The sequence below is a fragment of the Saccopteryx leptura genome, chromosome 2, assembly GCF_036850995.1.
Source record: "Saccopteryx leptura isolate mSacLep1 chromosome 2, mSacLep1_pri_phased_curated, whole genome shotgun sequence".
In the NCBI taxonomy this organism is placed as follows: domain Eukaryota; kingdom Metazoa; phylum Chordata; class Mammalia; order Chiroptera; family Emballonuridae; genus Saccopteryx; species Saccopteryx leptura.
This window is the reverse complement of record NC_089504.1, coordinates 302,029,359-302,096,877: the sequence shown is the minus strand read 5'-3', so window position 1 is coordinate 302,096,877 and position 67,519 is coordinate 302,029,359. Positions and strand designations below refer to the sequence as shown.

General features: G+C 38.5%; 1 protein-coding gene across 1 annotated transcript; it reads right to left on the bottom strand.

Moving 5' to 3' along the window:
* Positions 1-14,355: 14,355 nt before the first annotated feature.
* On the bottom strand, positions 14,356-23,803 carry HYAL4 (hyaluronidase 4). The gene is made up of 3 exons (XM_066364201.1): positions 22,853-23,803; positions 16,394-16,483; positions 14,356-14,742 (listed from the first exon to the last, which is right to left on the bottom strand). The coding sequence occupies exons 1-3, from the start codon at positions 23,801-23,803 to the stop codon at positions 14,356-14,358; spliced, it is 1,428 nt and encodes a 475-aa protein (XP_066220298.1).
* Positions 23,804-67,519: the final 43,716 nt, after the last annotated feature.

Sequence of the window (67,519 nt, the reverse complement as noted above, 5' to 3'; positions counted from 1 at the left end):
ATAGTTATCTCTGTTCCTCTACATCACTCAATAAAAACCTGAGCACATTTACCCTTATAAATAAGAAGAGTGGACAGTTGTGTTTGTCTCCTCACTAAGAGCAGAACACAGGTGTGCCCTAAGATTCTCACCTGAGAGAGGAGAACAGGATCTCAGTGCTAGAATGACTTAAGGCAACTAGGACTCTGGCTAGTTTAAATAGGATGGGAGTGTCCCTGAGGCTCCCTACTGAACCAAAGGTGCAAAAAAAAATGAGGAATTCTGAGTAGATAAGGAAATCAGATGTTAGAATATCTAGGACTATTCACTAAGATTGGGAGCAATTTCGGTTTTGCTTCAGAAGTTTTTGGAAAGTTTGGACCAGTATGAGACTGAGAGGGATGGACCAAGTACAAAGTTGGCTGTTAAGGACAAGATCTTTTTAAAACCTACTCTTTAATAAATAAATAAATAAATAAATAAATAAATAAATAAATAAATAAAAACTTAAAGGGCACATGCTCATTTGTCATGTGATTACAAGGTAGTGAGCCTCTTGAGGTGGTAACTAAAGTACTTAATACATGTTTATGATTTTGACCAAATAAAATTATTGTTTGATTCAATTGTGTATGGCTTATTTGATCTTAATTTTTAATATGCAAGAGCTATAGTTTTAAAAATTCAAGATAGGGTAATATTTATTGATGGTCTAAACTATTTCAATGAGTTGTGCAGTATTTGTTATATTTTAAATGCTACAATAGTACAGCAAGCATTTTATTAAAATGTCATTAAGAGACAGTGTTTACAAAAAAGCAATTTTAAATAAATCTCTAAAATCATGCAATCAACAGCTGATTATAAAGTCATCTAAGAATTGTCAGTAAACAATTGATTATGACATTTCAATGTCTCGGTAGCACCCTGGGATAAGAATGATTGTCTTCATTCCTAAATTAAAAAACAAAACTAAAAACATGAGAAATCATTAATTCACTTGCCCATGAGCCCAGCTAGCTAATTCTAAAGCTCTTGTTATTTTCCAAGGCCTTCAGTGTACAAGTCACCCTCATGTGGAGATAAAAATATGAAACACAGGGTATTTTCTGAGAAGGAAAACTGGAGGTTTTAATTGTCTTGTACAGTACATAGATGATGGACATCTTTTTGCTTGTATAATTAACCATGATACTTTGCTATAAAGACTCATACTCACTTGAAAAAAAGGAATTAAAGCTTACTCTCAGTATCTTCAAAGTTGTACACTTAACTCGACCACATTGTAGGTCTCTAACCTCTGAAAGATCTTCCTGTGTTTGGTTTAGTTAACTTAACAGAATGGTGACATCTTTTACTAATTTTTTCATTCAAATTTTGTTTGTCATGTATATACTATAAATGATTAGTGTGTTAACATAGCAATAGTTTACTAAGTTTTGATCAGGAAAATGAAAATATTGTATTCATAGTTATAAACTTTCCAATGTTTAGAAACATTGGTTATATTACCAAGATTTTCACTGGACTGTCACGTTTGATAGGTACTTGCATATGATCAGATAGTTTTAAGGAATTGACTTTATGGATGCTGATAGGGCACCCTTGCAAAAAATCAGTCTGATACATAGCTTACAGTGTTCTCAGAAGCCCTACCAGGTCAGTAAGAAAGGTCACTCCCTGGTAGGGTCAAGAACTTTAGTATATTTTGGGGACCTAGAGGAGAGAGAAAATAACCCAAATTTAAAGGTATTATAGGCAAAGTCAGATGGTAATTATTTGGCTTGGCTTCTTAACGTCCAGAGGCTGTTAAAAATCCAACCTGAAGAATGCCTTCTGGAAAGTTTCAACAAATAAAGAAGAACAGAGATTTTTAAGATGGTTACCTAAAGATAATAAAATCAGTCACCTCACAGCAGCTAAAAAAAAAAAAGAAAAGAAAAAAAAGGATTTAAAAGAGCCTAGATGACTAATTTGTATTCTTGTTACATTGATATAATCAGGATATATATATATATATTTTTTTTAATTAGACTCGTTTTGCAAATAAATTAATCTTAATGTGTCTCTCTTTAATAAAAATTAGTGTGATATTAGAAACAAAGAAAATTAGGTTTTTATAGAAACTCTAATACACACTTCTGGATTATAGTCTAGTTCTCTGTTCATTATCTTTGAGGTTTTGTTTTCTCCTGTACACTGGACTAGATTCTGAATTCTTCTATTGTCCTCAAATATTTGGCTACAACTCTCCAGCTAATGTTTCTAGTTTTTCTTCTGCTTTTGACTTGAAATCATTGAGAAATAAAGCTGCCCTTTTCCTGAAGCCCCACAAATTAAAGCTCAACAATCTGATGTAACTCGAGAGATCAACGCACTAGCCCATGTTTAGAAACTTCTTTTTTTTTTTTAAACTATCAGGAACATACCTGTTTTTTTGTTTGTTTGTTTGTTTTTTGTTGTTTTTTTTCAGAGACAGAGAATCAGAGAGAAGGAGAGACAGGGACAGACAGAAACGGAGACTGAGAAGCATCAATCATTAGTTTTTCATTGCGCATTGCTACACCTTAGTTGTTCATTGATCGCTTTCTCATATGTGCCTGGACCGCAGGCCTTCAGCAGACTGAGTAACCCCTTGCTTGAGCCAGTGACCTTGAGTCCAAGCTGGTGAGCTTTTGCTCAAACCAGATGAACCTGCGCTCAAGCTGGCGACCTCGGAGTTTCGAACCTGGGTCCTCGGCATCCCAGTCCGACGCTCTATCCACTGCGCCACCGCCTGGTCAGGCTAGAAACTTCTTGCCTGTTGTTGTAGAAGCCATTTGGAAAGTTTACCTGAACACTCAATGACACCGTAGGAGACATTCCAAACTGCATAAGAGGTTTCGACTCTGCTGTCTAGAAAACTTGACTAGCTACCACCAAAGTCCAGGATATTGTTTATACTTTGCTCCCACCCTTGACCTTTTTTTCATCTTTTGTTTCCATAGAAATGTCTCTTATTGAATACCTGGTTGCTTGCTTATATCATAAAGGCCTAACTTTGGGTAGGGGACTGGGTGGAAAAGGAGGAGGGATTAAGCAAAAGTGACCATGTAACTCATGGTCACATACAACAGTTTGGTGATTATGGGGTGAGGGATGGAGAAAGATGGAAGAGGGTGGAGAGGGGATAAATGGTAATGGCTGAAGAGTTGACTTGGGGTGGTGAACACACAATCCAGTGTCTAGATGATGTGTTATTGACTTGCGCAGCTGTATAATTTTGTTAACCAGTAGCACCCCAATCAATTCTATAATATAAAAAGGAAAAAGATAATACAGGCCTACCTGTGGAACCCACTTACATCACCACCTCCTGAAATGGATTTTACTGGACTGACCTATTGTCACGACTAACTGGTTCAGTGAGATAGAACAGCCTATAACCTCAGCTTCTGGACTGAGATGCTTCCAGAAGTTTCAAAGATGGAGCTATAGAAGAGCAATATTTGCCACCCTAAAATGTGTCTCTTCGGTTATGAGGGTTCATTTAGGCTGATTTTTTTTTTTTTAGAAACAGAAGACTTGGAAAATGTTTTTTATTACCTTCCCCCTTAACTGCCTAAAAGAATTTAGATAAAGGACTGTTCCCAAAACAGGGTTATCACCAGAGATATCTACAAAGAATCTGGGTCAGGTGTGGTGGGGGGCACTCGCAGGATCAGAGTCTGCTCCCTGTCCCATTGTCTCTGGATGGCCCAGCTAACATTTGTTTACCAAACATTTGTTTCTCTATCTCCACGTCAAGTGCATGCCTCCACTTTGAAGTCCTAACCCCTTCTCCTTAGTTCTCGATGGCACAGAAGCCTCAACTGCCTGACCTGTCGTTGGGCCCCATATTCTTATGGAAGTCCTGTATGTACGTATGCAATTAAATTTTGGTGATTTTCTCCTGTTAACCTGTCTTGTGTCTATTTCATTCTTAGACCAGCCAGAAGAACCTGGAAAGGTAGTGTAAAATTTCTTCCTCCCAACACCTTCTAACTTTACCAACAATGATTAGTTGAAGGACAGTCTCGCTAATAACTTTCTCAGAAAACACAGTGGGGCATGGATAAAGTCTGGGCCCCAAATGATTGAACCCACAGATTTTTTTTTGAACCCACAGATTTTGGTGACATAAGATACAGTAAGAAAACAGAGGACGAAGGGGACGAAGGGCATTAGTTTGAGTCTAGCTTTAGTCCCAAATTTTAGAAGAGAGTTGAATAGTCATTAACATTTTAATTTTTTCCCTTTTCTTCCATCCTTCTCCCTCCCTCCCTTTCCTCTCTCACACTTTACATAATATAGTAACACATTTAATCCTAATAATAACAAGCGTCCTTATTTTGCAGGTGCCATTCAACTTTTTTTTTAACCTCAAGTCAAACAAATTTTAGTTGAATCCTTTAGGTTCACAAATTAGAATTATATTTATTTCATTGGCAAACTCCTGGAGGGCCGTTGTCGGCAGTTTAGATGAAGGAAATAAACCAGTTTTAGGGAGACCAGGTAGGTGTTTCAGCTCAAGAGATCAGTGTCATTGAAAAGCTGGCTCAACTGATGTGGGCGATGTTTCCGGCTGTCTTCGAAGATTTAGAATAAAAATTTTAAATCTGGGAATGAGTACTCTAAAAAATGCCCAAAGGAGTGTGGTTGAAACCAAGATCTTGAACCAGAGATCCAGAAGCTACCAGCTTCTTGTAGCATTGGTGTAAGCCGTCAAGGATAGCTCTGTAAACAACCCAATGATGACACAGGTATCAGCAGAAGGGACAGAGATTATTCCACACCTCAGCCCCTTCCTTCTATATTCCTACCAGTGGCAAAATCAGGAATCTCCGTTGTCATATTTCTGCCTAAATTGGCTGGCACCACAAATGTTTCCCACTTTACACAGAAATAATGCCATGTAGTCCCCATAATTGTTCTGCACCTTACTCTAGGGCTTGCTGGTTCCTCTAGACTCTTATTAAAATCCAGTGTTTTTTAGTTGCTCAGCCTGTTCTGATGCCTTCTGTTTTCCTCCGTGTCCTGCTATTCGCTTCTCTGCTGAAAACATTCCAATGGACACAGCAGTACTCTGCCTGCTTTGGTTTAGAGGTCATCTTGTTCTCAGTACTCTATCTTAAGCTTCCTCTTGGCTGTAATCCTACATCTTGAGTAAGTCTCCCCACACCACTACCTAAGTCTGCCATCTACTTGTTTGCAATTCATTAAAATGACTTCACTATTTGATTCTGATCTTATCTGGCCCACAACCTCTGTTAAGATTTAACTCTCTCTTACTCCAATTCCTTAGTCACTTCTTTACTTCTGTTTAGACTTAAATGATATGACCCTGGCCGTGGCTCAGTGGATAGAGCATCAGCCTGGCATATGGCTGTCCTGGGTTTGATTCCCACCTAGTCAGGGCACACAGGAAAAGCAACTATCTGCTTCTCCCTCCCATCCCCCTTTTCTCTCTCTTTCCCTCCCACAGCCAGTGGCTTGATTGGTTCGAGCATGGCCACTGACACTGAGATTACTCAGTTGGTTGAGCATGAGCCTCAGGTGCTAAAAATAGCTTGGTACTCAAGCACCAGCCCTAGATGGGGTTGCAGGGTAGATCCCAGTCAAGGTACATGTGGGAGTCTGCCTCACTATCTTCTGTCTTCTCACCTAAAAAAAAAAAAAATGTTTAAATGATACAGTATAATGGTCTCTCTCAGTGTCTCCATTCATTGTCTAATTAAGAATTTCAGACAATAAATAAATAAGTAAATAAATAAATAAATAAATATTTTTAAAAGGTACTCATTTCATTCACTACTCATTTCATTCATTAGAACTTCTGGAATGTCCTACCCCCTCCCAATGGCTCCACCGTCTAATACCATCACATCAGGCATTAGAATCTTAACATGAAATTGGAGGGGACACAAACATTCAGACAAGAGCAAATGCTGTTACAGAATTGAAAAAGAATGAGAAGGAGCACAGTTAGTGTTGAAAAGGCATGTCATTTCCATTTTAAGGTGTAATATATAATGGTAACTCTTAATGAGATTGCATCAGTTAATTGAGCCTTATTTTTCACACCAGCAGTAACAGTGCATTATTGTACGTTGTTATGTAAAAATGAATTCTCGGCATTTTAATAACAGTTTCCTTTATTTTGAGAAATTGAGCCATATACATTTTCTTTACTGTGATTTTAATGTGCACGTCTTTTTCCTGTGTTTGGATTGGGTCTCTCTGGGTTGATCTCTTTCTTTGAGCTCTTTACATATTAGGGGAATTAGCCCTTTGTCACCAGTACCAAACATGTTTTTCCAATTTGTGTTTGATTTGTCCATAGTATTGTTTCCAAGCAAAAGACAGGCTCCTTTTTTATGTTCATTTCTAAATATTGGGAGAATAATGGTTCTACTTCAGTCAGGTTGCCCAGTTGCAGACCCTACATGAGGTTTCACGCGCAAGAGATTATTAGTTAAGGAAGTTTTCTCAGGAAAATCTCTTGAGAGAATGAAAGAGGCAGAAGGGGTAGAAGCCAAGAAAGGTTGCAGTTTCACATAAAGTCCTGCAGAGGGCAGCGTTTGCTGGATTATACAGGAGATTCAATGGAAGGCAGCTGGAAGCAAAACTAGCTGGATTACTGAGGAGGAGGAAAGCACATGAATCTGGAGGAAGGATGTACAACAGACAATAAAAGGGATCTTGGGAGATCGTGTGGGCCAGTGGCTATTAACAATGTGTGAGGGTCAAGGGTCGCTGAAAGGGAAGGATAAAGAAGTTCAAACCCAGCATTTGACCTAATCACTCGTGTATAATTTGTTTTCCCCTCTCCTGGATTGACACAGGCCTGGTGGTGCCAAAGTTATTGAGAATACCCATCTTCAAAAACAATGCCTATCTCGGGAGTCGGAGGAAAGAGGTCATGGATTGGAAAGGGGACACTTGCTGTTGCTGATGGAACACAGAATTTAGTTTTGCATCCTTACCTATGAAGGACATCTTTGTTGTAGTTCTGGCATAACTGGAAAATAGCCCCTGATAGTGACTTTCATTAACATCCCAGACTAGTTCTTCTTGGAGTATGCTTAAACCCCACTAAGGAAATAAAATATAATCTTGTAGGGTAAGTATTAAGCTATGAGCATTTGAAAGACTCTTATGACCCTTTTCATGACAACCACTTCTCTAGCACAGAGCATTGCTTAGTTTAGGGCTGTCCTCTCCCAGTTGTCAATCCACGCACGCCCATGTGTGTGCTAGTGTCTCCCTAGGGTTGAGGGGGATTAAGCAATGAGATTGACAGTCTTTAGTCCCTTTGTTCTTTGTAGAGCAGAGTCTTGGACTATCTGCCTCTATTTATAAAATAAATTAATAACTTTTAATAGGGAATAATGGCATGTTTCTTAAATCCAAAGGGAAATGTGGACTGGAAGAACACACACAAATGAAAATCAGTAAATGCTACATGAAAGAGTAAAGCACCTTGTTACCTTTAGGAGTGCAAATAGGATGCAACAGGTAGTGCATTGGAAATGTGACATTTGCTATCCATGTTGTCTTGCAGGGAATTGTAAGTTACTTTGAGGTAGTGATCATTTTCATTGCAGAAAATTACTTTTATCAGACTTGTAACAGAACAAACGCAATGAGTGGGCTCAACAATGACTTAGACTCTTACTTTCCAGACACAGTGAACGGAGTATCCTGTTCTAAATTCCCACAAAGTGATACTTGAAGTGAAAAATTGATGCTTTCTGGTCCCACAGAGAAGAATAAAGTGCCAAGTTCATAAGTGAATGCTCAGTAATGTGAAAAAATTGTCCAAGTTCTTAAAATTAACATTAAAGACAAAGGAAGCAGTAGTTTTTATATTTAATTCTTGGGTAGAAATAAAAAGCATATTACTAACACTCACTTCGACACAATATTTATTGTTCCCATTAAATCTTATTCTATAATTTTTAATTATGATAATATAACAGAGCTGCTTCTCAAAGCTTTGAATAATATCTTAAAAATTGATAGCACTATATAATACTTTACATGTGATGTATACGGATGGTTTGGTGAATGCTTCTTGTGGTTCCCCTGTCCTTGATGATAATATCATTGCCTTAAACTTAGTTGGTCAAACTTACGGCATTTCTATTTGTATCCCTTAGAGTGTCATAGTCAGTAGATGCTTAAGAAACTTAAGATTTGTTTAGCTATCTCCGGGAAGTCATTCTAAAATGTGATTAGAAATTTTTTTCCAATATATAAGATCATGAATTTTCCTCAATATGATTAGATACAAGTCACAATAACATCTAAACAAGATAATTATATTTTAAATATCTTTTGAGATCAGCATTTAGAGAACTTCCTCAATCCTTTTAAAAACTAAATGTTATCCCCTTGAACAAATGTACTGAAATTTATTTAACAAACCCCACATTGATATATATATATATATATATATATATATATATATATGGATACTTTTTTTTTCTTTATTTCTGTAATTTATTTGTTGACAAACCAAGTCATTTGTCCTGTAGAGTTCTCTAGGATCTGAATTTATTTTTTAGGAAGTAAGAGGAAGGAGGCGAAGATAGAGAGAGAAAGAGAGAAAAAAACATTGACTTATTGTTCCACTTATTTTTGCACTCATTGGTTGACTCTTATATGTACCCTTGACTGGGTTTAAACCTGCCACCTTGGCACATCAGACAATGCTCTAATCAACTGAGCTACCTGACCAGAACTAGATCTGAATTTTAATCATTACATCCTTGGCATGTTGTTTTGTATTTTTCTTTGTTTCTTATGGGTCCTGTGAATTGGTAGAGGCTGATCAGATTTTGGTTCAACATTTATAAGGATTTAAGGATATATTTATTTATTTATTTATTTATTTTGTGACTGACAGAGACAGAGACAGAGAGGAAGAGAGGGACAGACAGGGACAGGGAGAGAAATGAAAAGCAACAACTCATTGTTATGGCACTTTAGTTGCTCCTTGAGTGCTTTCTCATGTGCCTTGAGTGGGGGCTCTACCCAACCCAGTAACCCCTTGCTCAAGCCAGAGACCTTGGGCTTCAAGCCAGTGACCGTTGGGTTCAAGCCAGCAACCATGGGATCAGGTCTATGATCTCATGCTCAAGCTGATGACTCCATGCTAAGCTGGTGAGCCCATGCTCAAGCTGGCATCCTCAAGGTTCTGGGATTGGGTTCTCAGTGTCCCAGATTGACACTCTATCCACTGTTCCACTGTCTGGTCAGGCTATAAGGATTTATTCTTAAATGATATTAACATAATTCAATTAAGTGGTATGTAATGTCTGGTATTATCTTTATCCATAATGTTCTTCTTTTTTTTTTTTTTTTGTATTTTTCTGAAGGTGGAAACAGGAGGCAGTCAGACAGACTCCCGCATGCGCCCAACTGGGATCCACCCAGCATGCCCACCAGGGGGCAATGCTCTGCCCATCTGGGGCGTTGCTCTGTTGCAACCAGAGCCATTCTAGCGCCTGAGGCAGAGGCCATAGAGCCATCCTCAGTACCCGGGCCAACTTTGCTCCAATGGAGCCTTGGCTGCGGGAGGGGAAGAGAGAGACAGACAGGAAGGAGCAGGGGAGGGGTGGAGAAGCAGATGGGCACTTCTCCTGTGTTCCCTGGCCGGGAATCGAACCTGGGACTCCTGCACGCCAGGCCAATGCTCTACCACTGAACCAACCAGCCATTGAGAATCAGTGCCTACATTCATTCATTCATTAGAAATTGCAAAATGGTTATTTTCTGTTACATCTTCTTCATTCATTGGTTGTAATATGAAGAAACTCCCCCTCCTCCACTATTTGATTACCCTGAGGTATATTTTGTATAAGAAGTATATCATAAATGGTTGATTATTTCCCTTTATTTACCTCTTTTTAGAATAATTAGTTGGTTCCTTAATGTTCTTCAAAGGTGGTTAATAAAGATTTTTCTCCTGTATCATTTTGATTTCATGGATTTAAATACAGTTGATGTGTTTCAATTCATTGCAGTTATTTCTTTAGTGATTCTTGAATTCCGCCCTCTTTGTCAGTAGGAGACTGACTCTAGATTGACTAGTGAGTATTTCTATACAAACCTAGTGATCCCTGATAGCGTCCTTGCCTTATGGTATAACCACATGTTTCAGACTCATCTAATACATTCCCCTTTCTTAGGCCTGGAATCAGACATTTGTCTAAGAGACCTTGGTTTTTTTAAGGGTAAATGATATTTATATATTTAGATTATGAGAGATAAGGGTACATTGTTAGTAGATGGGTTAAGTAATTTAACAGTTTTTCTTCCATGGGGCCAAAAAAGGCACTGAATGCTTCATACCAGAATCATTGTACTTGTAGCTTATGAGTCTCTGTGAATCAGTAAAAAGAAATATGGTGCAAATAAGTTTTGGTATTTGTTGTTCATATCTAATGAAAAGAAACTAGTTTAACATCAAAAGAGAAGGGTTCAAGGTTGCGTAACTTCTGCATGATATTAACTCATTCCCATATTTTGAGTCTACTTAAAACAGCTTTTATGGGGACCAATAATGAAAGTACTTAATAATAATAGGTGACATTTGCTAGGGTTTTTTTGTTTGTTTGTATTTTTCTGAAGTTAGAAGCAGGGAGGCAGTCAGACAGACTCCTGCATGTGCCCGACTGGGATCCACCCAGCATGCTCACCAGGGAGCAATGCTCTGCCCATCTGGGGTGTTGCTCCATTGTGGCCAGAGCCATTCTAGCCCATCAGGTGGAGGCCATGAAGCTGTCCTCAGTGCCCGGGGCCAACTTTGCTCCAATGGAGCCTTGATTGTGTGAGGGGAAGAGAGAGAGAGATAGAAAGGAAGGAGAGGGGGAAGGGTGTAGAAGCAGATGGGCACTTTTCCTGTGTGCCCTGGCCAGGAATCGAATCTGGGACTTCAAAACGCCAGGCAGACACAATACCTCTGAGCCAACTTGCGAGGGCCAGGGTTTTTTTTTAATGTGACAGGTTTTATGCTAAGTATGTCACCTACTTGATATTAAATCTGTATAAAAGGGTAAAAGATACCATTAGTGCCTCCTTTTCGTAAAAGAGAACAGGGAAAATTAAGAAGGCTGAGCACCTTGCTGGTCCCATAAAGGAAAGTTAGGAAGATCCTAAGAAGCTGGGGTCGGTAAGCTGCCTGGGAAGTGGATATCCTACCCAAGAGTACTGAGCCAAAATAAGTCCACAGAAAATCTACAGCTGGAAAATGTGGAGACTGATTGAACATAATTGTTAGTAGTAGCCCAAATTAATATAAGGGGTGTTATATTCATGGTCAAATGCTGAACAAATATATCTGAGTTCCTCTACAACCAGAGTTATACTTAGCAACTCAAATGCTGGATATGGCTGTTTTATAAACTGGCTCTTTGACTTCGCCAAGTGATTTATTCTTTTCAGGCCTCAACTTTTCACTCTGTGATTCCAGAGGCAGACATGTGAGGAGAACAGGACAGTAATGTGTGACAATGACTTTGCAAATAACTCACTATTAATATGTAGAGTTTAAAGAAGACCCTTCTAACCTACTAAATAGCTTCCACTTTGATTTGGGTTTCTGAATCACTTATTGATGCATTCAAAATACACATTTTAGAGAGGGAGGACAGAAAATAAACACATACACAGTATGTACTATTTCAGACAAATGCTGGAGATCAGAGAATAAATAAGGGAAGCACACAGTGAAGGGACGTATCCAGTCCCAGTGTCCGCTGGGCTCCTCTTTGAATGTACCAGGCCCGCTGCCCCGGTGTGCACTAGCCAACTCATCCACGGGCATCCTCTTCCTCCTGTATCGCCATGTCTATCTCTCCCTGACTCACAGCATCTGCCCAATGAGGCCTGACACATGGCCAATCCTACCCTCTCCCACTCTGCTCCCTCTTTTCTTTCCCATAGAGATTTAACATCTGATATCATTTGCTTATCTGTATGTTTAATGACTGCCTCCCCCAGCTAGAATTTGAGTTTCAAGTAAACGAGGACATATTTCAAAGCCTTGAAGAATGCCTGATAAGAAGCAATGCTTAGTAGATGGATGAATGTACAAATTAATAAGTGAATGAATGAATTAGGAAGGTGATCTGGAAAGTATTCTCTGGGGAGGTATCCAAATAATAAAAACTTGACATTTAAAAAAATTATAATTTAAGAAAATTGTTAATTGTGCTGCATCCAGTTGATAAACATTATGCAGCCTTAAAAAATATATTTAAATTATATTTATGATTATGAAATATCATGAAAACTGCTTATAACAAATGGTTAGATAAAATATACAGGAGGTAAAATATGCATATGTTATTATTACAACCATGTTTAAAGATAAAAACCTTAAGAAGGAATGTTAAGAAGAAATACACCAAAAGTTACCAATATATATTATAGTGTTTATTAGTGATTTCCTTCATCATATTTTTTCTATTTTAAAATTTTCTATAATGTGATTATATCATATTTAATGTGAAAATAAATTTACATTTTAAAAAGTTAATCTATGTAATGTTACCTCTTATTTACTGTATTCTAATAGTTTTTCTTTTGTTTTGTTTGTATTTTATATTTATAAATTGACCTTACCATATCAGTACCCTTTGATAAGACAGGACCCAGAGTTGAAAGGAACATTCCTGGATTACAAATGTTTCATAGAAAGACAAAAAAGGCAGAGAAGGAGGTTGAATCAGCTTTTATGCCTTTTTTTAAAAAACTCTCATGCCTCTCTCATGCCTTCTATAATAAGCATCATCATACCTATCTTGAGTTTACCTCTAAATAGATTGTCTCAGAAGAAAGAAATCCTATCAGGTGAGCATGCCCTTCAAGAAAACACAATGAATAATTGATTATAAATAACATCAAAAAGAGAAAATGGCCCAAGACTGTTTTATCCTGTTTCCAGTATTTTTGATAATCGAGGGAAGGTAGTTGAAAATTCAAAACATATACTAAGAGCCCAAAGTATGCATGAGATATACTATTCCATTTATTGCTCAGAATAATTCACTGAGATGAGAATTATATTACCAAATTTTAGATGAGAAAGGGGGAATATAAAGAACATGTCCAGGGTCACACAACCAGATAGGTAAAGAATCTGCAATTCAAATTAGATTCCAACCAACTGTAAACCACAGTCAAAATTCACACATGGAGACCAAACATAAGGAATATTTCTTGGTATACCCCTTTCCCAATAGCACTTCCACATCCCTTAAATGTACTAATAAGTATCTTTTTAACAATATTTTGGTAGCTTCCAGATCTAGAGCAATGTCAACCTAGGCAAGCATGAATATTATCCTGATTTAAATTGCCAGAGTCTGGGATGGAAGGACTCCGGTGGGTGAGAGGGGCACCATATTGGGACAGATGCCTTTGCAATGGTTGGGAAGAGCTCCCCCGGTCCCTGCATGCTCATGAGAAACCACATCAGGAACTGGTTCTTCACTCACTGAGCCCAGGCAGGGAACAGAAGCCTAGTTTGAACCTGCAACTGAAATAAGACTACTGCATTTGAGCCTCTTCAGTGGATGAGATGACCAGGTTGTACCCTGAAGTGACCTTTTCTGTTGAATCAGATGATTACTTAGTAATCAGTCCTTAACTAAATTGCTAGCTGGAAAACCAATCTTTAAACTCAACAATTTAATACTTATTTGTGTACTCTTAGATATATATACTATGCTCATATAAAGACAAATATATAGGCCTGACCTGTGGTGGCACAGGGGATAAAGCGTTGACCTGGAACACTGAGGTCACCTGTTCGAATCCCCTGGTTTACCTGGTCAAGGCACATATGGGAGTTGATGCTCCCTGTTCCTCTCCCCTTCTCTCTCTCTCTCTCTCCCTCTCTCTCTCTCTCTCTCTCTGTCTCCCTTCCTCTCTCTCTCTCTCTCTCTCTCTCTCTCTAAAATGACAAAAATTTTAAAAAGAAAAATGACAGATATATTAGCTCTAGTTTAAGAAAAACTTAAACATTCCAGCAAAGAAAAAAAAAGTGTAATGATTTTACTCCTGGATCTGGTTTCTTAGTGAAATTGAAGCTAAATAAAGTGTTATGTTACTACACTGCTCACAAATATTAGGGGATTTTTCAAAATGAATAGGAAGTGGTAAAATATCCCCTAATTTTTGTTGAGCACTATATTTATGTTAAGTGACATACCTGATGTTTACTTATAATACCTCTCAACAGATTTCCCAAAAGGAAAAAAAGATGTCCTAAGTTTCTTCCCTTTCCTAAGTGACTAGGGACCACACAAGTCCCTTTAAAACTCAATGATCTCACTACTGAATGCTCTAATCACCTGCTAAAACCAGCAGACACAGTGCTATCAGCAAGCCAGCCAAAGAGGAAACCCCAGCACAGTTACGAACAGGCTGCATCTCTCGGCAGTTAGCCCCTCTGTGTCCCTGATAACAATGACAAGAGAACTTTTTTGCCATCACTGCCAGGTCTCTAGCGGATGCTCGTCCTGTCACGTCAAATTCTCCATCTTCAGAGGCCTCTATGTGGTAACTTGCAGGATTCAAGTGCAGGTAATCCGGAGCATTCCACACCTTCCTCATGCATCTCCCGTTGTCCCTGCACAGGTGATGGCTACACAGCTCCGCGGCTCTGGTCACATTGACTATGTAGCTCCCTAAATCGGAGCTCACGAACTGCTTCACCTTCATACAGTTGTCCTATACGTATAGAAACAGATGACTTTTAGTGTTGTTGGTTTTCTTTCTGGTACTGATAAGGTTAAAGCATTCTATATCTCCAAAACATTAGCTCTTTGGACGTGATTGAAACCTTACAGCTTGGTTCTAGTTGGTGAACTCAGGCACAGGCACGATGCCACAAGGGACCCAAAAAGGCGAGAGGTCAAAGGGATAGGATATAGAGACCATGTTACAGTGGAGCCAAGCAACTGAACTTGTAAATGGGCCCCACACTCAGCATATGTGACCTTGCCTTCTTTTGGTTCACTTTCTTTTTTCCTCCTCTAGTTCACAAGTTAATGAGTATTTAAAAAAAAAAAGAAAGAAAAAAAAAAAGCACAGACCTCAATTAGAAACCATGCCAGAACCACTGTTCCTCTGCCACCTTTCAGGTCTGTGGTACCTTTTGTGGTTGTGTCAGAACCTGAATCATCATATTCTACCAATTTATTGTTGACCATCAACATATAGTGTTCTGTTTTTTTCTGTTGGTTATGCTCAAATATCAATTGCCCTGGGTTTTCATTGTCTGTACCCAATTCAAATAGAGGAAGGCCTGGAAGGCTGACAGGGTCGTGTGTGTGTGTGTGTGTGTGTGTGTGTGTGTGTGTGTGTGTGTGTGTGTGTGTGCCTGCGTGTGTGTTGTTCCTATTATGTGTTCTAAATAGAGGCCGCCAGTTGGTGTAGTCAGCTTCTTGATCAAGCTCTTCTCATGAGCTACATGGGCTGGAGGGGAAATGTTACAACTGGAAAGACAGGAATTAGTTCTCTTAGTTTCTACCTAATTCTCATATGTGAACAGAGGGGACTTTTAACCTTATATTGTCTCAAATTGTTTCACAAACACTATCTTGGTTGCAACAAATTGAGGCTGTGAAATTCTAAGATCATGAACTTGCAAAATAATTCAATTTAACAAAAAATGTTGAGGACATGAGTTAAGGCAAACTATATTTACACTATAGAGATATAAAAAAAATCTGGAATACAGAAGACATTGTCATTTATGTGGATTAGGAAAAACTAGGAAGATTTCTTGGAGTAAATAGTACCTGAGCTGTGAAAAATTTGAAGAGACATATAAATCTTACTTTAAATGCAATTAGTTTTCAGTTAATTTCTCTGTAGGGGAAAAATAAGTTAATTGGTAAGATTGAAAAGTTATCATCTTTTTCTATTTCTAAAAGTATGATGTAACTCGTTTTACATAGTGGTTGAATGAAAGAGCTCCAGAGAATAACTATGGTTAATGCCAGCTCCACCACTAATTAGCATACCTAGCTGTTACCCTGGTTAAATTTCTTTTGTTTCCTCAGCTGCGAATAAGGATAGCAGTCCCCACCTACCTCATAAAGGCTATTATGTCAAGTTAGCAAGCAAATTCAATACAAAAAACACTTAGCACAATTCTAGCATAGAATAAATAACTCAACAAATGTATTTTTTTATTACTATCTCAATAAAAGTTAATATTTATTGAGCTCCTCCTAAGTAACAGGCACTTATTTGGAGTTTTTTTTTTCTAAAACTGGTTTACTGTGGAAGCCTCAAGACCTCTGACTATGAGCTCCATGGGAAAACAGCAAAATCTTCACACAATATTAATTGAACCTTCAAGGTACTGTCTTACCTTAGATGAAGTTAAATCCATGCCTCCCCAGATAACAATGCCTGCGGCCCCCAAGGCAGCACTTTCTCCAATGATTCTAATCAGATCTTCCTAGATTGAAGAGAGTAGAGTTCATTAGTCACTTTAATATAAAACAGCATGCCAGAAATCAAGATTAGAGGCCAAGTTCAATCCAATAGGATGAAATTATTTTTTTACTTTCTTCAAATAACGAAAATGTTGAATGACCCAAGGCTCAGAAATTACACTCTATCATCATATGGAAAAACCTATTAAAATTTTTTAAAGAAACACTTTCATTTAGCCAAATGAGATATTATTTTGAAGACCATTAGCCTGTAAATAGCCACCAAAATTCATTTAATCGAAGTTGACTGGGGGCATATACACAAATCTGTATGTGTGTATGTGTATATATATATATATATATATATATATATATATATATATATATATATATATATATACACACACACACACACACACACACACACACACACATTATAGAATCCAGAATATATAATATATATATTATAGAATCCAGAATCCAAGAGTTTTCTTTCTCCAAATGTGAGGATCAGCTCCCATTCCTCTTAGTACTTTTTCATTTTGCAATAGTCCCCTGAGAACTTCGACTCTGCAGGGACTCAGAGGGTTATTTGTCATTTGGATTTTAAATGACCAGGCAAAGGAACACAGTGTTAAGGACTTGCAGGCTCTGATTTGGTGTTGCCCTTGTAGTTGGTCCCTGGAATTATTTGTGTTTCATTTCAAAGTACCTGACTTATGACTTATCAAGTCATGATAAGGCTGCCAAGATTTTTGTCAATATGGTTAAGATAGATGAAATAATGTTAAGATAGGTGAATTTCAGCAGGAGGCATTTGGTTCTGTAACCCTAAAAGATGATCGTTTTAATGTTTAATGATGAACATGGATCAAGGTCATTTCAGAGGGAAATTAAGAGTAGAATATATGCAATCAGTTTCCTAAGTTAATTTTCTACAGGCCCTGGCTGGTTGGCTCAGTGGTAGAGCATCAGCTCAGCATGTGGATGTCCTGGGTTCGATTCTCAATCAGGACACACAGGAGAAGTGACAATCTGCTTCTCCACCACCCCTTCTTCTCTCTTTATCTCTCTCTTCCTCTCCCGCAGCCATGACTCTGTTGGAAAAAGTTGGCCCCAGCTGCTAAGGATACCTCCATGGCCTCCCCTCAGGCACTAAAACAGCTCGGTTGCCAATAAATGGAGCAACAGCACCAGATGGGCAGAGCATTGCCCAATAGGGGGCTTGCCAGGTGGATCCTGGTTGGAGTGCATATGGGAGTCTGTTTCTCTGCCTCCCTATTTCTCCTTAAGAAAAAAATGTTTTAAATAAATAAATATTTTTTAAAAATTAATTCATTTTAAAACATTCCTACAGTAGGTTTCCTAAATGAGTTTGTGAAATTATAATATATTTATCCATTGTTTTGGATATTAAGCATTCATCTTTTACTCTAAGGATGAGTTTCCATCAGTTATATGCTAGAAAAAATAATCAGGTGATTTGGCAGCAAATAAAAGCAGAACTTCAAACTGTATTTTACCTGGGACATTTTATATTAGTATCAGTACTTGAGAGATAAAGCTTCTTATCTGACACGTTTATAGTCCACACAAATCAGTGGTTTTGCAACCTCAATTTTTAAAGTCTTACTTTCTGGACAATTTTCTGGAAGTTTTCAAAAAGGGAAGAAATATTGGTTTAAACTAATTTCCTGTTTAGGCTCATATCTATTTTCACCATTCTCAATGACCATAGTGTCTGTTGAATGGGTCAGAGCTAACATGCCTTGTAATTTTTTTCTTGCTGGCTAGACATAGTTATTTTTCTTGATGGGCAGATGGCTTATACTGGGTGAAAGGAACTCCTATGAATAGGCACTTAGTAATGTGCTAGTAAGATGTAGGAGTAATGGAAGGGTTTTATGATTAGGTCTGTTTTTAGTGAGACTTTATCTCTAGACTGTGAATGAACTTCACAAATGTGTCACAGTTGTTTTCCCCCCTCTTAGATCGAACAGGCTGGCTACATGGGGCTAGAGTTTGGTATTCCCCTTCCTCTAAGTGGAAGGCTAAAGTCAGCTGACGTTGAGTATTTTCCTTCCCCAGGTCTGTTAGACTTAGGTAACACCTCAGGTGGTTTAGCTCTGTTAATGGTTTCTCCTGAGAGTACACTCTGTTAAGAAAAGAAAGTTTGGAATATTCAAAGCATTTCCATTTCTCCTCTGCCTGCCAGATGCGTGAGAGGTTTTTCTCTGATTTCCATGGCGAGAATGTGATGAGCTCCTGGAGGTAAAACTCACATAAGTGTACCTCCCTGACCCCTACCCCTGGCTGAATCCCGTAGAGCAGGGATAGTCAACCTTTTTATACCTACCGCCCACTGTTGTATCTCTATTAGTAGTAAAATTTTCTAATCACCCACCAGTTCCACAGTAATGGTGATTTATAAGGTAGGGAAGTAACTTTACTTTATAAAATTTATAAAGCAGAGTTACAAGAAGTTAAAGCATATAATAATTACTTGCCAAGTGATTTATGTTGGATTTTTGCTAAGTTTGGCAGAATAAATCTTTATAAAACAACTTACTATAGTTAAATCTATCTTTTTATTTGTACTTTGGTTGCTCTGCTACCACCTACCATGAAAGCTGGAATGCCCGCTAGTGGGCAGTAGGGACCAGGTTGACTACCACTGCCCTAGAGGTTTTTTTTGTTTGTTTGTTTTTGTTGTTGTTGTTGTTTTATGCCCTAGAGTTTTTGATCTTGCAAACCAGTCCACACTGAGCCTCCAGCAATTACCAATTACAGTTCAGGTTTCCCCAAGCCATCCAGCTGTGGTGCCTACAGAAGTTTCTGCTCAAAGGTTTTGATCTGGTAAGTTGTATTTCTCTGTATCCACCTGTCTGTTTCTCCAGTTTTCTGGGCAGCAACCTGCCCTGTGTCCTCATATCTCTTTAACTCTAAGAAGAGTTGATTTTTCAGTTTGTTTCACTTTATATTTAAAATGAAGGGGTAACTTGCAAGCTTCTTACATGCTGAAATAGAAACCAGAAACCTCCTGTGAACTTTTTTGGGTTATGGCATTGTCATTAGGGGAGGAAGGAGGCACAGCCTTTACATTTTGTATTTATATGTTACTGACCCATATTCAGCAAGGAAGCTACAGATGTTTGTCATGAAAGCCACACCTTGTGAGGTTAATGTTAAGAGGAATGTTAGTTTCTTCCCCAAAAAACAAGAGCAATACTCGGGGGAGTCACAGGCAAGGTGCCTCTGTGAGTAGATTGGTACCGCTTTAAAACCACGTGTATGATGCCACCTGAAAGGAGAAATAAAGAATATACAAAGGATATAATAGCAGCAAATCTTCCAGGTCCTGTCTGCTATGGGACTGCCTTACCCTAACTGTGATCCTTGACTCAAATCAGGTTTTGGAAGTAGAGCATATAGGCACCCAGAGGACTCATTCTCCACACTTGAGTTTCAGTCCCTCGTGAGCCACAGTGCATGTGAATATTAAGGTACCCACTGTGGGGAGCTGCAGCATTACTAATAAGCTTTCTTTGTGTGTTACCAGAAGGAATATCAATTCATTACAGGGGAAAACAGCTTGAAATCTACAGTCAAGAGAACTTGTTATATTATTTTTTAAAGCAGACATACATTCTATCTAGAATGTACTTATATGTAAATAGTGGAGGCAATCTTCTGTGTGACATTGGGTGTAATTACCCCATATTATTCCCCCAAGCTGTGGCTGCGGACAGAGATTCCATTCTTAGATATGCCCCTCCCAGATTTAAGGCTTTAGTGCCTGATAAAAAGCAATAGATTTACCACATATATTTCTCTAGTGTTTCAATTTTTCACATATATATTTTCTCATTTGACTTTCCTAATACTTTTGCTATGTAGGTAGGGCAAGTAATAATATCCCATTTTGTAGATTAAGACAATAAGCTACTGAGGTCAAGAAAGATGAAGAGATTTGCTGCTTGCTGGTAAATTCTTTTTCTAATCCCAACTGCGTGTAGGTATACACACACGTGCACACCCTTTGTAAAATGTAGATATCTTTGGGAAAATCAGAAATGGAAGTCATTACTAGTCATCTATGGGTTTATATAAATAAACAACAGGTTTCTAAAAATTTGTGGGCAGTTGTTTATGGAGGATAGAGTAAAATGGCAGTTAAACTAATGGCTTAAAACATTTGAAAATGCCTTGCCATCCAGAAAGTTTTCAGAATGACACTTTGGGACAGCCAAAGAAAACTGCTTCTAGAATAAGAGCCTAACTGTTGTTTCTCCTTTCTTTCAAGAGAACGAATGCATTTCTGAGGCTGCAGCTACTCAGGAAGTAGCTTACCGTAGGTCGGAATAACATGCAGAATGTACCAGTCGTCTAAAATAACCTCGTTGAAATGAACACTTTGTCCCTTAAAGTTTATTGTTTCTTCCAAAAGTAACTTTATTATCACTAGAGACAGAAACTTACTTAAACAAGAGATAGAAAAAGAAAGTAAGTTTTATAGAAGAAGGTGGTATTTAACTTTCAATCCCAGAGTCAAGACTATTTTGTAAAGATTTCAATAATTGTTTTAAACCTTCCAGATAGTACTGATTTCCTATCATTCTCTTCCATTTGTTGCTCATTTTTCTAGGTAATACAAATATCAGCTCACAATAGAGTTTTGTGGGGTTTTTGACTCATGTCATTTACAGTGTCAAAAGCATCACATTTACTAAATCCTCATACATTTGGGTCATGTCCCCCTCTAGGAGTAAGTTCTACTTTCTGTGTGCTTCATAGATAACTTACTGGTTCTGTTAGAGCCCTCACTTGAGTGTTTTCTGAGCTCTGCCTTTGGATGCCTAACACTTAGAATGTCTTTATACATTTAAAGCATGTTGGAGAATTGAAACTTGCCATTGTACACAAAGAAGAAATGTGATAAACCCAAAGTAACCAATAATATCTTAAATCATCACTGTGTCACCCTGGCCAAGTAACGCATTTGGTTAGAGCATCATCCTGATACACCAAAGTTGTGGGTCTGATCCCTGGTCAGGGCTCAAACAAGAATCAAGCAATGACTGCATAAATAAGTGGAACAACAAACCAACATTTCTCTTTTTTCCTTCCCCTTACTCTGTTTCTAAAATCAATCAATAAATAAAATTATTTAAAGAAAAACAAAAAACACTATTGTGTCTCAAATGTATCATTTAAGTTTTTATCTCCAGAATTTTCCACTTAAGTGACTGGGGTAGCAAAGGGAGAAAAAGGGAGGGAAAATTGAGCTGAAAGTTTATCTATTTAAAAGTTAATCTCATGGTTTGTGTGAGATCTTTGGCTACATATGTGAATTAAGTAAAATAAACAGGATAGAACCATTTGTTAAGTTTTAAGCCAGGGTTTCAAACCCATCTACTAGTGATGAATGTATTATTCAATTTTAGAAACAGATACAACTCTTACCAACTTTCCATGAGCTGTGGTCATAGAGTCTAGAATAAACCAGATGGCTAAATCTATAAATTCATTGATTTTTAGCAGATTTGCTATACCTTTAAATTAAAAAAAAAAAAGTTTAATTGTGGTTAAAAACACATCTACATAAAATTTGCTATCTAAGCTATACAGTTCAGGACTGTGAAGTACATTTATTGTTGTGCCTGCTTTATACCTTTTATCAAAGCTGGTATTATACATTAAAAAATAAAACACTTTTCTTTTCTCTTGATATTTTACAGCTGAGGCCAGAAAGACTAATGTTTTCCACTGCACTTCTGTACTTGTGAGCAAACTACCTCATCTTTACATGTCTTTTCTGGTCTTTCAGCCTATCTACACCAGCTGTTTCAATAAACTTTTATTTTGTTTAGATTTTATTGATTGATTTCTAGAGAAAGGAGAGAGAGAGAGAGAGAGAGAGAAAGAGAGAGAGAGAGAGAGAGAGAGAGAGAGAGAAAGGTGGGGGAGAGGAGTGGGAAGGAACTTGTAGTTGCTTTTCACATGTGCCTTGACTAGGCAAGCCCACCCCTCGAACCCGGGACCTCAGCATCCCAGGTTGACATTTTATCTACTGCACTGCCACCGGTCAGGCCCCATAACATTTCATGAGGCCAATTGTAAGGGAGCACAAAGTGGGGGAGCAGGAGGTACTAGTAGTTACTGATACTATACTTGACCTTCTCCTTCCTTACTTCGTCCCTTAAAAGAATAAAAATAAATATGATAAAGTTTATTTTGCTTAAGTGAAAATGTAAGCAGATGCCTAGTCAAAGAAGGAATTATGCTCCTTTCTGACACCACTAATCAGAAATTCTTTAAAGAATATAATTGTCAAAGAAATGTCTCTTTCAGAGGTAGGGAGGAAATCCCATCTTTGGCGAGGAGTGTCTTACCTTGGAAAGAAAAAATAAAGGATCGTCTCTGTAGCCCAGCCTTGTGTAGACGAATACAGGCAGAGCATAGTTGTGCGATGTCATGGCGGAGATCCTCAGGGCTTCACGCACCCGAAATTGTGAGAAGTGCAAAATGTCTTCACCATTGCCAACGGGTTTCCTGACGACGATAGAAGGGTATAAAGCTCTGCTGCTGTTCCAGAGCCACGAAAGCTCATTGTTCCTCAAAACTTCCCTTTCTGGGCACGATCCAGTGTAGTTTGAGACATTAACATTATAATTGTGGCAATCAGGATATAAGTAATAACCCCAAAGACCTTTGGGTCTGCTCTTAATTCCCAATTCAATGGTTTTCTTCATGAAAGCTTTCGCACTTTTTTCAAAGGCTGCTTTAGCTAAACTTTCAATGTCGGCAGCTGATGGATTCTTCACCTTCTCAGAAATAAGCTCTCTTGACTTCTGTCTGTAGATATCTTTTTTGCTCCAGTTCCGGGACCACTGAGGTCGCCAGTGTTCCCAGTCTATAACAGCAAGCCCACTAAAATCTTTAGCAGGGATATAATAATTAATATCTTGAAGAGCTTTTTTTAGATGTTCTTTCAAACTTGCGTTCTGGGGGAGACCCCCATTAACAGGCACCTCCTGTGGTGTATACCATGGGTAGTATCCCAATCTGTTGACATAAAATATAGTGACGTTTTGTCCCCTGGCTTTGGCAAGTGGGCTTCCGATCAGCTGAAACATATTCAGGTTTAGTCTTGTATTATATTTTATCCCACAGGTAGCCATTGGAGCGTTCCAAGCAGCTATAAAAGGTTTCCTTTGATAGATTGGAAGTCGGGAAGGTTTGAGAGAAGAGGTAGACTTCAGAAAGAAAACTATGAGCAGCCATGATGTGAGATGTCCCGGTTGCACACCAAACTTTAATTGTCCTTTAGAAAATAGTTTCATGATAAGACAAAAAATTTTATCTTCTGCCCTTATGCACTCTAGAAGACCTGTGGAGAGATTTTCTATTAGTGGTAATTCTAAGGAAAAAGTATCAAATATTAGATGAATATTATTATGGTTGTTACATATTAATATTTTTAAAGTATATTTTATTTAAAGGTCTTAAAGAAGCCTGTATGTAAATTAAGATATAGAGGTAACCTAGGTTCTGTGCAAGGACAAGCAGTGCAATTCAGCAAACATTCACAAAGATTCAGACCCTGTGTTCAGAACATGAAATAAATAAAATGTGGTCCCTGCATTCAAAAAAGCTCATGATCAAAAAAGATGTAAAATAATAACCATTGTCATTTTGGAAAACTCATCAAATCCTAGGCACTGTGTTTAAGTACTTTGTACACATTTACCTCATTCAATACTGTAATAACTTGTTATTATTTCATTAAATAAGCCTAAAGGTCCAGCTGCTTTCCCAGCCAGCCTTGGAGCTAGGTGCTGACATGTGACTGTGGCCAGTTAGATGCATCCTAGTCTAGGCTTTGAATTGAAGTCTTAGGAATCAGAGTCTGAAAGGCTGTGGTGTCAGTGGTGACAGAAAGGCTAGTGTCCTTGTTGTTCATGTTAAATGGCAACGTTGTGCTCAAGTCATAGCACTTTTCTGCACAAGTCGGCGAGGCTTTGTTATGGTTGCTTAAAACCAGGAACTCTGATTCACAGAGGTTCTTTTGCTGGAATCTGTGGCTTTTGAGTATTTTCTGTAGCAAAGCTGATCACTTGTTATGTTGCATGTTATATGTAATTATCATTTTATACCACCAGGTGTCACCAGCCAAACTTTACACATTCTCAGGTCTAGGATACTAAGGTAAACAAAAATTTTAAATAATTTATGGCCCTGGCTCATGGGCTCAGTGGTAGAGTGTCAGCCTGGCATGTGGATGTCCCAGGTTTGATTCCTGGTCAGGACACACAATAGAAGCAAACATCTGCTTCTCCACCCCTCCCTTTCCCCTTCTTTCTCTCTTTCTTGCTCTCTCTCTCTCTCTCTCTCTCTCTCTCATTCACTTTCCCCACCTCCCTCTCTAGCAGCCATGTTTCAATTGGTTCAATAGCATTGGCCCAGGGAGCTGAGGATGCCTCCATGGAGCCTCCACCTCAGGTGCTAAAAATAGCTCAGTTGTGAGCATGGCCCCAGATGGGCAGAGCATTACTTCATTTGAATTTAGCCTCAGTCCTTATAGGAATTGCTTGGAAACTCACAAATCACTCCCATCTCTTTGTGAAAGCATGTATATTTTACCAAGGTACAAAATTTGAGCAAGGTTAGATGCACAGGCACTAACTCCATACTGTTTGTAATGAAGAAAGAGCAAATAACTATGTTGCATTTCTGGTCAAAGCAGAAGATTAGAAATTTCTATCTCATTTACAAATATAAAATTCCTTTCACTTAGAAATTCTGCTTCTATGTTATTTAGTGAAGCATTGCCTATAATCACTAAGATTGGAAATAAATGTTCATTATTAAGGGAATGGTTAAATAAACCATGAACTTCTACACATGGTATACTAGGCAGCTGTAACAAAGAATGAGATTGTCCCTATATTGATATGAATCTTCACCAGATATATTCTTTAACATATATTTTTATATATGTGTCTATACATATGCTTAAAACTTTTGAAAGCAAGATGTGTACAGAATGCAGCCATTATTTTTCTGAAACGAGGATATATACACATATCTGTAATTTGTGTATTGAGAAACGTCTCAAGAATTAATTGCATTGCTTGCCTTCAGGGAGGAGAGTAGGGGCTGAGGGAGAAAAATGGGTAGAAGCTGGGCCAGATTCTTTTGAAAGCCAAGTTCTGTTGGGATTTTGTACAATGTCAACATGGAAACTGTTTAAAACTATTGCTTTAATTAAAAAACTCATACAGTTCTTTAGACATAAAAGAAGATACAAATTGATTCTGACTATGAGAAATCAAGCATAGCTTCCTAAAAAAAGTAGGATCTTTGAATTTTACTACAAAAATCATTTTTTATAATGTTCTTTGAGGAAATAGTATGCTTTTCTGCAACCTGGTAAGAAAAAGTCCTTTTCAGCAACTAAGAAGGGCCTTTTGTGTGTGTGTGTAGTTGAAGTAAACACCACCAGCCAGAGTTTTAAGTTACCACTGTTTTCTGACACATGAATATTAAAACCTAAATATAAGTTGGTTAATTATCTATGGTAAAGGAAAACTAACTGTGGCTAATGATTTAATATATTCAGTAGGAACACAGAAGGTAGACTTGAATAAAGTGACTAGTATTATTCTGCATCACAAAATGCAGTGCACAACAGCAATACATTACTTATTACGAGAAAACTATGCTGTAGAATGCCAGGCTTTCTCTGATTGTAAACAATGCCAAACTGTAGTTATAACAATAAAATTATTTGAAGGGATTGGATATGAAAAGATACTTTGGTTATTATTTCTTATTTCCTTGACTCTCTATTAGTTTTGGTGATTTATCCAACCTAGTTTTAAATAACTCTGGAAGCTGAATTTTACCTGTTCAACTTCAGACCATTTTTTCTTAAATTTTCTTAAGCACTTCAATTCCATTATATTTTTTTCAATTATATTTTTTGATGAAGATTACCTTCTGACCTCTTTTTTTAAATTCTTCAATGCATATGACACTATTTTGATTTGTTTTTATTCTTCCTCACACTTTCTTCTTATAAGTCCTATTTAACCTGACCAGGTGGTGGTGCAGTAGATAGAGCATCAACCTGGGACACTGAGGACCCAAGTTCAAAACCCTGAGATCACGGGTTTCAGCATGGGATCATAGACATGACCCCATGGTCGCTGGTTTGAAGCCCAAGGTCACTGGCTTCAGCAAGGGGTCACTGGCTTAGTTGGAACCCCCTGGTCATGTATGAGAAGCAATCAGTGACGAACTAAAGTGCCGTAACTATGAGTTGATGCTTATCTCTCTCCCTTCTTGCCTCTCTCTCTCCCTCTCTCTCTCAAAAAAATAATCCTCTTATTGCTTTCTTTAGTTCTGTTTAATTACCGTGGTGTGTTTACAACATAAAATAAGAAAATTTTAGTGCAATACAACAGAAGCCAGTATGGAAGAGAAGTTAAAATCTTAGACCCTAGGACCAGTTACCATTATCAACACACTAGAAAGTTTTCATTGTCTCATCTATTCAGTTTTTATTTTTATTGTTTTAATTTGCCTTTCCAGGGGGAGAGGGGAGTGTGATGAGGGTATGATAATAAATAATGTTAGTAGTTGTATATTCAAGTATAGTACTATCGTCTATTCTCTTCCTATGAGCTGAAGTCCAGCTTTTGAAAGTTATACTTATGAACTGGAACTTAAATTCTAATTTTAAAATTTTAAACTATGAGATGAAGTCCTTCCCACTACTCCTCTCTCTCTCTCTCTCTCTCTCTCTCTCTCTCTCTATCTATCTATCTCTCTCTCTCCACATTTGTCGTCTTCCAGCTTTTCACACAGGACAGATTTCCTAACCAAGTCTCTAAATCAATTTGCTCTCTGGACAGCCTACCACTACGCTCTGACCTCTTGGTATTTAGTTGATTCATACCTGAGTTCACAGTGCGCTTTGGCATTACAACTAATGTGTCCTACCTAAAATATCCCTGTCTAGCTTCAGTAAACTTGACTGTAAGCTGACAAACTCGTCAAAATTAAGCAATCTGAAAAGATTGTGGCACGTGAAGTAGGAGCTGTTGAAATTATGTTTGTATGTATTTCTCTTCACTTCTTAGCTTAGAATCTGTGAACCTGACCAGCTGTCAGGGGGCCACATGGCAGACTTGACGAGCTCAGTGACTGAACGTAACCACACAGGATGGTCTGATCAAATTCCTAACAGGGTGGACCATGGCAGGTAGTCACATCCCAGGCCAATATCTTTCTTAGCAAGGGTCAATCTTCACTTAAACAAGCCCTGTCCATTGTTCATATGCATCTAGGATAACATACCTTTGAAATGTCAGAGTAATTTTCTTTTCCTACCCATCAAAGCACAACCTCGGCCACCAGAGCGCAGAACTCTCATTGTTATCTTGTTCCCCACATACTATCTCTATGGGCTGTAAATGTTAATTGTGAACTATCTCAGACGCCCAAAGCGAGAGAAGTTTGTGTTTCTCCATGTTGCCTTTTATCCAATTTTAGACATTTTTCCCCTTTGCTTTCTCCCGCCCCCTTAATCTTCCACCAATGGGCTTCACGTAACCAGCCTTAAATTTTCTCCTTTGATTGCAGTATATAAAACAAGCTGCAAAAATGACATTCTCCAGAGCATTCTTCAATTTATTGAGATTTTGCTTCCTGGTGTGTCCTCAAAATTTAGGCTCAAGTAAACTCATAAAACTTTGTATAGGGTAATCTTTCCACAAGAGATCTTATACAATTAGCTACATAAATTTGTCTTCTTCTAACCCACAAGGTTGGCTGAATAATGAAGTGCTTGATGTTGCAACTGACTATGCCAATTAGACTAATCCCCCACCACATTTTAATAAAAAAATAATATGTATTGGCCCTGGCCGGTTTGCTCAGTGGTCGAGCATCGGCCTGGCATGCAGGAGTCCCGGCCGGGTTCGATTCCCGGCCAGGGCACACAGGAGAGGCACCCATCTGCTTCTCCACACCTCCCCCTCTTCTTCCTCTCTGTCTCTCTCTTCACTTCCCTCAGCCAGGGCTCCATTGGAGCAAAGTGGGCCCAGGCGCTGAAGATGGCTCTATGGCCTCTGCCTCAGGCACTAGAATGGCTCTGGTCGCAACAGAGCAATGCCCCAGATGGGCAGAGCATCACCCCCTGGTGGGCATGCCGGGTGGATCCCAGTCGGGTGCATGTGGGAGTCTGTCTGACTGCCTCCCTGTTTCCAACTTCAGAAAAATACAAAAAAAAAATAAAATAAAAAAAATAATATGTATTATTGTGCAGCCAAGTGAATTATGCTTTGTTATAATAAAATGTTGAAATACCAAATATAGTAGCTAACTAATCATTACTGTGCATGCATTTCAAAAAGATTATTAAAAAACTTGCTATCTATATTGATTGCCCATTCACACAATATAAGAACTGTGTTGCACTGGTTATTAGTAAAGAAACTTGAGTTTCTACAATAGTTATAGTAACATATACTGACCATAAATGTGAAGTAAATATCTATTCATACAAAGACTTTTAATTCCTTAAAAATAAATTCATTTGTTCGAGACCATTAATTGCAAAAAATTTAATTATATAAACCATATAATGTGAAAATATTTTGAAATAGATCTTAATTTTTAAATATAACCTAAGGAGGGTCTTTTCATATTATACAACAAAAGTTTGTTGTATGTTATAATATTATAAACAAAAGTTTAGAAATATTCCAATCACAGTTTCAGGGTAGACTAAAGATGCAATAAGTTTATTCTGGAATGTCTATGATAATATTAGAGCAAGTGTGGCTTTAGATAAGAGCCAACTATTGAACTGCTCAATATAACACATCAGAGAAACAGTGTTCCTTGAAGAATGAGAATTGTTGGTTATTTTTTCAAATATACTTGACATGAGATTTGTTCATTTGGCTCTGTTATAAACATTGGACCTATGCTTAGATGAAAAAGATAACTAGAGATTATTTATGATAAAAATTCACAGCACCTGGAATTCTACTACATGTAGAAAAGTTCAAGGAATGTGCTAAACTAAGTAGACCAAGGTTTCAACACACAAGTAATTATAGAAGATGATGTAAGTGTAAACATAACCGTAACTACTAAATTTTCTAAAGGCTTTTCCAAGAAAGAATCATGTTTACGTTGTTACAAAAATATGGTATATGGTATGATTCTCAAAAAAAAAAGAAAATGAAGAATATGAACCCTGAATCTCTATACATGAATTTTTATAACGTGTTATGTTTTAACTTTCTCTATTTAACATCTTTTCAACTGTTTGCTTGTGACTCTACTTAAATGTTAAGAATCTATTAACATTTCAACAGGAAATCATCTTTCCATCATCAAACTGAATTTTAATTTATAAACAAGGATGAAATAAGTCATATACTAAACTTCCTTATATATATTATGTACAATAACATAATATATATACTGGTATGTAAGTTAAGTATCTCAATTAACAAAGGTTCTAGATTAAAATTAGTTACTCAAGAGCTGGCAATAAAGGAGTTAGTGATACCAACTTTTATTGCCTAAACTATCTTATTCAATATATAATTTTTTAAATCTTTCAATTTAGCTTTGATATATGCAGCCACTAAAGTAGAAAGATTTTTTCTCCATCATTAATGAAATTTCTCAACTTTAAGATTTTTCTCTCTCCAATGGATTAAATTATTTAAGATTTATGTTTTTCATTTTGTTTGGTAATTTTATTTCTTTTCTGGAAAATATAAATCTGTCTATTTGTATCTATGAGTACAGATTCTCTTTTCAATTACTAAAAAGTTTTTTTGTCTCTAAATATTCAGTATTTTTGTTGGCATTTGGAAAGAAAATATAAAATATATTTTTATGATCAAAAAGATATCCATTTCCCAAAGGGATCCATGTTTCTTAAAATTTTCAATTCTATGTTTTTAAAGATTTTATTTATCCATTTTTATTGGAGAGAGAGAGAGAGAGAGAGGAAAAAGATAGAGAGAACAGGGGGAGGAGCAAAGCATCAACTCCCATATGTGCCTTGACCAGGCAAGCCCAGGGTTTTGAAGCGGCAACCTCAGCATTCCAGGTCGACGCTTTATCCACTGCACCACCACAGGTCAGGCCTAAAATTTTCAATTCTTATTCCAAATAACAGTCCTCTAATACTGCTCATTATGGTAGGAATAAAAACTATGGATCACATCTTTTAAAAAGACAATTAAAGATTATGCAAAAATAAAATCATTATCACATAAAAACATACACTTATACCCTAAAGAAAATTATTAATGTCTATAAAGTTAGCTTGTGGAATTCTTCACAACTATAAATTTTATAATAACTATGTTATAAAAAATATTAAGGTGTGTTCCTTTGTGAAGTCATATGTTTCTATAGCTGATTTATAGTTCATTTTCTAAACTGTTTCATTGAATACATTATGATGCTCTTGCAAGTTAAAGTTAAGTGTTAGGTTATGATAACATACTGCAATGACTACAAAAAGATTTTTTTTTAGAGAAATTGTTCATGTTGAGGAGAGATAGGTAGTCTTGAATAGGCATTAAAGTGAGACTTATTTTCAAATACAGACTTCTACTAAATAAAAAATATAACTGAAATTTAACATAACTATCCATAACAAATATATATGTTTTCGAGGATGCTAAGTTCATAAAAGCAAGTTCACATCTTGAATGTATTGTATTTGAAAAGTTAATAAAGTGAGGCTCAAGAAGATATTGGAGTATTCCAAGAAATTTAACAAAATTAGTTGTTATTTTTTTTTCTTATGCCAGCTAACAAAGCATATTTTTAAAACCAGTCCTTAAAACTTTTCAAACAGAACAAAAAGTACATTTTACCTTTGCTTTTGTTTGCTGCTAGTCCTTTAGTCACCTGATGCAAAGCAGAGGGTGAGTGGCCAAGGATGCCTTGTGGTGGTTCAGAGAAACATGTGATTACAGGGGTGACTCAGCCCTCCAAGTTACACTGGAGGCTTGCATTAAATCTCTTTATAACTAACGTCAGGCTTTCTTAAAAGTATATTGGTATAAGTGACCATTGCTTTCTGAAAATACCCAATTTAAATTCACTGACTTAAGACAGAAGAAAGTTTTGATTAAGACTTCACTTGAAATATTGAGAGGTAAAGAAAATGGTATATTCAAAAGATTTCCTGATTAAAGAGAAAAAAATGGGGTCAAGTGCTTTTTGTACTATAATATAGATTATTTTTTAAAAAATAGGTTCTAATGTGCTGTCCTCAATAATAATAGAATAATTAGCTCGTCATGGGCCACTAGCTACCATCCTGAATAAATACAGTAATGTACCAGAACTAATGGTTCAGGATGATGAACTGAAATGTGGGTTTACTGCACCATCTTCAGTGCACATCCTTAGAACATAATTTAAAGCTGAAAGCAATGGGGACACTATTCAAAGCTGAAAACAGATGGAATGGAATCAGAAACTTTTAAACAGTAGAAACTTGCTCCAGAGGTATGAACTGTCCTCTCTATTCAAATGAGTGACCTTAATCAGCACAGAGACAGCAGACCCAAAATAAATAAATAAATGCAAGTGCGTGAACGACCAAATATCATTGGTCACTGGGGAACAAAATTTTTGTTGCATCCACAAAAACACTTGTTCTTACCTAATTCAAGAGCGCAGATCTCAAATCTGACATTAGTTTTTCTCTGTAAGCTACAGTTTTATTGCAATTCAAGATTTTAAGTTTTCATCTTATAGTAAAATTTTCAACATTTAGTTTAACATAATGAAATAGAATGTCTTCTTGGGCATCATCTTTGTGAAAATATAATAACTTATGTAATGCAGTAAATACACTAATACACCAGAAGATATGATTGCATCAGAATTTGTCTACAATTTTGAAATAGAACATATTAAAACACTTATTTTAATCATAAAATTTGCACAAAACTTATTTAAATTCTATTCAGGCAAAAATTTGCGTTTGTAGCTCTTGCATTTGTGTACTGGTTGAGGACAATCTTGTTTGATGCTCCAGCAGTAGTCTGCTCATCACTAAGAGCTTCAAGATTTTCAGGAAACTTATCAAGGTGACTGTTTAGGAAGTGTGTGTATATATATATAGTGTATGTATATATATATATATATATATATATACACTATATATATATATATATATATATATTTTTTAGAGAGTTAGAGAGAGGGATAGACAGGGACAGACAGACAGGAACGGAGAGAGATGAGAAGCATCGATCATCAGTTTTTTGTTGCGAGACCTTAGTTGTTCATTGATTGCTTTCTCATATGTGCCTTGACTATGGGCCTTCAGCAGACCGAGTAACCCCTTGCTTGAGCCAGCGACCTTGGGTCCAAGTTGGTGAGCTTTTGCTCAAACCAGGTGAACCCGTGCTCAACCTGGTGACCTCGGGGTCTTAAACCTGGGTCCTCTACATCCCAGTCCAATGCTCTATCCACTGCACCACTGCCTGGTCAGGCCAGGAAATGTATCTTAATGCTCATGTTACATCCAATGTTGTGGAAAGCCAACAGCATCCTTTGGACAAGAAGTTCATAGTTTTCTGCTTTTTTGTTGCCAAGGAAGTTCTTTGTAACTGCCACAAAAGACTGACATGCTGCTTTCTCTTCCTTATTCATCTCCCTCACAAATTCTTCATCATGTATGAGGGTTTGAATTTTAGGTTTATCGAATACACCGGCTTCTATCTTCTTGAAAAACAGGCAGGAAAAGCAGAAATAATATGTTGAAAGCATTCACTTTCTCTATTCAAAGCCTGAACAAACTGCTTCATTAAGCCAAGTTTGATGTGGGGGAAGAATGATCCTGTCTTGATTAACTACAGGTTCATTCACAATATTTTGCTTCCCTAATTCCAGAGCTTCACATTTCAATCACTCCTTCTGTGTCCAGTGTTTCTCCCGAGCTTGGCTATCCCACAAATACAGAAAGCAAAAATACTTCATGAAACCTCTCTGTTGTCCTAGAAGGAAATTTACCATTTTAAGATCCACACAAATGATCCAGTTATGCTCCTCATACTTCAGAAAGTTGAGGACAATTTTTATGTCATTATAATCTTGTCGCAGATGAGTTGAATAACCAATTGGAACCTCTGCATAAACATTACCATTGTGTAGGAGGACACATTTCAGACTCCATTTAGAGCTGTCAAGAAATAGCCACCATTCTGTTGGACTGTAAGTGGTAACACCCAGCTGGCTGAGAAGACTACTGATATCATGACAGTAAACAAAGTGTTTGTCTTTGGAAAAAAGTCCACAAAAATTTGTTCATGCTTCCTGAAATGGGATACTTTAGTTGACCAGTGAAGTACATTCTTTTCTTGAAGCCTGGAGGCTAATAACTCAGCTGCTCTCTTTGATAGGCCCAAATCTCTTACTAAGTCATTCAATTTGGGTTGGCTAAACTGCTGAGGGGTTAATGACTGCTTGGCATCAGAAGAAGACCCTTTAGATTCTACAACCATTTCTTTATGCATCTTATCAAAATACACTTGATCACCATGTTTACTTTCTTCATCCTTAGAAGAAATAAAATCATTGAAAACTGAAAACGGGAGTTTCTCAGATTGTGGGATAGGTCATATTTCTAAAGGAATATTAGGATATGTGATCATATGCCTTTTTTTTCTTTTTTCTTTTTTGCCGATGCCCTTTGTATGGATCAGACAGAAATAAAAGTCACTGTTGTGGTCCTTAGGTTTATGCCAAACCATGGGAATACCAAAAGGCATTCCTTTTGTATTTTCCTTTTGTCCAGTCATGAAGCATTTCCTCACAATTATGACACACAATATGAGGAGCCCAATTCTTGTCTTGATTGCCAAGGGGAACTTGAAAATAGGCATATATGCACGTGTCACAAATGATGAAATATTTCACTTTTGACGTTGAAGTGTATAACAGCAACATATAATATATAACAGAAAGAGTCAGGACTATTCTTACATTTACACCTACTCGAAGAAGCCATGATTCAATCTTAAAACAAAATAAGAGGGTGTTGTTATCAGATAATAATTTTTTACATTTAAAAAAACTACAATTATGTAAAAGTGATGTTTGTAAAACATTGACTGCCTTGTGGTTATGTTCAATCTAAGAGTTGTTGCCCTTTAACTCTAATTTATGCCATTAACTATAACAAAAAGAAATTAAAATTGCATAAAAACTAGAGCATGCACCAAAAAACGGATTTCAGATTTGGAATCAGCGATGCTGATACATATAGAAACAGTTATAAAACTGTCTCATGCAACAGAATGTGAAAAAAATTGTTCCCTAGTGTAATCATAGTCTGTTCTAAATCATTAACTTTAGCATTAATGGTACTATCTATATGTCGTTGAGAAGTCCACAGTTGTTCAGAATCTTCATGCCATTTTTGCACCAAGTCCACAGTGTGTATGCTTGGTTGTAATGCAACTCCAGATACAAAAGCCATGGTGGTTACAGCAATTAGTTCCATAATGATGGTGATGATCAGTCCAACAGTCTCTTGGTTCGCTTCAAAGGCTTAATAAGATGTTGCAGCAGCATCATGGGAGGGGAATCTTGCCCCATCTGATGCGTCTGCGCTGGAATCTAGACTCTTGTTCAGGCTCTTAAAATATATAGACTTTGACTATTTTCAATAAAACGAATAGAAGAGTTAATACATGTATAAAAAGCACACTTATTGCAAGTTATTGAATAATTTTCAGTTGTCAATTTGGTTTCACCTATAATAAACATATAAGGCAATCTAACACAAGCAGATATGAAATATGTCTCATTCTTCTTAAAGGTTAACATAGTATTATTAGAAGAATAATCTCTCCAGATTTCTCCTTTCCATGCTGACATATGTTTAAGTGCCATGGCTACTGTCCACAAATGATATTGCATAGGGCCAATTTTTTAAAAAATATTTTTTATTTATTCATTTTAGAGAGAGAGAGAGACAGACAGACAGACAGAAAGGAGGAGCAGGAAGCAGCAACTCCCATATGTGCCTTGACCAGGCAAGCCCAGGGTTTCAAACTGGCGACCTCAGTGTTTCCAGGTCGACACTTTATCCACTGCGCCACCACAGGTCAGGCCATAGGGCCAAATTTTATACGTGGAGTTTGAGGTGACATTCCTCCTCCATGCCATATGATAGTATAATTACCTTGACCATCAGCTATAATTGAACCATTGTTTTTATGCCGCCTTAGATCAGCATCCTGACCTTTTATTTGGCAGAACCATGCGGGCTCCAATCTATGATGTTTCCATAAGGAAATATTAAGTAAAACCTGAGCAGTTTATCCTCTGCAGTTTTTCCAATGTACCTATTCACTTAGCTGATTAACAATTGCAGTTTGATAGAGTGGTAAATCAGGTGGAGGTTCCAGATCACGTACAGATCCTTGTAATTTAAATCCATATCCTTGTAATAAAAGCAAATGTTTCTTTCCTTCTCCTTTATTTAAAAAATTTAAAGTAAATAAAGTTTTATGTAGCATAATTCTAAGAGATAATCTCCTTCCTTCTCCCCCCTTTTGTTTAAGTAACACATTTTTTAAAGAGTGATTACTGTGCTCAATAATCTCTTGTCCTTATGGAAGTAATGTAAATTTAGTAAGAATAGTTAGTTCTGCTTATTGTTATAGACACAACAGCTAACATTGCTAGAAGCAGTGTCAAGGATGTTTTTGAAGTGTTAGTCTTAATTAAAATATTTTTTGCCTCCTGGGTAAGTTTTTTTTAGTTGTCAAATCTTCCTTTCTTCTATTTCTGACTCATGCTGAGGCTTCAATCTTCTAGAAGGTATCTACTGAGCTCCCGTATCTGTGGATATAAGAGCAAATCCTCACCCCTACATTTTGCCTACATTGCTATTGTAAATTAGCAAACTGTCCATCTAAAAAGTACATCTTGTATAATATTAACAAAAGGGTTAGCATTAGCATTCTGATTAGCTTGAATACAAGCCTGATTTTCCTACTAAGTCATAAATTTTAACTATTTCACTTTTGAAAGAACAGTCCAAGCCAACATCTCTAAATTTTTAAGATAAAACATTCAGAGTCCATGAAGGAGGATAGCAGTTCCTGTGTATAAGGAAAGTTAGTTTTATACTGGGAGCAAGCTGTTTTTAACTCTTTAAGAGTTTTGACAGAAATTTGGTCATAGTGAGTATAAAAAACTCCTTGTCAGAAAGTTTAGACTGTAATTTAAAAAGTCACTCCTTGAATTGTTTAGAAAATAAATGTTTTTCTTTATTAGAAGCTAAACTCCCTCTTTCCTTGGGACCTCCTTTTACAGGATATGGCCTGACAATCAGCCAACTGCCTGAAGTAGCTTGAAATAGATTCTTGAAATGACTTAATTTTGCTTAATTTTTATTTTACTTATCTGAGCATATATTTACACACAAACAAGATAATTTTTAGTATAGAAACACAAATATAACATATAACTTGATTAATCCTAATACTTGAATTACTATTTGACTTCAAACTTTGAATACACCTTACAATGTATTAACCAAATTAGCAAGTCTTAAGGATCCATATTCTATTCAATTTAAATTTAAATGAGCACTCCTTACAATTTCTAATTTTTAAAACAAAAAATATATGAATGAAACTATTTTTTTAATATAAGGGCCAACATTTCTAAATTTTGCATGCAAGAACTTAATTCAGGCCTTAAAATCACATTTTAGACAACATCAAACAAAAACTAAGCAGAAATTAGAATCAGATAAACCAGACCAAATAAACCAGAGAAAAAACCCGGGATTTCAGAGTACAATCAGACTAGAAAGATGCCTGCCTGATTTTAATCAGAATATTTTTGGACAGAGACTAAGGATGGATGAGACTAACCAAAATCTCCTGAGAGGAAAATAAAACTTGGTGGCCACTAAGAGATTTTGTAATCAGATCCATTAGGAATCACCCATCTAAATTTCCAGGCAAAGAACAAGAAAGAAACAAAATGATAGCTCAGAGGATCATAGCTAAAACATTAAAGAAAATCAGTAAACATTCTCCATTTTCCTGGTTTTTTCTTCATTACAAAGACTGGAGAATTTTAAGGACTTTATGATTCTTCTATATGTCCTAATTCTAATTGAGTTTGTACCAATTGATGTAATGCTTCAAGCTTCTCTCCTTTTAACAGTTACTGCTCAACCTATATCAATATCAGACTTTACCTGATGAGCTGGAAGCCATGAGAATTCAGAATCAGACTGTAATGGCTGCAAAACTAAAGAAATTAAATTACAAAGAGACCAAACAGAAAGAATAGTGTCTCCTTGTGGATGATCATGATGTAAAGCTCTCATTACTTGGTTCCAGGTTTTCAAACTTAAAGCAGCTGAAAACCAGCCACTGGTTTCCTTGTGGCTGAAACCAGTAACAATGCTTCTTTATATTTTTAATTAATAACTTAATATTTTTACTATTTACAATTACACCATGACCCTCTATTAATGTTTGCAGTAGTTTCACATGTTTTGGGGTCTTCATTAAGGAATTGGCATGAGAATTCCCCATCACTCTGCCTCCCAAAGGATTTGCTTACCTACAAAGTAGTCTTATATCCCCTTTGGTCTGATGGTCCCGAGACTGCAACCTCTGACCTCTTCAAGCCCCTGTGAGTAGGATTGAGCCCCACGTTGGGCGCCAGATGTTATGAATTTCTTCACAGTTTGGACTCGCAAGGCAAAAGATACACCAGATTCTATATACACTGGGCAGAGGGCTGAAACTCTTAGGTGGAATCAGCCCCGAGAAACAGGGCCTCTGCATATTTATTGAGTTCCAAAAACCATAGCTCGGCAATTAAAACTAGAAAGTTACATAAGCCATTTTTTCCATCTGTTTCATCCCCAACCCTGCACGTCTACTGTTTCTTTTCATGAACAAGGACACAAAAAGAGTCAGAGTCTCAGAGCTTATCAATCACAAAGTTCATCTGGTTCTTGCAGGCATTTTTCCAAGAATCCTGCATACATGCACTTGAATAACCCAGTCCAGTGTCTCTCCATGGCAAACACATTCCAAGATCTCCTGTCCCCAATTTACCCTTGCTCTGCAGTTAACTGCCATTTACACTGGTTCAGAGTCATCTCCTACAGCTGGGAGGCTGAGAGACAGATTCTCATATGTGCCCCATCCTGGATCCACCTGGCAAACCCCCTACATGACAATGCTCTGCTCATCTGGAGCCGCTGCTCCATTGCTCAGCAACCAAGATATTTCAATACCTGAGGTGAGGCCATGGACCCATCCTCAACACCTAGGGTCAACTTTCTCGGACCATTGGAGTCATGGTTCATGCAGAAGCAAGAGTGGGGGAGAGATGGAGAAGCAGATAGTTGCTTCTACTGGGTACCCTGACCAGGAATCAAACCTGGGATTTCCATGTGCCAGGCTGACACTCTACCAGAGTCAACCAGCCAAGGCAACCCACTTTTCTCCAGAAGTTTCTGCTCAATTATTTTTTAAGTGACCTTCACTAAAACTCTTAGTTCAAATATAGTTAATTAACTACCTGATTTCCCACTGCCCCCACTCTTTCTTCTGAGTCAGCCACATGACATGCTTGATGTCCTGGAACACAAGCCTGCTCTCACTTACAAGCTTTAGTATTTGCTTTTTTCTGTTTTAAGAATATTCTTTTCACATTGATTTGTGTCCTGGTCCTTCTGCCTTCAGGTTATCTCATCAGGGAGACCTTATTTTACAACCTTATATGAAATTTCCAGTGCTCTCTCCCCTACTTTCTAACCCCTTTACCCTGCTTTAGTATGCTCCACACCATTTGATTTATATGTTTTCTCTTTCTTTCTTTCTTTCTTTCTCTCTCTCTCTCTCTCTCTCTCTCTCTCCTTTCTTCTTTCTTTCTTTCTTTATTTCCTTTTTTTCTTTATCTGTTCATTTTCCCACAAAAAGTTAAGCTCCCCAAGAACAAACTTTGGTACATTCACTTTTTTATCCCTAGTGCCTAGCATAAGGTAAGCCCCATTAAATAATTGTTATGTCAACAAATGAGGTCGGTGATTATTTTTATATTAACTTCAAAATCAATAACTATTTTAGAAGTAGATTGAAGTTAAAAGGGAAAAATAACCAGCTTCTATTCTTTAGTATTTCAAAAAAAATTGACTTTATATTGTAGTGAGGGGGTAAAAGAATAATCAACAGAATTAAAGATTCTATTAAGGTCATGCTGAGAAAAACTGACCCATTAAAGTTAGCCATAGGAGCCTTATTCTTGCCTCTTCAAAGAACAAAGGAGCTTTGCTCACCAGACACTCCATGCCTGCCTCCATAGCAGTGACACACAAATCCATTCCTCATGTCCTTTACTGTCTTCAGTTTATTGGATGGAGACACAGTGAATCTGAAACTCTCATTTAGGGCATATTTATTCCTGCTGCTTTCCCATATATGCAGGTAGGAGGAGGATTCTGGTGTTTTTTAAATACATCTTCCATGTTACAAAGATGTTGACTGAAGAGTTTGGCTGTAGATGTCACATTAATAGCGTAATGGCCCAATAGCCCTTGGATGGATTTTTGCACAGACAAGGTCATCTGGAGTAAAAGAGAGATATATTCAGATTAGTATCAAAATGTGCTTTCATTATCCACTTGGTATTAATGTCTGAATTTTTATATTTAGTAAGGCTGAGGAAGAACATCTCAGTGGATTAATCATTTACATGAGGGTTACCTATGCCCTCATAAAGTTATATCCATGATGCTCCATGTCTTTGATTAAGAATGCTCTAACCATGCAGTATTTTTAGAGGAAGATAATTCCACATTTTACTAGAACAGACTATCCTTAATGTAAAAAGATATTTGTAGTAACACTTTAAAAAAAACATCAGTGATATGGGATAGTTTAATTTTTTTTGAACTTTAATTGTAAAATATTTTTCAAGACTAATAGTATATATTAACATTAAGTCAGATTGTTCTGTAACTGCAAAGTTATACCATTATTTTCCTTACCTTTTCAAAGGGAATAGTTGGTGCATAGTTTTTTAAATCATGTTTTCATAACTTTATAACATATGTGCAATTATGAGCAATATGCAATATTTTCTATTTTTAAACATTTATATAAATGTATGTTATTTAGGATGTTTTATTTTTTGTGACTTGCTTTTTTAAACTTAACATTTTTGAGGATTTTTTAATATTGATACATGTAACTCTGTTTCTTTCTTTTTTTTTTCATTTTAGCTGTGGTTCAGTATTTTATAATACACCATACTTTATCTATGTATACCATACATTATTTATCCATCAGTCAGATTGTAGAAGGCAGACTACAAAAGATCAAAAAATGCCCAAGTCCCTTGTACTAGCATATAGGGTCCACTGATAGTAAGTAAGGTTGTCTTCCCACAAGTCTGCTATCAGATGTCATTGATCTGCCCACCATTTTGGACTTTAGCACTTAGCTACATTTCTGCCTATTGTTGATCATACAATGGTGCAAGGGTGGGCTAGCCTAACTGAAATGATATCATCAGCCAACCCATAAGAATCTGGCCAGAATTATGGTAAATGCTTGCTTTGACCCACACAGGAAGGACCATAGGAAAATGCTACTAGATTCATGGACAGCTTAAACAGAGTGTTCTTTTAATACTCCAACTATTTTGATCCATATTATCAATAATGTGAGATTAAACACCAATTAATTTAAATAAGAAGAAGTCCCAGAATTGCAAATATAGCTGGTAAGGATTTAGGGAGTTCAAATGGAAAGTCAAGGCAGAGTAAAGTCTCTAATGACAAGCAGCTGAACAAGGAATCACTCTGGGCAAGCAATAACAAGTTCTGAAAATACTATGTGTGCAATATTTCTGTTCCAGGCACATTCAATCTAGGCCGGTCTCATACTTTCTTTTAGGAATGAATGCTATTTTTAGAAAAAAATTTCTTGTCTGAAGCATCTAAGGAGGTTTGTAGGATAGATGAAATAAAATAAAAACAAGCAAACCATTCAACAGAAAGAAAGAAGAAAGAGAGAGAGAGAGAGAGAGAGAGAAAGAAACAAATAAATAAGTAAGTAAATAAATAAATAAATCAGGGGGACACTGTCATCAAAGAAGGCATAAAACACAGATAAATGCTATCAAGTTCAACTTGTTCATCCCTGTTCTGTCCAGCTCTCTTCCTTGAAATACCTTCTTCACTTAGCTTCCAGGATACCACACTCTCCCAGTCTCCTCCTTCTCATCTTCCCAACCTCTGAACATTTCCATTCTCTAGGCTGAATTTTTAGACCCTTTCTCTTCTCTAGTTTGATTCATTCTGAATAAATCCATCCCAATGCATTGGTTTTAACAAAACTCCCAAATGTTTATCTCCCAGACTTTATCCCTGAATAGACTATACCCACCTACCTATTTGACATGTCTACCTGGATGTCTCACAAGCATTTCAAATGTAACGTACTCCAACGTGATCTCCTGAGCCTCTTCCTAGTCTGAAACCCCAGCAACTTCCCCCATTCAGGTATGCCAAGTTCCTCTTTCCAATGCCTCAAGAGAGAAGCCTTGGAAGTGCTAGTTGCATGGGGTGTGAGGGTGTCTCTAACCAAACCTCAGCAGCCCCTCATGCAATAAAAAAACCCCTACATGGCAGTCATGTGAGAACTCCTTCAAGAGACAAAATAATTATAAATACCACTAAATAAATAAAAATCACATTGACTACTTTGCCTCCTCCCCAACCCAGTCTCCTATACTCATCCTTGGAGCAAATGAACATAGAAGTTGACCATACTCCTCTCCCCAAGACTGGCTTCCCAAGCTTCACACTCCTGAGGGGTATGAGGAGGAGAGACAAACATTTCTAACGTGGATACTAATAACCAACACTTGAGTGGCACTTGCTGTGTTTCAACCACTATTTTAAGTGCTTTATTTTTTTTTAAGATTTTATTTCTTGATTTTAGAGAGAAAGAAAGGGGAGGAGGAGCAGGAAGCATCAATTCATAGTAGTTGCTCTTGCATGTGCCTTGCCAGGGCAAGCCTGGGATCTCGAACCAGCAACCTCAATGCTCCAGGTCGACACTTTATCCACTGTGCCAATGCCACCACTGGTCTGGTTTAAGTGCTTTATATTGTATTAATAATTTAATTCTCACAACATCCTTATTAGAATGATACTATTATTCTCCCCGTTTTAGAAATAAAGATACTGTCGCATCAATGACCTGTTCAAAGGTGCGTGGTTAGTGGGTGATAAGAACTGAACATTGAAACCCAAACTGTCCAACTCCTGGCCTCTTGCTCTTAATAGCCCCATCAAGCTGACTTGTGCTATGCTGAGTGAGAAAGAAATCACTGTTTTTATATTCTATGAGGCTCAATGTTTTAACACCTGAGAATTGGACTATGTATTAATACCTGCATGTGAGGGAACACTGTGGTTTCAGAATTTTCGTTTAAGGCAGTGTGGCAGAAAACCAACAGGACATGTTCAAAGTCAGTTGTGGAAAAAATAATAGAGTTATTCATGTGTGTACTACTCTCAGGAGTAGATTATTAGTAAGCCTTTATATACATGTAATTTTTTTCTCCCATGAACATTTCTATTATAGGTAATAGAAAAAGAATCATTTTTAGAGAATCAGTCCTCAGTGTAGATGAAATAATATTTATTTATTTTTTAATTTGCCACTCTTTTTCTTTGGCTTTTATGTATTACAGTAGACCTTTGAATAACAGCGATTAAGGTCACCAACGACTACGCAATCGAAATCTGAGTACACAACTTAATTTTACCCTCTGCATACGTGGATTCCCAACCGCAGATCAAAATCACAGTATATCATTTAATCTACCCAGATTCCTGCATAGTAGATATCAGTGTTTTTTTGTTTTGTTTGTTCTTTTTTTTTACAGGGACAGAGATAGAGTCAGACAGAGGGATAAATAAGGACAGACAGACAGGAACGAAGAGAGATGAGAATCATCAATCATCAGTTTTTCGTTGCGACACCTTAGTTGTTCATTGATTGCTTTCTCATATGTGCCTTGACATGGGCCTTCAGCAGACCAACTAACCCCTTACTGGAGCCAGCGACCTTGGGTCCAAGCTGGTGAGCTTTTTTTGTTCAAGCCAGATGAGCCCGCGCTCAAGCTGGTGACCTCAGGGTCTCAAACCTGGGTCCTCGGCATCCCTGTTTAATTCTCTATCCATTGCGCCACCGCCTGGTCAGGCATCTGTGTTTTTATTTAGCTGGAGAAACTGAGAATCAGAGAGGTTAATTATCTGCTCAGGATTACACCCTGGAATGTAAACACTGAATTCTCACTGAGGGCTGTCTGATTGAACAGCTGTGCTCTTTCGGCACTTGGTGCAGACCATGTGCTCAGCATTAGTACCTACCTGTCCTCTGAACTTCATTAAAGTCAAGTGAGCAGATAAATAACCATTTGTCTGTAACATGAAAAGTTAAAATAAAGAACAGTATCTAGAATCTATTCAAGATGCCAACATAAGAAATCACTGCTTACTTTTGAATCAGAATATTCATGTTCTCCCCAGAATAGGATTCCTGCCTCCTCCTACGCAGGGCTCTAACCAATTGTGTGTACTAAGTACTCTTGGGAAAGACAGTATTGCAAGGCATGTCTGCCAAATTTAATCACTGACAATTCAGTAAGACTCAACCCAATAACTGTGTGTGGTAAAGGACACATTGACAAGTGTAAAGCCAGTGGCCAGGGCCACTATCACAGCTGCCTGTCCTATGCAGGTTTGCATAGGATTTGGACAGTCGGTAAAGAAACAACAGAGCCAAAAACTGGTGGGCCATCATCTTTAATTCTAGCTTGCACCCGGCAGGCAAGTAAAAACACACACTGGGCTCCAAAACCCACTCATTCAGTGCTCATAAAGCTACTGACTTATCCGAGTTTTCTAGAATCAAAGGTTTCTAGCTCACCAGACTTATTCACCTCTGTTCCCCATCTTCTTCCTTTTCCCTGCACAAACTCTGCACAAACTGGCTTCTCACTCAACACTCTGCCATCTTGGCTGCTTCACCTGGCCTCCTCCATGTGGCCTTTCTTTGCTCTCTCCTCTCTGCTCTCCTCTCTAAATTTAATCTCAGGAACCAAGAGCGCAAGCTCCCGTTCTGCTCCCATTTTATAGTGTAGAAATCAAAACCTTTAATCTAATATACAAAATAGGGAAGTCTCTAATACAAAGTCATTTATCTGGAACATGATGGGATTGCACCACCCCATATCAAAAAGGGTGGGAAAAGCTTAGTCCTAAAACTAAGCCCCAGGCTACAAGGATCCTGCCTGCCCACAGCCCACAGAGACACACATTAATATCACTTGGGCAACGGCCTCCACATGGGCAGCGCCATCTTTAACAAAGTGAGCATAATACATATTATCTGCCCAACAACAAGGTTACCTTTGTTTCTAAAACAGAGGGCGATGGAGCAGAATTGGAAAAGGTAATTCTGCTTTGGATACTGACACTTGTTTGATTAATATTTATGATGTTCCAGGCAATGTTCTGGACACTGAGAATATAAAAATGAAATAAATTCCAGTTCCTGTCCTGGAGAGAGTGCTTTCACGTGATGGATGAAACAGACTTATAAACAAGTAGTTACAGTTTCATATATTAAGTTCTATATTAGTACCCACAAGACAATTAGAGAAAATGCTCAATGTTGCATGGAAGAGTCTGGAAAGATTTCCTTGAAGAGGTGAAATTTCAGATGAGTCTTTACAAATGAGCATAAATTCATTAAAAAGAGCGGAGGGTTTATGTTCAGTAGGAAGAATAAAGGAAGGGCTCACATGTAGAAATAAGAATAAACTCCCAGTAACTCTTGTGGTAAAACACAGGTTTGGGGGGGGAGAAGAAACAAAGACATCTGAATCTCTGTGTATAAGCAGAATTTAAATACAAAGTCTTTTACACTGTTTTATGAGAAATAGAAGTATTAGAACCTTTATTAGAATTAGAAGCATTAAAATTTAACTACAGAAATGTTTTAGTACTGGAAAGCCAAAAGTTTGCAACTTTGATAGATATTTTTGGCTATCACATAGAAAGTATATTGGAGGGAGAAGTGAAGACATTAGGAAGGGGCACCCATTAGGAGATGATGAAAACTGTCCAGTGAGAAATGGTGAGTGCCTCAATAAAGGCAATGCCAGTCCTTGCAAAGTAGAGGGGGGAGAGTGAAGAGTTATTTGGAAATTAAAATGAATAGGTCTTATTTACCTATTGGATAATGAAAAGAGAAAGGAGGCATCTAAGTGACTGTCAAGTTGGGTGACTAAGTAGATTATAATTAACCAAGACAAAAAACTGGGGACATTATGTTCATAAGTATAGACCAAGAGCAAAGAAACCAGAAATAGGGAGAAAGGAAAGATAGAGAAGATGATTGATGGAGTAATCGGCCTTCTGTCCTTGCCTGCAAGGTGTGGAAAATCCAAAGTCCAATGCAAAGCTGGAGAGTTTGAAGACTAGAGCAGGGGTCCCCAAACTTTTTACACAGGGGGCCAGTTCACTGTCCCTCAGACCGTTAGAGAGCTGGACTATAAAAAAAAACTATGAACAAATCCCTATGCACACTACACATATCTTATTTTAAAGTAAAAAAACAAAATGGAAGTAGTACTGTACATGAGCAACACTGTGCTTTACAGCGCCGCCACATACAGTACTCCAGCATCTGCATCCTGTGCTCTTCTCACTGACCACCAATGAAAGAGGTGCCCCTTCCGGAAGTGCAGCGGGGGCCGGATAAATGACCTCAGGGGGCTGCATGTGGCCCATGGGCCATAGTTTGGGGACCCCTCAACTAGAGTGAAAAGACAGCCATGCCACAGCAAAACTTTCTTACATGATAAGAAGTCTCCAGTAACACTAGAGCTTGTGTTCTTCAGCTTGTCTACAAGCATCAAAATACTTTAATATAGTAATACTTAGGAAATTTCATAGTTTTGGTGAATAGAGTATGTAGTCTATGTATTTCTCAAGTAGAGATCAGAGGTAATACTTAGCCCATAATTACTTCAAAAGTGTAATAGTATGAAACAATGGGAAAGTTATGAATAAGATTTTTATTAAAATGTGCTTCATCTTATTCTCTTATCTTCTATCATGACAAACTATCTGAATGCATGAATTTTTATTGTTTTCCACTGTTATTATTAACATATATTATGTCTGACATGTTATAAGCACTCAATAAATAATTTCTGAGTGAATAAATATAACCTTGTCTTTTTCCCAAAAGGATTTGAGAAAGGGACATGATTTGGAATACCTGTGACTTGAGAAATAATACATTGAAAAGACTTGGTTAGGTGTGACTGATGTCTTCAAATACTTGGAGCTCTGGTTTTTGGTTTTGTGTTTTTTTTTACAGAGACACAGAGTCAGAGAGAGGGATAGATAGGGACAGACAGACAGGAACAGAGAGAGATGAGAAGTGTCAATCATCAGTTTTTCATTGCGACACCTTAGTTATTCATTGATTGCCTTCTCATGTGTGCCTTGACCATGGGCCTTCAGCAGACTAAGTAACCCCTTGCTCAAGCCAGCAACCTTGAGTCCAACCTGGTGAGCTTTTGCTCAAACTAGATGAGCCCGCACTCAAGCTGGCAATCTCGGAGTCTTAAACCTGGGTCCTCTGCATGCCAGTCTGATGCTCTATCCACTGTGCCACCGCTGGTCAGGTTGGGAGATCTGGTTTTTGAAAGAACAATTTGATCTATTTTATGTTGCACCAGAAGAGAGAATTACAACTAGTAATGTATCGTATTTGCCCATGTATAAGACTCACACTTTTTTTAAAAATTTGGGGTCTAAAAATTGGGTGCATCTTATACAGTGGTTGTGGCATTTCAAATGCCATAGATCAGTGGTTCTCAATCTTTCTAATGCCGTGACCCCGCAATACAGTTCCCCATGTTGCAGTGACCCCAAACCAAAAAATAATTTTGGTGGCTACTTCATAACTGTAATATATGCATTATGTATTTTCTGATGGCTTTAGGCAACCCTGTGTTTTGGCTGTTCGACCCCCACCGGGGTCATGACCCACAGGTTGAGAACCGCTACATAGATGGAACTGAGGACAAGGCAATATATGAAGATAGTGATTTGTCATCAGACACAGATGAGGACAAGCTAATGAATAGGAGTTTAGACAGTGATTAGGAGTTGTATGAATTTTATAATGAATAAAATCTGAGTTTAATAACTTTATGTAATACATTTTTTTTTCAAATTTTGGGCCTCAAAATTAAGCTGTGTCTTATACATGGGGAAATATGGTAAGTTATCCAGAGGCAGAGTACTCAACATACTCTAGATGCAATATAACAAAAAATATAGCTGGTTAATAATTTACCCAAGCTCTGTTTTGTATGTTTTTAATTTGGAAAATTGTGGTTACTCTTTTACATTAAATAGCTAATTCTAAAATTTCTTTCTGGTTACTTGATTTAATTCAAGTTTAACAACTGTTCTGCAGGAAACCCCTGTTTATAAGCATCATCATCTAAAACTAATATTTGTTAGTGACACCATTTCAGAATTGGCTTGACATTTGAAAAAAATATATACATGTACCTTTAATAATAGAATTCTACTCTATCTCTTCACCTCCCTTTCCCAACATCCCAAACTGACAGCTATTAGCCTGCCTGTTCCCTATATATGAGTCTGTTTATATTTTGCTTGTTAGTTCATTTTGATCATTAGATTGCACATATGAATGAAATCATACAGTACATGTCTTTCTCTGGGAGCAAAAAAAGACAAAGAAAGAAACCTTATGGCCAATAATGTATAGATTTCTTGAGGGGGGAGTAGAGGATGGTGTAGGGGTCATAAATGGTGATGAACAAAGACTTGACTTGGAATGGTGAATACACGATACATATATAAAGATGTGTTGTAGAATTAAGCATCTGAAAACTGTATAATTATATTAACCAGAGTCCCTCCAAAAAAATTCAATTTAAAATAATAGAATTCTATTATTAAGGGAAAATAAGCATCCTAAAACATTTTTAATAGACTTCATATAGTCATTTTGCTAAACTTACATTTTTTGTGTGTAGATAATTGTACTTTTTCTTATCTGTGACAAAACTTCAATACTATGCAGATAAAATGGTCTGGAGGGAAAAACTGGCAAAACATAGTCATTCTAACCTTTTCAGTAACTCTCATGACTTTCTAGCTAAATAATGAACAAACTTCAAAACATTTAAGCCTGAATTCAGTATTTTATCCAAATGTATTGAAGTAGCCACAGCAGTTGGTCATTGTGGAAAATTTCATCACTAGGGCAATGACTTGTATAGGTCTTTGGAGTTATCCTGTAATCAGAGTTGTAACAGTCTAGATAGAGAGAAAAAGTCCCATTTTGGTCTCATTTATAAAACCAGAGTGAGAGTAGTGTTTATAAAACTCCTCCCAGCATCCTCAAATTTCTGTTGGTCAAATGTTTTCACTTCCATTTCTGACCTGTCAGGGTGCTGGTTTCTAGTAAAGACTAAGAAGTAATTTGTATAGATTACCCTGTTCCCCCAATTTCTATCCCATGTGGTTTCCAACTTTCCCAGTCAATGAAAGCAAGACCTTCTGACTTTCACCAAGGGACAGCTTTCGCAATGTCATCAGCAGTTTAGCTAAGGTAAAGTTTAGAGAGGCTCATATTCTGTGGTATCCCTCCATTAAAGGGCTTTCCATCTTGAGAGAAATAGAAAAAACAGCCTAATTCATTTAGATAAAATATGGCAATTATTGATCCACTCTGGGTCTCTAAAGGATTTGCCATAATATTAAATAATAGAAGATTCAAATCTACAGTGAAGAAATATTGACACTGTATTTGGAGCAGCCCCAAAAGTGATGGAAGGCCTGTTTTGGATCCCTGGAGGTATTGCTGGCTTGAGAGCTGAATGACTGGATGTGACTGAGAGCAGGAGCATCCTTAACTGTGCCTCCCATGGATGACACGTGGCTCGTGGTTTTCACCATGACAGCAGTCTCCTTAAAAATAAGAAGAGGTCACAGCAGCTTGCTGTCCCCAAATGGTGGCTGTGTGGTGTTGAGGTCAAAATAAAGATCAAATATTTAGAAAAAAAAAATAAGTGGAGGGAAAAAAATAGACATGATGGAGTTAAACGTCCCGTTAGTTTTATAGTACACAACAAATATTAAGTAAAGTAAACTCATGGTGATGTTTCAGTTGTTCTTTATGTGGTAGACCTAATTTTAAAAAACATTTGCAAGATACATGGGTATCTAGTCCTAATATATAGTTGAAACTGAACAAGGGCAGAAAATGAGGGTTTTCTTAAAAAACTGAATATGTGAGAAAAAAAATCAATTAAATAAAAATCAGAGTAAAAATTTTTACACAAATGGTCAGCTATGCAAACTTTACCTGCTAGCTGTTCCAGTTTTTATTTTTATAATTCCATCTACATGAACCTAAACCATTCTGTACTGATAAATTTTTGCTTGTAAATATAATTTTTTTTAAAAGTATGAATGAATTGTCATCTCTCCTTATTGGTTACTAAAAATGTGACTCCAAGAACATGTCCTGTTCAAAATTAGCACATAATGGCCTTTGGAGAAATATTAAATAGAACAAAAAAGTAACGAACAGTACTAACTGTAAGTAATACTTTGCTTATTATTTGAAATGCACTGGTCTCATAGGTTTGTACATTTGTCTTTAAAAGACAGCTTTTACCCTTGGAATTAACAAAGGCTGAAATAGAAAACAAATAGATGTGATATTTACCTGCTGTTGATTATGGATTTGGGTGTTATAATTTTCTCTTAAGTACATAAATAAGCTGTAAAGCCAGTAGCCATGGCCACCATCACAGCTGCCTGGCCCATGCAGGTTTGCATTAGATTCGGACAGACAGTAATGAAACAATGGAGCCAAGAACTGGTCGGCCATCATCTTTAATCCTAGTTGCACCTGGCGGGAAAGTAAAAACACACACTGGGCTCCAAAACCCACTCATTCGGTGCTCACAAAGCTACTGACTTATCCAAGTTTCCTAGAATCAAAGGTTTCTAGCTCATCAGACTTATTCACCTCTGTTCCCCATTCTCCTTCAACAGTCCGCCATCTTGACTGCTTCTCCTGGCCTCCTCCATGTGGCCTCTCTCTGCTCTCCTCTCTGCTCTCTCCTCTAATGCTAATCTCCAGAACTGAGAGAGAGCAAGCTCCTGGTCTGCCCCACTTTATAGTGTAGAAACCAAAACCTTTAATCCAATATACAAACAAGAAAGTCTCTGATACAAAGTCACTTATCTGAGGCATAATGGGATTCCTCATGAGAGTGCACCAACCTACATCAAAAAGGGTGGAAAGGCTTAGTCCCAAAACCAAGCCCCAGGCTACAAGGATCCTGCCTGCTACAGCCTGCCCCAACACACATTAATATAATCACGCCCTTCCCAAGCAAGAAAGGCAACCAATACCATCACCTGGGCAATGGGCTTCTACATGGGCAGCGCCATCTTTAACAAAGTGAGCATAATATAGTTTATCTGCCCAACAAATCCCCTTCTAAATAATCTGTTGAGCCAAAAACTGCCAAAGAATCTTTCCAGAATGCGAGGACTGTTTAATAATTGATGCATTGCAGCCAACAATATCTGACCCTGAAAACAGTATGGTTCAAGTTATGTGTCAAAACAATTTTATCATGTACATGATTTTTTAAAATAAAAGAGTCACAGATTTTCCTCTGATGTAATGAACTTGGTGTCTTTTTAAGAGTCATACATTACATTTAATGCTGTTCTTGCTATCTTTATTCAATATCTTAAATGCAGGAAAAGACACTAACCAGAATCATATGTAAACTCTTGCAACATAAGGCTCCAAGTTTGTACTGCAATTTGAGTAAGTTGTAGGTTTTCTGTACACTAAATTTTTAAATAAACAACTGTGAATGATAAGGTAATCTTTTAAATTAACAGGATATTATTGAGACAATTAATTTCAAGAGGAATTTGTATCATGTTATCAGACAAACCTCTAATTCACCAGAGATGACTCCCCTTTTGTCATTCTCCTCCAATCACTTCACCCCACTCCAACCCCCAAAGTAAAAGCAAACTCTATATTTAATCTTTTTCTGGTACTCAGGGAAAATGTAAGAGCACCCACTATTTATAAATGTTACTCTTTATGCAGTGGTGGTGTTATAAAGTACCCAATCCTCAATTCCGCAGGTTCTCATAGAAACACCAAGCCCAGATGAGTTTTGAAGAGTTTTATTAAAGGAGGAGATTTATAAAATATGCCGGCCGCATATGGCTGACATGGGGCAACAGACCCAAATTGTGTGCGAGCCCCAAAAATAGATCAGGGGCTGTTTATATACCCTTGATCACACACGGGCAGGGGAGAGCATGACATTATGGCACAAGCTGACAACATTTGTTTAGGGGATACACAGTAACATTAAGACTTTCAAGGTAACACAATCAAAGATGTTTACAAATCTTTCAGGGTTCATCTTCCCTCACTATCCTAGAGATATTTTATTCTCAAGATTCTAGGAAAGGGAAGGAACTACAGTCAATGCAAGGTGGTATGTAAATTCTGCCTCCTATTGAAAGAGAAGAAGTTTCTTGGTTAACGTTTATTTTAGATTTAAAGCTAAATGACCCATTGCTCTTGCAAGCCAGAAACTTCTACATTCTTCTTCCTCCCCTCCCTAAAGGAGGGATGGGACAGGAAAGCCTGACCCTTCCTTTCAGAATGTCAATATTAATTTTCAGCTTTTTGGTACCTTACAACAATCCCCACTGGTTCTGTTTTCTAAGTCAAATCCTTGACTTACTTTGCTGAAGCGTATGAGGATGTTGTCCAGGGATATTAACTTATAACATGTAATAGATATTTAACAGACAGCATTAATAGCAATACAGTTCACTAGAGAAACAAATATTATTGATTAATTTTTCATAAATTATACAAACTTTTTGTAACTTATATAAAACTAACTGGCTTTTATAACAATTTACCTTTAGTTAGAATTCTTAATTTTTAAATTTTTAACTTTTAGTGACAATTAAGTTGGCTTTCATTCTACCTTAGTTTTCCTTTTCCCAAAGTCTGATTAAAAAAGAAGTCCTTGGTGAGTTTTTTCATATATTCACCGTACATAGACCAACCAGCTTTCAGTTTGTGGTTGGAGTAGGGCACACCATTTTTCTACCTTAGCAGCAGTGGGAATGGTCTGAATTACAGTGTGTGGACCCATCCATGTAAGAGTCACTCCTCGGCTGATGTACTTGATCTCCTGGTAGTACTGGAAGTGCCTCTTGGACAGTCTTTGAACAGTTTGCTGAGTAACCTGTAAATCCTGCAAGTAGTTAGGGAAAGGGTGGTTACATTTCTTTTATTATTTGATTCATGTAATTTACTTGCCCTGAACTTTTTGATGCCTTTGGGCACAATGTAACTTCAAATTAGCTTCTAATTAATAATGGGTTTCTTTTCTACTAGCTTTGAGATTATAGATACAAATGTAAGTCTAACATTAGAATGGGCCAGGTAAACCTGGAAAAAAATTCTATATAGCAATTTCCTAACAATTTTCAATTATTTTATTAAAGTTTATTTTAAATGTTTACTGGGTAAAATTCCTTTTTTTCTGTTTTTCTATAATTTTCTTATTTTGCCTAGTATTTATTTGGACATAAACTAAACATTCAGATATTAGGCCTTCTGTAATAGATCTAAGTTTGATTTATCTAATTATCCCTTTCCCATTAGGAAAATCATTTTATAATTGGTTTTGAATAAACCTTCAGCAATAAGAGTCCCACAACCTCACTGGTTCTGGGTGGCATCTATTTATTTGAATTATTATGTTCCAATTTTGAGACAGACTGGAAAAATATACAATTATCAATAAAATTCAAATAGCTAATGTGAACAAATATTATAACAAGTGTTTTAATACAATAAAGTGACTAAAGCCTACTAGATTATTTAACAAACACAAAGTTCTAACCAATGTAACAGGGTTCAAAATAAAATTCTTACAGTCACAAATGTTCTTAACATGTTAATATAATTTCACTAAGTCTATGTTGACATTCTCATTGTTTTATATTATTTACAAATGTAACCCAGTCTTTACTTCCGTCTGAGAAATGTCCCAAAGAGCAGGAGTTACACATATTCAGGAAAAGTCCATAAGGCATTGGAGTTGTGGTCATATTCTATACTCTATAGCTAGAGTCCAAGTCCTAATGACCACTGCTTCTAGTTGGAATTAGGAGCAGGTCCCAGCCCACAATAGGCATGGGGCATTGAAACAAGAGGATAAAGGAGACATTATACATTAAATAAAGCAACAAAAATCAGACTGTCATTACCCCCAGTAGAGATCTTCGAGGGATAAATGAAACTCAAATATTAAGCAAGGCATATTAAGTGGCCCCTGTGTTTACAAGAAATGAGATTAGTTTTACCTGCTCCTTGGAAGAAATACCTTAGGCTCGTAAATGGTGATGTGAGGTGTGGGCAACAGCCTTCAGTGGTAAGTCCCAGCAAGCCGGTCAATGTCAGGTCACAGGTAGCTGGATTAGGGCTGGAAGAGACTGAATCCTCCCTCCATGGAGCAAGGAGGCAGCTTATCTTTTTGTGTCCCTTTTTCCACAGCAAAGGCATGTCCCTGGTGGGGCTGAGAAGCCTGGCAGGACTCAGTTTAATGACTTTTCTTTCCACTCTTGAAGCAGGGCCCTGATGGGATCCTATGAAACCCCTTTGGGGGCATTGGAGCCTTTAAGGGTATATGCCAAAAGCTGGCATTTTCCTGATTTCTTTTGAGCTCTATTTGCCTTTTCTGTTACTATTTTGGTCATTATAGACCTTAAAAGCCATGCTCTGAAGATCTCACTGAGAAGCTTGAGGGTCCTTATCTGTCTATATAAACTTTTGGAAAAAGACAAAAACAGTGTTATTAGCTGGATTAAATCAAGAAAAACAGGTCTTGGTGTCTCCTTTAGGATTCCAGAGTCTCTTGACTGCTGAATAACTAAGTACATTAGCATTTAAAAGAAATTTTAAATAAAGAGCATGATAAAAATAGATTTTCAGGAGTTCTAGGATATGACTCTTTTTCTTATATTACTTAGTATTGAACAATATTGTTTTAAAATGATAATAAACTAAACATCACATAAAAAGACATTATTAACAATTCCTAATATTTAAGATTCTAATATTATAGGACTATAAAATAGTAAATAAAAGAATTAACAAAAGGCCTTTAAAACAATATACATATTTTAACATGGAAAATACTTGGAATTCTTGGTACCAGCTACCCAGCTGGCAAAGAGATATTACCTTTCTTTTGACCTTTAGTAATTTACACTATTACGTCAACACGAGGGATGGAATGGATGCCTGAGGGAAAAGCAGACTTCAAGAACTGGAAACAGAGTCTGTTGTTTTTACCTTTTTTATTTTTCCTGCAGTTTGTAGCCAAGCTTCTTAACAAGATAATGAGACTTCTCCCAAGCAGGACTTGAATCAATTTGCCACCTGTAAACTAACTGCCCTGCTTTGCACAGCTAAATATAATTTTTACAAAATTACTTTCCCAATAGTGAGTTGCTTTAGCCTATATGAGGTTTCTAATTTATTTTCCTGTAATTCCCTATAATTTTATTACTTATGTTTCTATTACTCCTTCTGGAGCTGCAATTTAATTTAAAAAACTGCTAATTAACTAGCAAGGTCTACACCAATGGTTTGTTAATTTTTAAATGCTTTTTTTTTAAAGATTTTTTTAAAGCAAAGTTTTAATTTTTAATACTATTTTTACCCTGTATTTTCCAAATGGGCAAAATCTCTTTCTGTCAGTAGGTGAACATTTGAAACTAGTTTTCATTCTATATTTTTAGTTATTTCACCCTTACTTTATTGCCTTTCCCAGTCACTTCGCACACAGCAGGCTGAATCCTTACCTACCATGCGCCTGGAGGTGGTGGGGCTCATCTCTTAGTGCTTGGTTTGCTGTTTACTGTTTGCCTTTCGTTCGGGTGCAGCACCAGTGGAGACCAGAGAATGGAGGGGTGGGGAGGGGGCATGCATATGTTTGTCTCTCCTCAGCCGCGGCTCCACCCCATCCATCCGCACACGGCGCATCCCCGTTTAGTTTTTCTTTCACTCAAACTGCTTACTTGCTAGTCCTTCAGTTTTAGAGGCTGGAGACACACTTTAAATTTGTGGGCTTTTCTTTTCTCTCTTCCCTGTGGCTGCTTATAATATGAAACATTTAATATTACAATGGCCCTCATCCTTACAATAAGCACATTGATCATTGATTCTTTCCTAGTTTAGTCCTATTTTTCCTTGAATTTCTTTCTTTTCTTTTCCTTTCTTTTTAACAGAATTCACATTAACTTTTTCATAATTCGAGAAGGGTAGCTATGTCCTTACGTGCCTTGGAGAACTGTCCTTCATCCTCTGAGGGTCTCTTATTCTTAGAAGAGTTTGTCTCTTGGAATGCTGCTACTATTGCTTTAGTTATTCTTTTTTTATGTTTTTGACTCATATTTTGCATGACCAAGATGACGTGGCACCCACTTTGTATTGAGCATGTTCTAAGACACCGTGATGGATTCATTCTTAAATTTAGCTACTGATCAATGTATGGAAACTGATCGGGACAACCTGGGTTCCCAATTACTATATTCCAGACTGTCCTTATTATCCAAGGATTAGAAGACCCAGTTGTTGCTACTTATTGCAAAACTAAAACTTGTTTTAGGAGAATTTAAGAATTAGTGCACCAATACATCAAGAAAGATAAGACAGATAATTAACTAGCACCCAGAATAAGAGGGTGTTTGACTATAGAGATATTAATTATTACACAAGACAAGGGGAAGAAGCCAACAGAAAAGAAAAATTTCCTCAGGGGAGAAACCTAACAGGGAGCCCTGAAGCTATTATTTGAAAACAAAGAGAATAATAGTTCACCACTTAAGATTGCTTTTTAGTCAGAAGTTTCCAGTCCTGACACAAAAGACTCAGACATATTTAGATATTAAACAAACCTTACACACACACACACACACACACACACACACACACACACTTTCATAGACAAGGGAAAGGCTCCCCTCGTGGCCTCTCAGGTGCAATGCAGGCTGCATCCCTGAAAGAACTTCATTAAACCCTGAAATTTTATTTTAGACAAAAGTAAGGAGAATAAAAAAGAATGAGATTTCAACAAATACAAATGTGTCCCTACTCAGGTTTCTTTGAGAGCATAATACAACTAGCTGCCTCTGGAAGTTTGGGGTCTCTATTTAGTTTCCTTTAATTATCTTTCCAGAGTACAATTAAATGCATCCCAGAGAATCCTAATCAAGACTGGCAGACTTCCTATCAACGTCTCGATCATTGGAGAGTTCCAAATTCAGATGGACTAATTTCAACTCAGTAAAGCTGAAAAGCTGGCTTTACCTACATCTCCAAAGTTTCAACTCAGTGATGCAGACGATTTGTTTTATCTACACACCTCTGGAGTCACAAGTCAGTAAAAGCAATGGATTTGCTTTATCTACACACCTCCAGAGTTACAACTCAGCAAAACAAAAGATTTACCTTACCTACAAATTTTTGGAGTTTCAGCTCAGCAAAGCAACTCTGAAGGCCTTACCTACACCTCTGAAATTCCACATCTCCAGAGTCACAACTCAGCAAAGCCTCCAAATCTGCCTTACTTACATTCTAGTCCCAAAAAAATTTGACCAGTACCAGTCCCAAACAGAAAAGCAAAAGCAAGAGTTCAGAGAAAAGCCAGAAAATTCAGTAAAGCAAAAAGAGTTGCTTTACCTACCTCCTCGAGTTCTCTGCCAAATTATCCAAATTGTCAAATTTGGGAACTGGGAGTGTCTACCAGAGAACTGTCCGGACCCACAGGAAGACTGGGAGCTCTGAAAACATTTCAGGTGGTGCACATCTCCTTGAGATTCAAGCAGGGCCGGGCAGATCAGTGAAGACTCCAGCCCATTCAGGGTACCTCTACCCAGTGACGCAACACACCATAGGCCCCACGTTGGGCGCCAAATGTTATAAAGTATCCAATTCTCAATTCTGTGGATTCTCATAGAGACACCAAGCCCAGATGAGTTTTGAAGAGTTTTATTAAAGGAGGAGATTTATAAAATATGCCGGCCACATATGGCTGACACAGGGCAACAGACCCAAATTGTGTGCGAGCCCCCAAAATAGTTCAGGGGCTGTTTATATACCCTTGATCACACATGGGCGGGGGAGAGCATGACATCATGGCACAAGCTAACAACATTTGTTTAGGGCCATGATGGTTAACCTTTTTATAAAAACAACCCACTTTTGCAGTGCTCGTCAACCTGGTCCTTCCCACCCACTAGTGGGCATTCAGCTTTCATGATGGGCAAATGCGGTGCCAATTGGTTGCTCCACTACTGCCCACCATGGAAGCTGGAATACCCACCAGTGGGCATAAGGGACCAGGTTGACCAGAACTGCAAAAGTGGGTGGTTTTTATAAAAAGGTTCACCATCACGGGTTTAGGGGATACACAGAAGCATTAAGACTTTCGAGGTAACACAATCAAAGATGTTTACAAATCTTTTAGGGTTCATCTTCCCTCACTAGCCTAGAGGTATTTTATTCTCAAGATTACAGGAAAGAGGAGAAACCACAGTCAATGCAAGGTGGTATGTAAATTCTGCCTCCTATTGAAAGAAAAGAAGTTTTTCAGTTAACCTTTATTTTAGATTTAAAACTAAATGACCCATTGTTCTTGCAAGCCAGAAACATCTACATTCTTCTCCCTCCCCTCCCTAAAGAAGGGATATGACAGGAAAGCCTGATAGGAAAGCCTGACCTTTCCTCCCAGAATATCAATATTAATTTTCAGCTTTTTGGTACCTTACAACAGTGGGATACAATTAATTTAACAACTGGTTCTCTGCCCTAATGACCATTTTAAATATAAAAAATGATATACTGACAGGTAGTTTATTATTTCATGCATTTAATATTTAAATAAGAACAACAAAAGAGGTACACAAAACTAGATTATGTTATGAGTTTTAAAATATTAATAAAAATACTAAATAATACCTGGTAAAATATAATAAAACTGTTATTTAAGATATTTCCATATTGCTTCTTAATTGACATCCTCACTTGCAATTTTTTTCACCTATGGATGAATGAACATTATATAGGTGCTTAGAATATACTGTTATCCAGATGAACATTGTAAAAGAGTAAGGAATGTAAATGTGTGATTTCCACATTGTGCATCTACCCAGGCACCCACCTTAGAGGCAAACTTTGATTACAAGTGCCATTTTAACAACTGGTTCACCAAACTCAACAAAAAATTAGGTATCAGTTCTGCTGAACCGGTGTGAACCAGCTGAATCCCACCATTGTCTTTATCTCTTTCTTGTCATGATATGTATGGAATATGACTATATATGTATAATAAGTTGTGACACCCTTGGGGGAAAAAAAACCATTGTTAAATGTCATATCACATTGAACTTTTTAGAGACAAAGATGTTGAAAATCCAAAATATTATGTTTTAATAAAATCCAATGACAAGTTTCTTTTTCTAGAAGGTTTTCATAATATTTTTTATGTATATACAAGTTACATAACATATTATTGTCTCTAGCCTATAGAAAACATTACCTTGGCATTGTCTTGTTTCCCAGTGTGTATTTTTTTTTCTGAAGCTGGAAACGGGGAGAGACAGTCAGACAGACTCCCACATGTGCCCGACCGGGATCCACCCGGTACACCCACCACGGGGCGACGCTCTGCCCACCAGGGGGCGATGCTCTGCCCCTCCGGGTCATCGCTCTGTTGTGACCAGAGCCACTCTAGTGCCTGGGGCAGAGACCAAGGAGCCATCCCCAGCACCCAGGCCATCTTTGCTCCAATGGAGCCTCGCTGTGAGAGGGGAAGAGAGAGACAGAGAGGAAGGAGAGGGGGAGGGGTGGGAAAGCAGATGGGCGCCTCCCCTGTGTGCCCTGGCTGGGAATCGAACCCAGGACTTCTGCACACCAGGCCAATGCTCTACCACTGAGCCAACCAGCCAGGGCCCAGTGTGTATTTTTATAATAAACTTCTACAGTAACAAAACTATGCATTATGAAGAATGTGAATTTTTAAATATTAGCTTTCCTCATGATGCTTACTGAGATTTTATACTATCTTCCAGCCATTGTATTATTCAGAATATAAAGCTAAATGTAATTGTTTTTATATATACATACATAACATATATATTACATACATATATTTGTTATATGTATATAAAACACTTGGAGTTTTTATTCAACAAATCTCTATTAAGTATCTGATACATGTCAGGCAGTGAACAAGATCTAGAGATACAGTGATGAAACAAACACATTGCAAAAGCTGTAGATACCTGAATGTAAGATAAAAAGAAAATCTAGATAACTTTAGGCATGGCAATGACTTTTTTTGTCTACAAAACCAAAGACATGATCCAAGATAGAAAGAATTGATAAGCTGGACTTTCTTAAAATTAAAAACTTCTGCTCTGTAAAAGACAATGTCAAGAGAATAAGAAGACAAGCCACAGACTGGGAGAAGACACACCTGATAAAGGATTGTTATCCAAAATCCATACAGAACACTGAAAAACTCAACAACAGGGAAATTAAGGATCTGATTTTAAAATGGACAAAGAGATCTGAACAGACACCTCCCTGAAAAAGGCATACACATGGAAAATAAGCACATAAGAAGATTCTCCATATCACAAAAATGTCACCAGAAAAATGCACATGAAAACAACAGTGAGAGGGTGGCAAGATGGTGATCAAGTAGGCGGATGTACCAACTTCCACCTCCCAGAACCAAAGTGGATTACAACTTAATTTTAAGAATCATTATCTGGAAAAACCAACTTTGAACTAAATTAAGAAGACTCTTTAACCAAGGAACACTGAAGAAGCTACACTGAGACTGTTAGGAAAAGCAGACACATGGAGAGAGCTGCCCAGCTCCTGGGAGCAAAAGGCAGCCCAGAGGGACTCGCATGGTAAGAAGCTAGTTTAGCGAAGAGGGGAGGGTCCTGGGTATAAGGTATTTTCCCCGCCGAAGAAGAAAGAAGAGCGTAGCCACCAAATGTGGAATAGCAAAATTTTTATTTAGTAGAGCACTTCATAACAAGTGCTCTTCTCTCGCCTCAAGCTTGCCCCATGCAGGACTGCTGGCAGTCAAAACCACTGGGTTCTGAGTAGGTACCAAAGTGTTTGCCCTAGGAACTTGGCTGCAGTAGGAGTAGTCAATATTACCGTATGGGGTCCCATCCAAAACAGAGAAGGTAGCCCCCATGTCCACAAGAAATGAGATGGACTTACCTGCTACCTGCAGTATTACCCTTGATTTGGCAAGGGTGATGGGAGTCTTTGAGTCCGGATCATGTCAGTTGTCCATGAGGTTTAGGAGTTTGAGCAGTAGGCCCACCTGGCTGTCTCAGCCTCCCATTTGGGTGGCTTGTAAGAGCCTGTTGCCCAAAAGGGGCAGTCGTTCTGCCAGTGACTGGGCTGATTGCAGTTAGGGCAAGGCTCAGTGGGCGGCCACAGGCAAGGGTACTACCAGGACCAGTGATCCTCCTTGCCACATTTAAAGTGAGCTCCTGGTGGGGTTCCTCTTTGCTGCCCAAACTTGGATCAAGCACTTACTATACCTTGCCCCTGTTGCTCTGCTGGCCTTAGGTCTGCCACAAGAGCCTGAGTTTGGAGAGTTACCTTCTGCCGCATGCAGGCCTGGTGAACAGCCTCGGCCTTTTTCTACTAGCCACGACCATTAAAAACTTTAAATGCCATGTTCACAGGTCCCGGATAGGGGCTTAAGGGCTGAGAATAAGAGGAGTGGGCTCCTGGGGAGTCTGGCACCCAGATTCAGCCAGAAATGCCAGAGCCAGAGCAGGACAAGGCCAGGCCTTCCTGCAAGAAGACTGGGGTTGGGCCGTGGGGTCAGGAGCCCTGAAAACTCAGGTGAGGGTCAATGGTTGGCAGAGGGTGGCCTGAAAGAGGAGGGGCTTAAGAACACAACAGAGAAGGGAGGGATTCCAGGCCAGCAGGGGAGGGGGCTTCCTGGAAGGAAGAGACCCAAGCAGAAGAGGTCTACAGAGGGACCAGAGAGGGGTCCCGAGAGAGCAGCGCCACCGGGGGTCAGGAAGGAAGGGAAGAGAGCTGGAAGTTGGCAAAGGAAAAAATATCAAGAGTGGAGGGTTTAGCAGAGGTTTATCTGGCCAAAAAGGGCCTGCACCGTGGCATCAATGGCACAGAGATTAGGACGGAAGCACAAATACTAGAAGCCTTGAATGTAAGGGATCTCCGACCATTTCCCAGTTCTTTGGCAATAGTTAAATTGATGAAGGTGTTAAAATCAAAAGTTCCTTCAAGTGGCCATCTGGTTCGATTATTCAATGGGTAGAGTGGCCCAGCCATATCGGAGAAGAAGATCAGTTTCTTCTTCTTCTTTAGGGAGGGAGAGATTCCAGATAAAGCACTCCAGGCACAGGTTTAGATTTCTGTGCCTCCCATGGCCACCCTCAGTTCTCGGAGTGATCAGAGATGATAATTGATGTCCTGCAACTCAAGATCTGGCCACCAGATGGTTAGGTAGAGTGGATGTGTCCGGGATGTCTCCATGGGCACACACATACTCGGAACAGATAAGAGGTCCCTGACACAGCTGCAATTACGAACAGGGAGTCTCAGCAGAAAGAACTGAGGGGAGGCTGGAGGCAGGGGATTTACCACACCATGTGCTGAAGTGGGTAGAAAGTTGGAGGTCCTGGTTCTTCCTCAGAAGGGAAGGGGAGAGGAGTGGCCCCAGCGGGCTTCAAACTCCTCCTGGGTTTTGGCACCAAATGTAAGGTATTTTCCCCACCAAGGAAGAAAGAAGGGTGTAGCCACCAAATGTGGAATAGCAAAAGCTTTATTTAGTAGAACGCGTCCAGATGAGGTTCTCTGGTCTGCAAGATGAGCCAGAGAAGTTGCACCATGTCCCCTGTTAGGGGGAAATTTATAACGTTGTTAGGGTGGTTGGGTTGATATGATGTGGAGAAATTTCACTGGCTGACAGATAGTCGTTGTTTTTCAAAGGGCTCCTGAAAAATTTATTTTGGCACATATGGGTGTGGGTGGTTTCAGCCAATGTTCCCGGGCCTGGTTCCTCATGTGACTTTCCCCCATTGCCAACCGACCTCACATTGGTCCCCAGGAACAAAGCCCCAGCCTGCAACCCCAGAACCTAGAAGAAGCGCATGGAAAATATTTAGCTGTGAAACAAGTCAAGATACTATTTGTGAGAGACAGATTTCTTAGACCCAGGTTTCTTCTTCAAGGGACAACACAGAAAGCCTCTTTCACAACTACTAATCCAGGACTCTAGGAGACTGGGAGAGTTGAGAGGACCAGAGTAGCAAGAACAGAGCAAAATCTAGGAGGCACAGGGGAAACACTATGATGGACAGCCACCCTAACCCCTGGGCTGAGTCACCCCTCAAATCTAAAGTGAATATTTCCCCTGGAACCAGCAATACCAGCAAAGGGAAGCAGGACACTAGCCAAACAGAAGTTCTCCTGCTGCACTCAGAGCAGAGTCACTTAGAAGGAGGGAACCTTCAGGAATACAGTATTGAGTGTTAAGTCTAAGCTGCATTGCCCTCACCCACACTGCTGAGGACTCGCTAGAAGGCAGGCGGTGGCAAGACATGGAAGTGCAGTCCTGTCGGTGGGGGTGGAAGCTGGGCCAGCCATAATAGAGGTCTGGCATGAGCTCAGTCTCACCCGGTGGAGGCAGAAGGGAAGCCCAAAAGCAGTCCAACCCAGCTGTGGGCCTGATGAGCAAGAGTGGTCCCGCCTGCAATCCAGCCCACAGAAGAAAGGAGAAAGCTGGGGAACTGCAGAGATCCATGGTTGAGAGCAGGCACGCAGCCCCGACCGGCCCGCCGGAGCTGGGGTGTGCGGCAGGTGTGTCAGTGCAGCTCTGCTCTCAAGGGTGGGGTGAAAACCAGAGAACGGGTGGAGACCCTCACTGAGCATAAGTGTGCATCCCTACCCCCAGTGCCAAGGTTTGCGGCCGTGGCATGGTGTGCAGCCCACCCACAGGAGCAGGGCAAAGGCTGAGGCTGGCAGAGGCTTGTAGACCCAGGGGTGTGAACACAGGTCCTCCCATGGAGGAGAGGTGGAAATAACAGCGACTGCTGCAGTGGACCAGCCCCAGCAATGTCCATACCCAAATGCCTGAGGCAGCAGCAGAGGGGGTAGTAGGCCTGCAGACAGACAACACTTAGGGAACACAGAGGCCACACCCATTGGACTCCAGTATCCACACCCTTCTTATACACAGGAAAATGGGAAGGCAGAGAAATGCAACGCAAATAAATTGAAAGAAATCCCGAGTAAAGGACTTTAATGAGTCAGATATAACCAAATTACCTGATGCAGAGTTTAAAATAATGATTGTTAGGATGCTCAAAGATCTTAGAATAACAATAAATGGACACACAAACATCTAAATAAAGAGATAGCAAGTATAAAAGAAGACATTGAAATAATAAAAAAGAATCAGTCAAAAATGACAAATATAATATTAGAAGTGAAGACCACAATAGAAAAAATAAAAGGAAGATGGATTAAGCAGAGGATTGAATCAGCAAGTTAGAGGACAAGATAAACAAAGGCATGGAAGCAGAGCAGCAGAAAGAAAAGAGACCCAAAAAGTCTGAAGAAATTCTAAGAGAACTCTGTGACAACATGAAGAAAAATAACCGCACATCATAGGGTTCCTGAAGAAGAGAAAAAACAAGGAATAGAGAATCATAGCTGAAAACTTCCTTAAATTGATGCAGCAAAAAGTCACACAAGTTCAAGAAGCACAGAGAATTTCATTAAAGATAAACCCAAAGTAATCTACACCAAGAGACGTCATAATTAAAATACCAAAGCTAAGAGATATAGAGAAAATACTAATAGCTGCTAGAGAAAAAAAGGCTATCTCCTACAAAGGAGCCCCCATTGGGTGGAGCGCAGAGCGTATTCCTAGCAGCAGTGGCTGATGCAATGCTGTGAGAATACTCCAGCTCCCAAAACCCTCCTGGGCATACCCAGGAAGGGAGCTTGCCTGCTATAAGGAAGTGACTCAGCGCCAACCACACAGCTCCCTAATCTTTTCAGCCATTGGCAATGAAGGACATGCTGTAACATCCTATTAGCTGAACCCATGTATATAAGCTAGTTTACTTCCTGAATAAAGTGGATCTGCATCACTGAACCTGGTCCCCGGAGTCGGGTCTTTGTGTCTCCGTCATCCTCACCCCCGGCAGGACTTGTCCACAACTGGTGCCCATCGTGGGGACCTAACCAGCATCCAAGGGATGGGTGAGTGACCCTCTGCAATGGGAAACCTTCTCCCTCACTCTTGAGCCCCACAGGCTCGAGTCCTGCACACCCTATTGCAGAGTAAGTGAGTTAAAGTTAGTGAAAAGGATCTTTGTACTTACTGAGAGATCCTCTCTGGTTTTAATCCTTGGCTCCAGGACATGCCGTTTTGGGACCCAATACTTGGGCCTGAGCTTTCCAGTGTGTCCGTTAGGCCAAAGTACTTGGGGGACAAACCTTTCCTCTCAGCCTCATTCCTGCCCTGCTAGCGATACATGCCTGCCTGACCAGTGTTCCTCCTGGACACCCTCCGCCAGTGCCAAAGATATTGCAGGCTGCCTCTCTCTCTGGGGAGCCCCTACCTTCCTATTCACCCCCCTCCACTGAAGAGGAAAGTAGTTTAGCTTCCGAGTTTGACAAAATTGCAGCTGAGCGCACAGAAATGAAACCAACCAAATTGTTAACTGTGCTATCAGCTCTGCAGCCAGAAAAAGCGGAAGTCACTACTTCCGCATTCCCTGCCGGGGCTCTATGCCCCACCCCAGCCTCTCAGACACCATTTTCTACCCCAGCTTTAACTCCAATACATGTTTCTGCTGCAGACCCATGGGCCAACATATATGCTCCCATGTGTCTTTTTTCTTTCTGTTTGTCTGTCTTGTCTATTTTTCTGCATCTCTTGCTCTATCTCTCCCCCACTGCTCTCTCTGAAATGATGCTGGAAGGACCCAGCCATAGCACAGTGGTGGGGATCACACCCTCTTCTAACACAAGGGAGAGGTTATGCTTGTGTTTTTCAGCCAATTTGGATCCCAGGAACCCCTCATCCTGCTTGACAGGGTTTCTTGGGCACCCACTAAGTGACTCATTCTTCACCAGTCCAAAGTCACAGCCCTGGCCTCCTCCACACTGACTACGCCTGAGGGTAGGAGGTCCTCAGCACTCCAGAAGAAGACCTCGTGGCAGGCATGCATGCCCCATCACCTGGAGGGATGCGCAGGCTTTGGTGGGGCAGGCCCAGAGAATTGCCCCTGACAAGCCCCCAGGTCCTGGTGCTCTGTTCTTGCTTGTGTGTGCTAAGATGACCGCTGACTCCCAGATGCAGGCGGACCCCATATCTGGGCTGCTTTTCTCCACCCTGGCATTATTCTGCCCATAAAGACAACAACAGCAAGCTGTCATACATCAAATCCAATTGGCCTTAATTAAAAGAGTAGGGGGAGATATGGGTCAAGTGCAGAGCACATTCCTAGCAGCTGTGACTGCATGCAATGCTGTGAGAATACTCCAGCTCCCAGAATCCTCCTGGGCATACCCAGGAAGGAAGCATGCCCACTATAAGGAAGTGACTTAGTGTTAATCATGCAGCTCCCCAATTTTTTCAGCCATTGGCTATGAAGGACATGCTGTAACATCCTATTGGCTGAACCCATGTATATAAACTAGTTTACTTCCTGAATAAAATGGATCTGCATCACTGAACCTAGTCCCCAGAGTCGGGTCTTTGCTTCTCCATCCTCCTCATTCCTGGCAAGACATGTCCACACCCCCATAAGGATTACATCTGATTTCTCAACAGAAACTCTTGAGGCCAGAAGAGAATGTCAAGAAATATTCAAAGTAATGCAGAAAAAGAGCCTACAACCAAGACTACCTTCTCTAGCAAGATGATCATTTAAAATTGAGAGAGAGCCTGACCAGGCAGTGGCACACTGGATAGAGCATCAGACTGAGATGCGAAGGACCAAGGTTTGAGACCCTGAGGTCTCCAGCTTGAGCATGGGCTGATCTGGCTTGAGCAAAAAGCTCATGAGCTTGGACCCAAGGTCACTGACTCGAGCAAGGTGTTATTTGGCCTGCTAAAGCCCATGGTCAAGGCACATATGAGAAGACAATCAATGAACAACTAAGGTGTCACAATAAAAAACTGATGATTGATGCTTCTCATCTCTCTCAATTCCTGTCTGTCTGTCCCTATCTATCCCTCTCTCTAACTCTCTCTCTGGGTCCCTTTAAAAAAATTGAAGGAGAAATAAAAAGCTTCCCAGGCAAAAAAAACCTCAAGGAATTAATTACAACCAAACCAAGGCTGCAAGAAATGTTAAGGGGCCTATTGTAAACAGATTAAAGGGGGAAAAGAGTATAGCAAAAGAGGAATATAGCTTTAAAGAATTAAATGGCAATAAACAACATATCAATAATAACCTTAAATGTAAATGAATTAAATGATCAAATCAAAAGACATAGGGTAGCTGCATAAATAAGAAAATAGGATCCATACATATGCCGTCTACAAGAGACACACCTCAAAACAAAAGATGCACATAGACTGAAAGTAAAAGTATGGAAATAAATATTTCATGCAAATGGAAATGAAAAAAAAACTGGGGTAGCAATACTTATATCAGACAAAATGGACTTTAAAACAAAGGTTATAGTAAGAGA

Coding starts and splice junctions, on each gene's coding strand:
- HYAL4 (XM_066364201.1), bottom strand. CDS start 23,803: ATGAAACTATTTTCTAAAGGACAATTAAAGTTTGGTGTGCAACCGGGA. Junction 16,484..22,852: donor CTTTATTTTTTCTTTCCAAG/GTAAGACACTCC, acceptor TCTTCAATCTAG/GAAGATCTGATTAGAATCAT. Junction 14,743..16,393: donor TGGATTTAACTTCATCTAAG/GTAAGACAGTAC, acceptor CTATACGTATAG/GACAACTGTATGAAGGTGAA.